This window comes from Rutidosis leptorrhynchoides, chromosome 9, assembly GCF_046630445.1.
Source record: "Rutidosis leptorrhynchoides isolate AG116_Rl617_1_P2 chromosome 9, CSIRO_AGI_Rlap_v1, whole genome shotgun sequence".
NCBI lineage: Eukaryota > Viridiplantae > Streptophyta > Magnoliopsida > Asterales > Asteraceae > Rutidosis > Rutidosis leptorrhynchoides.
The window spans coordinates 51398650-51470738 of NC_092341.1; the positions used below are offsets into that span (position 1 = coordinate 51398650).

At 33.4% G+C, this 72089-nt stretch overlaps 2 protein-coding genes across 3 annotated transcripts; both read right to left on the reverse strand.

Annotated features, from left to right (window-relative positions):
- Positions 1-36613: 36613 nt before the first annotated feature.
- LOC139865956 (uncharacterized) lies at positions 36614-41007 on the reverse strand. Of its 2 annotated transcripts, XR_011765178.1 has the most exons (3): positions 38574-41007; positions 38300-38377; positions 36614-36786 (listed from the first exon to the last, which is right to left on the reverse strand). XR_011765178.1 is itself a non-coding variant. In XM_071854077.1 (2 exons), exon 1 carries the CDS (start codon positions 40999-41001, stop codon positions 38575-38577), a length of 2427 nt encoding a protein of 808 aa, XP_071710178.1. In that variant the 5' UTR covers positions 41002-41007; the 3' UTR covers positions 37988-38377; position 38574. The 2 variants fall into 2 exon arrangements, 1 of the variants encoding a protein (XP_071710178.1); XM_071854077.1 differs by lacking the exon at positions 36614-36786 and having other exon boundaries at positions 37988-38377.
- Positions 41008-41375: 368 nt separating this feature from the next.
- On the reverse strand, positions 41376-42159 carry LOC139868041 (uncharacterized). Its single transcript, XM_071856378.1, has 2 exons — positions 42054-42159; positions 41376-41887 (listed from the first exon to the last, which is right to left on the reverse strand). The coding sequence occupies exon 2, from the start codon at positions 41868-41870 to the stop codon at positions 41376-41378; it is 495 nt and encodes a 164-aa protein (XP_071712479.1). The 5' UTR covers positions 41871-41887; positions 42054-42159.
- Positions 42160-72089: the final 29930 nt, after the last annotated feature.

Consider the following 72089-nt stretch of genomic DNA (forward strand, 5'->3'; position numbering starts at 1 on the left):
AATATACAATGTATATTATATAAATATGAAATATTACAAAACTAATAATATATATGTAATTACAAGTTAAAATATAAAGGATATATCAATATTATTATTATTACTTTCATTATAATTACTAATGTTAATATTGATATTAATATTTGTATTAGTAATATATATATAAATTTGATATGTATAAGTTGTTATATTATTATTAATATTATTATCATCATTAATAATGTCAATGTTATTATAATGAGTACTATTATCATTAATCACATTATTATTATCATTTTTATTTTTATTTTTATTATTAGCATTAATATTAATTATTATTAAACTTATTAAAAATTATCATTTTTGTTATTTTTAATATCATCATATTATTATTATTATTTTAAATTTATTAGTATCTTATCACTAATATTATTATTATTATTAATATAATTATTATTAGTTAGTATTATTATTATTAATATATTTATTATTTATTAATATTAATTATTAATTATATAATTTAGAAAATCAGGAAAAAAAGATCTGATTCAGTTTCATGTATCCATCATCTGTAGTTGATTATGTTTTCTGTCTCTAAACTGGTACCAGTCAATTTTTAAATTGCATAAATAAACAAAATCCGTTGAGAGTCATAATCATCTTTTATTTTTTTATTTATTCCTTTGTACCTGATCGAATATCTTGTGTCGACAAATCCTTGCTACAAAACATTATAAATCGAATCTAGTTACAGTATTAACCTATTACTTACATTCTATATAATAAACGACTGCAATTCAAGGATGACAAGCCCAAAAATATTACAGAAAAGCTCAACACCTCTGTTTTGAACTCAAACTGCAAAAACCTTGAATTTGAACTCAATTTCAAAATGTATAAAAGTAGTTTTGTCAGAAACCCTACACTCAAAACTTTCTGTAAAGTTTCAACTTACAATTTTTCGACTTGAGTTTTAATTTCAGAGTCAAAGCTCAAATTCAAAAAGTCAAACATTCGGTTCATCAGAAAATTCGACTTCCTGTTATTGTTTTAAGTTCAATTGATGAATCAAACAGTTTTTAGGAGTCGTTTACAACTTCTCTCATGTTATAATTATTAGTTAAAACAGCCTAGATTGTCGAAACGTGATTTGAGCTCAAGTATTTTTCAAAAACGCTGTTACAGCACATTTTTTTTTTATTTTTTTTTCTGTTTAATCAATTCAATAGCAATTGATCTTTGCTGCTATAATTCAAGTCACAAATAAAACTAGGTAAATATCTGTTATAAAATTGAAGGGTGGTTTAATCTCCTGGTCGCTTGAATATGGGAGGAAGAAGATATAGAAAACAGGAATAATGGTTAAATAAATATTGGGTGAGTATAAATTCTGAAAAAAAACATAACGAGATCAATGGTTAGAGTGCGTGTTGGGTTAGCGGGAGGTCTCGGGTTCGAGCCCAGTTCGGGGCAATTCTTTTTAGAACGACTTTTAAAGGGTATACATTTCTATTTTATTTTCTAATTATTATTATTATTATTATTATTATTATTATTATTATTATTATTATTATTTATTGTTAATATTAATTATTATTATTATTATTATTTTGATTATTAGTAATGTTGCTATTATTATTAGTATTATAATTATTAATATTGTTATTATTATTACAAATACAAGTATTAATTATCATTACTAACATTATTATGATTATAGTTACAAAATTGAATATTATTATTATTATTGTTAAGTTAGTTATTATGATTACTAACATACTACAATTTATTATTATTATCATTAAATATTAGTAATATCATTATAATTACAATTGTTAGTATCATTATTATCATTATTATTATTATTATTATTATTATTATTATTATTATAAGTATTATTATATTACCATTATTATTATTAAAAGGATTATTATAATTAGTATCATTATTATTATCACTAGTATTATTATCCCTAATATTGTATTAGTATCAAGTTATAATTATTATTATTATTATTATTATTATTATTATTATTATTATTATTATTATTATTATTATTATTATTATTATTATTATTATTATTATTATCATCATCATCATCATCATTATAAGTATGATTATTTATATTATAATGAGTATTAATAATATGTAATTACTAAAATCATTATTATAAGTATCATTAACTGAAAAATTGATATTTTACAGTTATTATTATAAATAACATTATTTATTATCATTAATATAATTATTAACAATAATACCTTATTTAGTAATATTAAGTATTATAATTATTATCATTTTTATCAATATTAACAAAATTTTAGTATTACTAAAATTACTATTTTTAATAAACAAATGATAAATAACATATATAAAAATATATTTAATACATATAACACAACAAAATTACTAGTTTTATATACAAAATGAATATATGAGACGTATATATATTATTAATATAAAAATGATATAATTAGTAAATCATGGATATATAAACTTATTCGATTACGATTATGGGTATTAATATATAGACAAATTATATAGGTTCGTGAATCCAAGGACAACCCTACACTTATTCAATATCGTCATATGTATTTTTACTATAAAATACAATATTGTGAGTTCATTTGCTCCCTTTTACTCTTTACATTTTTGGGACTGAGAATACATGCGCTGTTTTTACAACTGCTTTATTAAATGCCTTTGAAATCTATATTTTTGGACTGAGATGCTTTTATAAATGTTTGACGAGATAGACACAAGCAAAACATTCCTCGAATGAATTATTATGCAGACAGAAGTTCTGTGGATTATTATTGAATTAGTTGGACGTTATAATTACCACTAATTGTTGTGAATATTTCCCCTGATTATTATTGCTTGGTAACCTAAGAATTAGAAAACGGGTATGGCCCTAATTCACGCGAATCCTAAAGGTAGCTACCGGGTTTAACACCCCCACCCAGAATGTTCACTAGACGGAAGAGCTAGTGGGCGTGGTGTTTAGTACTTCGAAGTTTATATATTATACAGACGAGATGTTCTGTTTTTGGGGATATTATTGATGCGCATTATATGTTAAGGTCGGTTACCAAGCCCAGCGATGAAAGTAAAGTGAATGTTATGTATCGAGAGAATGATTTTTATACACAGGTTATGTGTATTATTTTTGTGCACGAGATATGTGTACGGTTATTTAAAAATTGCGAGGCAACCTACGGGGGAGAAAAGGATACGAACCTACTCTGCTAAACATTATGAAAAATGGTTTTGTACACGAGATAGGTGTACTTTATTTAAATCTTGTGGTCTATCAAAATGATGAATTTTATTGCTTATGATAAACCTATGAACTCACCAACCTTTTGGTTGACACTTGAAAGCATGTTTATTCTCAGGTATGAAAGAAATTTTTCGTTGTGCGTTTGCTCATTTTAGAGATATTACTTGGAGTCATTCATGACATATTTCAAAAGACGTTGCATTCGAGTCGTTGAGTTCAACAAGATTATTAATTAAATCAATTATAGATTGGATATATTCTGAAATGGTATGCATGCCTGTCAACTTTCGATGTGATGAAAGTTTGTCTTTTAAAAACGAATGCAATGTTTGTAAAATGTATCATATAGAGGTCAGAACCTCGCGATGTAATCAACTATTGTGAATCATTTATAATCTGTATAAACGGGTCGTTAAACCGTATACTGGATTACCTGGCCCGTATACCTGATTTTTCGACCCATATACCCGATTACTCAGCCCGTATACCCAAAAAAAGACTTGAATACCCTTGGAATAACCCATTTATCCAACAGTTCATAAGTAAATGGAGACCATGATACCCGTGGAAAAATCCATTTACCCGCTAGTTAGTAACTAAATGGAGACTCGACGGATTTGGGGACGGGTTTGAGACGGGTTTTTCTAATCGGGTTTGGGTCTGGGATTACCTAAACCCAGCCCAAACCTGACCAGATGCCATCTCTACTCATCTCGAGTCTATGCTTTGACATAGTGATACACAGAAGGGAAAGTAAAAAAAAATTGGAAGGGGATGAAGTAATGTAATATCAATAACATTATTACACATCATACAACGTTAACTGATATTCTTTTAGGAATAAAGCACGTGAGCCCTAACAAGACTAGATAACCCTAGGTTATCAAGCCCACTTACTATAAACGAAAATAATTAATGTTTATGAAGAAACTAGCAAAAACGATAAAGATAAGAGAATTTAATGAGGTTATATGTAATCACGAATGATTACTTTAATCCTCGGCCATCAAAGAGAGTTCTTTTATTGATAAAATTCGTGGATACATATATGGGTTACAATAAGATGCTTAAATAGGCAAAACTAAACAAATAAATAGCTTTGGGAACAAGAAAACTCGATTTTGGAAACTTCCTCACAGACGAAGCCGCGTCGCGCCAGGGATAGCCACGCCGTGCCTCCAAGGCAAAAACCAAAACAGAAGTTTTCCTTCAGCTCGACCCCTGTTCACACTCTAGGCCGCGTCGCGCCTAGGATAGGCCGCGGCACGCCTTGTCTGTTGAACCGAATTCTTGTTTAACTCGCTTCGCACACCAACAATCTCCCACTCGAAGAGACGTTAAACATCATCCATCTTAACCTGACATCATCAACATCATCATCCCACAATAACAACTTGACCCGCTAATTATACCTCCTTTTGATACCGCCGAATTTGCACCCAGATCACGCCGCACTTCATTCGATAACCTTCAAACAAGTGAAGTCTTTCGACACCAAAAAATACCGCTGAGCTATAATTCGATCCATTTGTTCCTAGCTTGGGAAACAAGACCCTCTCTTTTGCTATGGCACATACCTCCTTAGCTTTGGAGATAATGGGTCGTTTGATTCCGACTCGACCCAATTAACCCCATTGCCCAAGCGATCCACCCGTACATAATATCATCCACCCGATTCAACTTTCCAACAAAGAATAAACCCGCCGGTAGATCAAACATGTGGATAACACCATCAAGGCAGCCGTGTGAGAACGCAATCACACCCTTGATCTTCCACATAACCGCCTTTGCTTTCACCATTGGAACATCGACCACATACGTGTGCACGTGTTTTGACAAACTCGATTTTCCATCCTGAGCCAAATCCCATTGTACGGACGTATCATTAACCATTACTCTTAAGAAAATCTCTTACTCATCTTCCTCGGTCAACCACAACAAGGTTGTCATTGGAGAAGATCTTCCCGAAGTACCGAAAGCTCCAGTGTACCCAATTCGACCCGAATTTTCACTAGCTTCAACTTCCTTTGAGCTCCCACTCAAACAAGATCCCTCAACAATTCCGAAAAGCATTAGCATGCTAGGACTTTTGACATCCACAAAATCACCTAGCCATTCCTCTTTAGGAACTTCAACCATATACATGGTTCCCCTTTTAAATCCGCGAGCAACCACATAATCTCACTTAAACACTACCCACTTTTGATCTCCAAATAGGACATGACAATTATCGTCATCCAATTGCCCAACCAAAATCAACCGACTCTTGAGCTTTGGAACGAACCGCACATTCCTCAAGATCTAAGCATAATTTAAGTGTCTAACTACGAGATCACCAATACCCGCAATTTCAAGTATACTCCAATTCACAACTCGAACCTTACCGGAGTATTCCTTGAAGTTCACCATCTCATTCATGAATGGGGTAACATGATACGAGGCACCCGAATCTAAAACCCAAGATTCGTCAAGAACCTCTTTTTGACACATCAACGCATCTTCGATCACCACAATCGATATGCTCCCACCCAACTTAAAACTCGGGCACTTTGACTTATAGTGACCAACTTGTTGACAATTCCAGCATACCACGTTCTTGCTCCTTGACGGACTTCTTGACCTAGATCTTCCCCGACTAATACTTAGAACCGAACCCGAACTTTCATTCGAATCTTTCCTACGAATACCTTCGCTATGAATCAAATCCTGGATTCCTTCAAAAGTTAACTTAGTAGTTTCGGTTGAACTACTAACCGCCGTAACTGTACCGGCCCAACTATCGGGCAATGAAGATAGCAAAAACAACGCCTCAAGCTCATCATCGAATTTAATATTCACCGATTTCAACCGTATTAAAATCGAATTAAATTCGTTAACATGAATCGCCGCCGAGGAACCATCCATCATCCTAGCGTTCACCAATAGCCGAATCAAGAAAACTTTATTCAAAGCGGATGGCTTTTCATACATGTTAGATAAAGTCGCAAGCAATCTCGCCGTTGTGGTTTCACCCACGATGTTGTAAGCAACGTTATTGGACAGAGAAAGTCGTATAACTCCTAGGGCTTGCCTATCCAACAACTCTCACTCGCCTTGAGTCATCTCTTCCGGTTTAACACCCTTCAATAGTTGGTAAAGCTTCTTTTGATAGAGCACATCTTCAATTTGCATCTTCCAAAAGCTAAAATCATTCCCATCAAACTTATCAATCTTCACATCACTCTTTTTCACCATTGTTCCTGTGAAACCGAACCAAAGCTCTGATACCACTTGTTATGAATAAAGCACGTGAGCCCTAACAAGACTAGATAACCCTAGGTTATCAAACCCACTTACAATAAACGAAAATAATTGATGTTTATGAAGAAACTAGCAAAAACGATAAAGACATTAGAATTTAACGAGGTTATATGTAATCACGAATGATTACTTTAATCCTCGGCCATCAAAGAGAGTTCTTTTATTGATAAAATTCGTGGATACATGTATGGGTTACAATAAGATACTTAAATAGGAAAAACTAAACAAAGAAATAGCTTTGGGAACAAGAAAACTCGATTTTGGAAACTTCCTCGCAGACGAAGCCGCGCCGCGCCAAGGATAGCCGCGCCGCACCTCCAAGGCAAAAACCAAAACAGAAGTTTTCCTTCAGCTTGACCCCTGTTCACACTCTAGGTCGCGTCGCGCCTAGGATAGGCCGCGGCGCGCCTTGTCTGTTGAACTGAATTCTTGATTAACTCGCTTTGCACACCAACATATTCATCACGTTGCTTCCTCGTCCTTTTTTTGTTTTGTTTTGTTTTCCCTAGATCGTGTATAGAGCGTGATTCAGGAAGAAGAAAAAAATAGAAAGATAGCACTACAAGAAAATCGATATATGCGAACGACACTTTCTCAGACGACAAGGTGTCGTCCAGAAAAGTCCAGTAAACTGACAAAAGAATATGCTTTTTGGTCAGCTTTTCTGAAATCATTGGCCAGTTATTTTCCAAACGATAGGATGTCGTCCCAAAAGGTATTTACATTTTTTTATATCCCGGTAAAAAATTTGGTTCCCAAAAGTAAAGGTTATCGCGCTTTTTTTCTGGACGACATGTCCGAAATTATTGTCCGTAAAACAATCACTGTCCTTTTTCCTTTTTATTTTCTATCGTGAAAATTATTTTTGACTCAAAAAAAAAAATCGCGTGCTATTTTCGCAGAAGACACATCCTCCGAAAAGGTCATCTAGGACGATATTTTTAGCTAGATATTTCTACCTATTTAAACACCATCTTTAACATGTTTCTAACCTCAAATTCACCATTATTGTAGTGACCCGAACTTTTCCATGTTTATATATATTAAATGAAATTGATATTTACATGATTAAGTGTTTCCAACATGTTAAGCAATCAAACTTGTTAAGACTTGATTAATTGAAATAGGTTTCATATAGACAATTGACCACCCAAGTTGACCGGTGATTCACGAACGTTAAAACTTGTAAAAAAACTATATGATGACATATATATGATTATATATATAGTTAACATGATATTATGATAAGTAAGTATCTCATTAGGTATTTTAACAATGAGTTATATACATAAAATTGAGTTTATTGAATTAAGAAACTCGAAACGATATATATAACGATTATCGTTATAACAACGTCTTACTAAATACATATGAATCATATTAAGATATTGATACACTATGTTTAATCATGATAAATGATAGGTAAACATGTCATTAAGTGTATTAACAATGAACTACATATGTAAAAACAAGACTACTAACTTAATGATTTCGAAACGAGACATATATGTAACGATTATCATTGTAACAACATTTAACTGTATATATATCATACTAAGATATATTAATATATCATAATATCATGATAATGTAATAATTTAACATCTCTTTAGATATAATAAACAATGGGTTAACAACATTTAACAAGATCGTTAACCTAAAGGTTTCAAAACAACATTTACATGTAACGACTAACGATGATTTAACGACTCAGTTAAAATGTATATACATGTAGTGTTTTAATATGTATTCATACACTTTTGAAAGACTTCAAGACACTTATCAAAATACTTCTATTTAACAAAAATGCTTACAATTACATCCTCGTTCAGTTTCATCAACAATTCTACTCGTATGCACCCGTATTCGTACTCGTACAATACACAGATTTTAGATGTATGTACTATTAGTATATACACTCCAATGATCATCTCTTAGCAGCCCATGTAAGTCCCCTAACACATGTGGGAACCATCATTTGGCAACTAGCATGAAATATCTCATAAAATTACAAAAATATTAGTAATCATTCATGACTTATTTACAAGTAAACAAAATTACACATCCTTTATATCTAATCCATATACCAACGACCAAAAACACCTAAAAACACTTTCATTTTTCAATTTTCTTCATCTAATTGATCTCTCTCAAGTTTTATCTTCAAGTTCTAAGTGTTCTTCATAAATTCTATAAGTTCTAGTTTCATAAAATCAAGAATACTTCCAAGTTTGCTAGCTTACTTCCAATCTTGTAAAGTGATCATCCAACCTCAAGAAATCTTTTATATTTACAGTAAGATATATTTCTAATACAAGGTAATACTCATATTCAAACTTTGATTCAATTTCTATAACTATAACAATCTTATTTCGAGTGAAAATCTTACTTGAACTTGTTTTCGTGTCATGATTCTGCTTCAAGAACTTTCAAGCCATCCAAGGATCCTTTGAAGCTAGAACTATTTTTTTTCATTTCCAGTAGGTTTACCTACTAAAATTAAGGTAGTAATGATGTTCATAACATCATTCGATTCATACATATAAAACTATCTTATTCGAAGATTTAAACTTGTAATCACTAGAACATAGTTTAGTTAATTCTAAACTTGTTCGCAAATAAAGTTAATCCTTCTAACTTGACTTTTAAAATCAACTAAACACATGTTATATATCTATATAATATGCTAACTTAATGATTTAAAACCTGAAAACATGAAAAACACCGTAAAACCGGACATACGCCGTCGTAGTAACACCGCGGGCTGTTTTGGGTTTGATAATTGAAAACTATGATAAACTTTGATTTAAAAGTTGTTCTTATGGGAAAATGATTTTTCTTATGAACATGAAACTATATCCAAAAATCATGGTTAAACTCAAAGTGAAAGTATGTTTTTCAAAATGGTCATCAAGACGTCGTTCTTTCGACTGAAATGACTACCTCTTACAAAAATGACGTGTAACTTATATTTCTGACTATAAACCTATACTTGTTCTATTTAGATTCATAAAATAGAGCTCAATATGAAACCATAGCAATTTGATTCACTCAAAGCGGATTTAAAACGAAGAAGTTATGGGTAAAACAAGATTGGATTTTTTTTATTGTTGTAGCTACAGGAAATATTGTAACAATTCTATACAAATCATATCCTAGCTAAATTATATTGTATTATACATGTATTCTAATATATTATGTAATCTTGGGATACCATAGACACGTATGCAAATGTTTTGACATATCATATCGACCCATGTATATATATTATTTGGAACAACCATAGACACTCTATATGCAGTAATGTTTGAGTTAGCTATACAGGGTTGAGGTTGATTCCAAAAATATATATACTTTGAGTTGTGATCTAGCCTGAGACGTGTATACACTGGGTCGTGGATTGATTCAAGATAATATATATCGATTTATTCCTGTACATCTAATTGTGGACAACTAGTTGTAGGTTACTAACGAGGACAGCTGACTTAATAAACTTAAAACATTAAAACGTATTAAAAATGTTGTAAATATATTTTGAACATACTTTGATAAATATGTACATATTTGTTATAGGTTCGTGAATCGACCAGTGGCCAAGTCTTACTTCCCGACGAAGTAAAAATCTGTGAAAGTGAGTTATAGTCCCACTTTTAAAATCTAATATTTTGGGATGAGAATACATGCAGCTTTTTAAATGTTTTACAAAATAGACATAAGTAAATGAAACTACTTTCTATGGTTGAATGATCGAAGCCGAATATGCCCCTTTTTACTTGGTAACCTAAGAATTAGTAAACCAGTCTACTAATTGACGCGAATCCTAAAGATAGATCTATTGGGCCCAACAAACCCCATCCATTGTAGCGGATGCTTTAGTACTTCGAGTTTTTATATCATGTCCGATGGATGTCCCGGAATGATGGGGATATTCTTATAAGCATCTTGTTAATGTCGGTTGCCAGGTGTTCACCATATGAATGAATTTTATCTCTATGTATGGGATGTATATTGAAATATGAAATCTTGTGGTCTATTATTATGATTTGATAATATATAGGTTAAACCTATAACTCACCAACATTTTTGTTGACGTTTTAAGCATGTTTATTCTCAGGTGATTATTAAGAGCTTCCGCTGTTGCATACTAAAATAAGGACAAGATTTAGAGTCCATGCTTGTATGATATTATGTAAAAACTGCATTCAAGAAACTTATTTTTGATGTAATATATTCTTATTGTAAACCATTATGTAATGGTCATGTGTAAACGGTATATTTTAGATTATCATTATTTGATAATCTACGTAATGCTTTATAAACTTTTATCGATAAAATAAAGGTTATGGTTGTTTTAAAAATGAATGCAGTCTTTGAAAAAAGTTTCCTATAGAGGTCAAAACCTCGTGACGAAATCAATTAATATGGAACGTTTATAATCAATATGAACGGGACATTTCAATTATCATCTTTACATTGTATGGAGGTATACTGTGAGTGTGGTGAAGTTGCCGTTCTCCAAATGTCCTGCTCATATCGAAATCAAGGACGTCGGTTCTATGGTTGTCCTAATTATCCGGTATGATAAAATTATTTGTTTAATATTTGTTCTCCGTAACGAAATATTATATCACAAACTGATTTCATTTTTTGTTCATAGTTCTCAAGTTACGGTTGGATAGTCTGGCATGATCCACCTATGTGTGCTTGGGCCGTGCAGATTATACCCAGAATGTTAAAGAAAAAAAGCTTGAAGATGAACTCAAAATTAAAAAAACATCGAACTAGAAACGTGAAATTGATGTTAAATAGTAGCTAGGTCATTTTTTGTGATGTTTTTCTTTTTAGTGTTAAGTTATTTAATTTGATTAAGTTATTTTCTGTTTTTACTTATGTAAGAATAATGTTGTCTTTTCAATTAGTGTGACACTGTACATTTTTTTTCAAAACACACAACGAAAGTAATTAAGCATAGTTAATAAACAAATAGATCCATTTAAGTTATTGCATTAATAATGAAATCCAAGTGTCATTTAAACACGATTTACAATTACAAGGTTATACAAAATCTACATCAGAGTTGACTTCATGAAAAACATAGAAACCAGCACAACCGTCAACTCCCCAAAACATGCAACCAAATAATCTAACAACTTGCAGGGAGGATATGGAGGGGTTAGCACGAAGCTAAGTGAATGGCACTAACAATTAATAATAGTATAGAACACAGTGATTCCCTTCCACATAATGAATAGTATAATTCTTCCACACGCAACGAATACGCCATTCAAACTTATACAAATTCTTCCGCCATAAGAAACCAACCCGCTGAACCTAATTGATCTCTACCTACCGCTAACTTGATAAGGACGCACTAGGGTTACATCACAAAAAGCAAACACATATAAATACATACGCTAGCATTTCAGTATCAAACAGCAAGAGTAGCATGGCAATCCTATCTAGCATGGCACAAGGATAACTAGCTACTCTATACTATTCATTAATGGCTAGTCCCACTCATCGAATATCAGCAACAGAAGGTACTCAGAGTTCTAATTTTACTGAGCCTTCTCTTTATTTTTACCACCTGAACAAAGTACAACACAAGTCAGTAATCTGCAAATCAAACATAGCACAACAAAAAAACACAAAATCAAGAATCAATCCGTACGAAGAGCCCTTCTTCATACGAAGTACGAGGTCTTTGTACGAACAACACTGTCTCAGTTTGGTTCACCAAAACCTCTTCGCACAGAGAGGTTTGGTTCACCAAAACCTCTTCGCATGAGGTACATCATCTTCGCATGAGGTACATCACTAATGCATCTTCGCATGAGGTAATTCATTTTAATTTAATTAAACTTATGTTATGATATAATTATACATATATGACTTTAAATAACATTATAACTTATATTATTAATATAACTTATACTTTAAAATTTTATGTTGACTATGTTTGACCAAGGTTGACTTTCGGTTGACTTTGACTTTCAGTTGACTTTTGTTGACTTTCTAATTAAGGAAACTTTCCTAACTTATAAACTTTCCAAAAATAGCAAATTTCTAAATATGGAAACTTTCTAAATTTTGAAACTTTTCAAAAATACAAACTTTCCTAAAATAGAAACTTTCCTAAAATAGAAACTTTTCTAATATAGAAACTTTCCTAAAATAGAAACTTTCTAAAAATAGAAAGTGTGTGTCAGTACGCTGTTCCGATCAAACTGATGCATGTTGAGTGTTGTTCTATGTCTACTTGCAACATGTACAATAGCTATCATACTAAGACTTGACCTAAGTTAGTTATTTATATCGACCTGCTTTATTTATAGGTCGGCGTTGTGATCATTCCTGATCACTTTACTTCGTTTGATGTTCGTATATTTGTGTGGTTACTTCATTTGCTATTAAGGTGAGTTATAGTCCAATTTTTCTATTTTAAAACTTTTGGGATGAGAATACATGCATTTTATTTTTACGTATTGGACACAAGTGGAGTTGGTTTCAAATTATTCATTGTGAGTCGAACAAAAATATTCCCTAATCTGGTAATTGTAATCACTGGTTTCTACTAGTGAACGCGAATCCTATGGATAGATCTATCGGGTTTGACAACCCCATTTCGAGCTAGTCGCGCTAGTAATTTATAATCAGAATGTTTAGTACTTCATATTTAGTTGAAGATACACTTGTTCGGTGTATATTATTTATTGTGTTTGGCAAGGGTAAATAAATGGTTAAGTGGTTACCAGGTGGCTCACGAAAAATGGAATAATGTTATTATATGTTTTCTAGCATATAATTTTGTGGTCCAAAAAGGAGTTTTTATGTTTTCAAACATAAATTTTTATGGTTTAAATTAAATATTGTTTGCAATATTAAACCTATAATTCACTCAACATTTTTGTTGACAGTTACTCGCATGTTTTATTCTCAGGTTCAGGATTGATTGCTTCCGCTGTGCTTAGAGAGTCGGCATATTTATGATGGCAGCTTTTGTTAAACATTAACTTGCATTCTATTTTGATACATTTAATAGTGGATGTTGTTGACTTATTTTGGTCAACTTTTGGTTAAGTAATAATGTATGGTTTTTCTAAACTTACACATTTTAGTAGGTTTCCTTTATAGGAAATCATTTTTAAATAAAGAATGCAAAGTTATTTATCAGATTCATATAGAGTTATGATCAAGCTGAGGGGCCAAGATAACGATGGTCGTTAAGTGTACTTTGACGGGTCATTTCAGTTGGTATCAGAGCGTTGGTTGTAGAAAATTAGGCTGCATTGATGTCGTTACCCGAGTCAATAGGTTGCATTAGTGAGTCTAGTCTACAGCCCGACCTATTATATATTATTATATGTGATCATTTGTATCGTATTGGTATGTATATTGTTATCATACATACATCTCTTTTATGTTCTGAATTCGGGAGGAACTCCCATTCCGATTTAAATGTATTCTCCGACTCATGCGAACTTATCCTTATAAGAACACCTCGGGTAGTGAAACTGAGGGATGTCATTCTTGACTTCTAAATGCTCGGCATTTCAATGTCAGCTATTTCAATGTCAGAGATTTTTGGTACTTCGAAGACATTTCTATGTCATCGTTACTCCTATTCGTTACTTATGATGTTTTGTCTCTTATGCTATCCTTAGCACATTGTTTAAGAAATTGTTTTAGAGAAATTGTGTGGAAATCCGAGGTTGATCGCGTGTCCTGACCTCATGTAGTGCTACTGGAATGGAACTATGAATTAGTAAAATATATTGGCGTCAGGCCAACGTGATTATATTACATTAATTCATAAAGAAGTCCCAATATTGTGACATGAGAAATAGAAAGCGAATCAAAGAAAATTTCTACACTACTCATTCAGAAGTTCCGATGTATTACATGGATAAGGAAAATATTCATTATCTTATTTGTTGATATACGAGAAGCTCATTTTAACCAGATTATCTATCTCATGCTCTATCCTTCATAACTCGCTTGTTAGCAACAGCTTCGCTCGGGAACAGTTTTGGCCCAAGGACTTATGTCCTGATAATAGTCAAAACAACATTTAACTCATTGGTTTTCATGACCTCGTAGCATTTGTTGGTCAAATCTCGCACGACGATTCAAGTCCTTTACTCGATCTTCCACGATCTTACTTCAACTTGTAACCTCTGAAATACAGTTACTCTGTTATCATCGGAAGTTTTACACATTTGTTTAATTGGGCGGTCCTCACGGGATTATGGGCGAATAGAAGTAATGAAATATTTTGTCATGTATACAACTTATAAAATCATATATGTACGTATGGATTCAAATGAATAAATTTACCCTTGCCTATTTTGGCTAGTATATACTAAATCATACCTTCAAAATTATTTTAAAACCACTCATTTATTGAGCTGTTTGACTAAGTCAATTTGCTTTATATAAAATGGTACATGTTGTACATGCTTCTAAATTTACTAAGAACTTCGTTCCGTTTATGTTGTCATGATAAATTTCAAAGTACTAAAGCAGTTCAAATTCTCTGACTGGGGCTTGTTAGTGCACATAGATCTATCTTTAGGATTCTCGTCAATTAGGGTGCCTGTTCCCTAATTCTTAGATTACCAGACTAAAAGGGGCATATTCGATTTCGATCATTCAACCATATAATGTAGTTTCAATTACTTGTGTCTATTTCATAAAATAGTTATAAAAGCAGCGCATGTATTCTCAGTCCCAAAAATATATATTGCAAAAGTATTTAAAAAGGGAGCAAATGAAACTCACAGTACGATATTTTGTAGTAAAAATATGCATACGACGGAACTGAACAATGCAGGGTTGGCCTCGTATTCACGAACCTATAGCATTTATATGTATATTAACACATATAATGGTAATCGAACAAATTTAGGTATTATTATTAATTGTTATTTTAGTAACTTGTACGTTTCATTAATAACTAAATTAACTATATTTATTTTTTATATACATTAAATAGATAATTAATATTTATTACAAACATATTAATATAGTTATGTTTTATGTAAATAATATATTTTTATATAGAAAATCTTTATTTGATATATTAATAATACTAACAATAATAATGATAAAAATAATAATATTAGTGTTAGAAATAATAAAAATGATAATAAAAATAGTAATGATAAAAATAATGATAATGATAATTCTAATAATAATAATAATAATGATAGTTCTAATAATAAAAATATGATAATTTTTATAAAAAATTTTTTTAATTTCAATAATAATACTACTTACATTAAAATTGATAATAATAATAATAATAATAATAATAATAATAATAATAATAATAATAATAATAATAATAATAATAATAATAATGAGTGATAAGTAAACTACCTCAAAGTAGTAGTCCTAACAAAATGCCCAAGTCCGGGTTTGAACCCGCGACGTCCCGCTAACCTGGTACATCCTTAACCATTACACTGTTTCAGTTTCAGCCTTGTTCATTTAAATTGACCGCTAATAATATATAACCCGTAATCGTTTCTAGTTCCTCTTCTTCCCTATACAATTCGGCCCAACAATAATTTGGGTTCAACCATAATTTTGGCCCAACATAATCATAAAATGGGAAATCTCGGCCCAAGCTTTCAATACAGTCTTCTATTGTAAAAAAAATGTAGTTGCCTAGATTCGAACACAAGACCTCTTGTTCCCCGACCACATGCCCAACCATTTCACTGTCTGTTTCTTTCTGACTTAAATCACAAACTAAATTCTATAATCCATCATCTGTTTTCATCATTAGTTTAATCATCGACTTTGTTCACATAATTCGCCATTAACTCCTACGGTTTGTGAACTATAACTAGATATCCGTATATAAAATAACTGTGGGTGTAATATATTAATAAAAGGAACAAATCCTTCACGTGAATGTAGTCCCACCCACAATCATCAATCAATAAAGTAAAAAAAAAATCGTTATCTTCTTTGCAAGTCAAGTTGCGTGAGCCCACAAGTGATAATGACTATTAATTTAACGATTCTTAAAATCTTCAATAGCAACATAGTAGCATCAGTCTTTGGTGTTTCTCGATGGACAGAAAAAACAAAAACAACAAAAGAACACAACAGTAGCAGTCGAAAGTAAGTTTTTGTGTAGGTTTACCCTCGGTTAACAGCAACAAGAAGGTCTTGAAGCAGTTTCGAATGAATAGGAACATCAACAATGATTCTCTAAGGATTTCAGGTGGTTATCAATAATTATAGGGTTGATGAAAAAGAAATCAAACAGTAAAACAAGAAGGGCTGTTATGGTGGTTGCAACTATGAGGTTTGTTTAGTGTCTGTATCAGTTTTGGGTAGCAAGGAGTCGATATGTATCTAAATTTAACTCGTGTGGATATTGGGCTTCGGCTCTAGTGATATCAAAAGCCCAATCCTCAACATGGACTACTAATCCTTCTTTACAAACAACAACCCAATTCGATTTTTGCAGCCCAATTCTTTAATAAACCTAGCGAGTGGTAGTAGGTAACAGTGAGAAAAAAAAGAAAAATAAAATATTGACACAATCAAACAAGTGATTGATCTATGTCGGCCATAAAGAAATAAAAAGGAACATTCCAAAACTTTAAACTATATTCAATTTGAAAAAAAAACTGTAAACATGTCCTTATCTCTTTTCCTTTCGTTAAAGTGCTCAAAAAATTTTGAATTGTGGGTTGTTTCTCGGACAGAAAACAGAAAGCTGAGTAGAAGCAGCCTGAGTTGACCATGTGGTTCGATGGTTGTAGGACTGTTTTGGTCATTGAATGTAAACATGAATGATAGCAGGTTTATATGTGTTTTCAATGGTAATGATAGGTGATGAGGTAGGGGTCTTGTGGTTTAATGAACATGGTTTAGTGAAGGTGATTAGGGTTAGGATTAATATATGTCATCAAGAATAATGGCAATAGAATAAAATAAAATAAAAAATATAGTAGTAGCTTACAAGATGATTGTTGGATGAATGATGGGGTGATGGAGAGAATAGGTGATTGAAGATGATGATGATGGTGTTTTGTGGTGATCGATTACATACAGAGAGGTGCAACACCCAAATGGGTTTAAGATGGTGGCGAGTTCTCTCAACAGAAAAACAGAAACAAGTAGGAGTAATACATGAATTTTTAATGATGATAAAGATGATGATAAAGGTGATGGAGATAACGGAGGTGGCTATCTTGGATGGGTTTGAAGTGGTAGTTAAAACAGAAAGGTAACACAGCAGAAATTGATGGTGTCTCAAGGTGATAGAACGTTGTGGGTGTTGTTTGATGATGAGGAAAATGGTTGAGACCGAATAGGCATTAGTGATGGTGGTTTCAACACAACACGAAAACAGAAACAGTGGTATTAGCAGATATTGTGATGTGGTGGATTAAATGATGATTTGTGTTCCTCTAGTTCATAAGTATATGTATGTTTATATAAAGTAGATAGGATATATACTAGTGGCAGACAACCAATTTCCATTTTTTTAAAATAATTCAAGCTTTATAATGTATATATATTTGATTATGGTAATGAAAGTCAGACATAGTACATGCATAATTCACACAACACAGTGACCTCGATTGATATTTCATATTCACGGACGAATTATAAATTGATATTGTTATAAGTTTCTTTCAATCCAATTAAGCACATTATATGTATGATTACAATCGATAACTGAATTGTAAATATAATATAATAATAATTATAATATAATTTAAATATAAAATGTGTAATCTGTTAGCCACCTATTACTATTGGTTTAATATCTCATTCACAGAACGGATTTCATACTCTAATGTTGAGCAGTGGCGGATAAAAGTTCACAGAAAAATTCCAACTTATATTTATTTATTTTAGTCATTATTGTTTAACTCCGGTTATTAATTGTTTTAAAATTATTAAATAATAATTAAATCAACTGTCCGCGCTCGATCCCGGGTAAAATATAAAAAAAAAAAGTGTTGAAATTTATTGATTAGTTTCTAGATATATTTTTGATAAGCCTATAATTGATATAACTCATTTTCGGATCACCGTTTATTTTAAAATCCTATAAGTTTAAATTTAACTTGCTTAATATCGATCGACTGACAAACGAGTACTATTATCATTTACTAAATAAATTCAAAACTATATAAATATACATTCAATATACCTTACATATATATAGATTTATTTTTAATAATAATATCATATATTATTTTATTTACATAATTAATTAACTCATATAATATTTTAATTTATAATAATTAATATATAAATATATATATTTATATATATATATAAATATAATATATATATGTATCTATTTACAAATAGTGGTTCGTGAATCATCGGGAACAGACGAAGTTAAATGAATGCAAAAAAATAGTTCAAAAATTTTGAGACTCAACATTATAGACTTTGCTTATCGTGTCGAAATCATATAAGATTAAGTTTAAATTTGGTCGAAAATTTCCGGGTCATCAGAGTGGGTTCTATCCCAACTGTTGTTATAATTGGTATCACAGATAGATATCACACTAGACCATCTGGGGAGTTTCTACTCTCAACATTCGCTGTCAACCGCAACACCCTCGTAAACATCAATCCTAGGATTCAATACTTTGAGGTACACGCAATTATTTTTGGAGATTCATCTCACCTGGAGTCGACCATTCCTTTTAACCCATGATTCGCGTTCTTTTCATCCGCACATAAATTTAAGAATATGGATGAATCCTAGATTTTCTCGCTCATTGTACAAGGGATTTCACTCTCGTTGAAATATCACACCTTTCGTACATTTTCCTTTCAGAAATGTAATGAAAATTTACTTTGAAGTCCATGATCCTCGTTATCTCCTTTGAGAGAATTGCCTTATATATATATATATATATATATATATATATATATATATATATATATATATATATATATATATATATATATATATATTTTTATATGCCACCGATGTGACTACTCCATATATTTCTTCCTTCATTGTTGCAACTATATTTCATTCGTCCCATTTCGTCCCCTTGGGGAGCTCCTGTTTTATTCGTTAAGAAGAAAGGTGGTTCGTTTCGATTGTGTATTGATTATCGCGAGTTGAACAAGCTTACGGTTAAGAACCGTTACTCTCTTCCGAGAATTGATGATCTATTCGATCAACTTCAAGGTTCGTCCATTTATTCTAAGATTGATCTTCGTTCCGGTTATCACCAACTGCGGGCTAAAGAAACTGATATTCTGAAAACCGCTTTTCGTACCCGTTATGGTCACTGCGAATTTCTTGTTATGCCGTCCGGATTGACTAACGCACCTGCTGTGTTCATGGACCTCATGAATTATGTGTGTAGACCTTATCTGGACAAGTTCATTATCGTTTTCATCGGTGATATTCTTATCTATTCCAAGAGTGATCAAGAACAAGAAGAACATTTGAAGTTGGTCCTTGATTTGTTGAGGACGGAAGAGCTGTACGCTAAGTTCTCTAAGTGTGCTTTCTGGTTGAAAGAAGTTCAATTCCTTGGACACTTTGTTGGTAAGAAGGGAATTCAAGTTGATCCTGCTAAGAATGAGGCGATTGAGAAGTGGGAAATTCTGAAAACTCCTACTCAGATTTGCCAGTTCCTAGGTTTGGCAGGCTATTATAGAAGGTTTATTCAAGATTTTTCACCAGTAGCGAAACCTCTGATTGCTTTAACGCATAAGGGGAAGAAGTATGAGTGGAAGGATGAACAAGAGACTGCTTTTCAAACTTTGAAGAAGAAGTTGACTACCGCTCCGATATTGTCACTGCCTGAGGGTAATGATGATTTTGTTGTTTATTGTGATGCTTCGCGTCAGGGCTTTGGCTGTGTTTTGATGCAGCGAAAGAAAGTTATTGCGTACGCGTCATGACAGTTGAAGATCCACGAACAGAATTATACAACCCATGATTTAGAGTTGGGAGCTGTTGTGTTTGCGCTTAAGATTTGGAGACATTATCTATGTGGGGTCAAAAGTACAGTGTACACTTATCACAAAAGTCTTCAACATATCCTTGATCAGAAACAGTTGAATATGAGCAGCGTAGATGGGTTGAGACGTTGAATGATTATGATTGCGAACTTTTATATCATCCGGGAAAGGCCAACATTGTGGCCGATGCGTTAAGTCTTAAAGAGAGGGTTGAACCTCGCAGGTTTAGAGCTCTGAATATGACAATTCGAACTAACCTCGTAAGGCAGATTCTTGAGGCACAACAAGAAGCCTTAAAGGAGGAGAATTTTGTGAACGAGAAAGTCAGAGGCATGGCTAAGAAGTTTGAGGTACGAGCAGATGGTAGTAGGTACTTTGCAGGACATCTTTGGGTTCCGAAGTTTGGTGATCTGCGAAAACTTATTTTAGATGAAGCTCATAAGTCTAGGTAGTCGATTCATCCTGGTTCAGGAAAGATGTATCATGACCTTAAGGAGCTGTATTGGTGGCCTAATTTGAAAGCTGATGTGGCTACGTATGTGGCTAAGTGTTTGACCTGTGCTAATGTTAAAGTTGAATATCAGAAACCGTCTGGACTTTTGGTGCAACCTGAGAATTCCTGAGTAGAAATGGGAAGGTATTACGATAGATTTTATTACGAAGTTACCGAGAACTGTGGGTGGTTATGATTCCATTTGGGTGATTGTAGATCGACTCACTAAGTCAGCTCACTTTTTGCGTATTAAGGAAACAGATTCGATGGAGAAGCTTACTCGTTTGTATTTGAAGGAGATTGTTTCTAGACATGGTGTTCCTGTATCTATTATTTCAGACCGAGACAGTCGATTTATATCGAGGTTTTGGCGATCCTTACAGGAAGCCTTGGGGACTAAGTTAGATATGAGCACCGCTTATCATCCTCAAACGGATGATCAGAGTGAAAGGACCATTCAAATGTTAGAAGACATGTTGCGAGCATGTGTTATTGATTTTGGTAATGGTTGGGATAGATATTTGCCGCTAGCTGAATTTTCTTATAATAACAGCTATCATGCAAGTATTAAAGCCGCACCATTTGAAGCTCTGTATGGTGGAAAGTGTAGGTTTCCTGTCTGTTGGAATGAGGTGGGGGATGCTCAACTCACAGGTCCAGAAATTATTCATGAGACTACCGAGAAGATCGTACAGATTAAGGAAAGATTGAGAACTGCCAGAAGTCGGCAAAAGAGCTATGCCAATAAGAGAAGGAACGATATTGAATTTCAGGTCGGTGATTGTGTTATGTTGAAGGTATCGCCTTGGAAGGGCGTGATACGTTTTGGTAAAAGGGGAAAGTTGAATCCTCGTTTTGTTGGACCTTTTGAGATTATTGAGAGAGTTGGACCCGTGGCTTATCGTTCGAAATTGCCACAAGAACTCAGTACTGTTCATGACGTTTTTCATGTATCGAATTTGAAGAAGTGTTTGGCCGAGGACGATAAGACTATTCCTCTGGAGGAACTTCATGTTGATAAGCAACTTCATTTTATAGAGGAACCTGTTGAAATTATGGATCGAGAGATTAAGACTCTTAAGCAGAGCAGAATCCCTATTGTTCGAGTTAGATGGAATGCCAGACGCGGTCCCGAGTTCACTTGGGAGCGTGAAGATCAGATGGGGTAGAAGTACCCGCATTTGTTCCCAGATGCTGAGTTAGCCCCTGCACCTGCTTAAATTTCGGGACGAAATTTCCGTAACGGGAAGGTACTGTAACGACCATACTTTTTCCGTTATCTTTTACCGTTAATTATTTAATGACCGTTAACTGTTATTCATGCCACGTCATTTCTATGACCAATATTATTATTTTAGTATTAATATATTAATTATTATGTGTTAAATGAATATTTGTATTCATATTTTAAGTTATACGTTTCTACGTGTCGCGGATTTCTATCCGGCGAATCTTTTCGGTTTTCAAACCAACGGTCGAGCTTTTGAGATTTTTAAGTCCTAATTATTTTAAATATGATATTTTAATATCATATGAATATATATAGTGTTTATATATATTTTTCGTCGCGTATTTAATATCTGTCCGAATAATTAATCGCGTAGTCGTGTTTTCATGTTTCGGGTTTCGTTTGGGCTTTCGGGCTACAAGCAATCCATCAAATAGCAAGAGTGGGCCATGGGGCCCACCCTACATGTGACGACCCAGAAATTTCTGACCAAATTTAAACTTAATCTTTATATGGTTTCGACACGATAAGCAAAGTCTATTAAACTGAATCTCAAAAATTTTAAACTATTTTCAAACATTCATTTGACCTTTGATTATTCTCGACGGTTCACGAACGGTTTTGTGTAAATAAATATATATATGTAAATATAAAAATAAATGTATATATTTAATTTAAATTAATATAATACCATGTAATCATTTGAATTAAATATGTAAAGTAATATACAAAATAAATAAGATATTATTAAAATAAATATATACACATATATATGAATTCTGTACACAATTAATATTATATGTATGTTGTAATATATATATATATATATATATATATATATATATATATATATATATAATATATAAATATTCAAATATGTTATATTATAATATAAGTATTACATAATAAATAATATGAAAGATTATTATATTAAACTTACTTACAAATTAAAATATAGTTGCTATATCAATATTATTAATGTTACTTTCATTATTATTATTAATATTAATATTAATGTTAATATTAATATCAGTATTAATAGTATTATGATATAAATATGAAATTTGATATGTATAAAGTGTTATATTATTATTATGAATAATAATATTATTATCATTTTCATAGTTAACATAAGTATTAATATCTAATATTATTATAATTAATATAATTATTATTAGTGTAATTAAATTAATATTTATTAGAAAACAATACATTTTATTATTAGTAACATTAATAATAGGATTATTATCATTTTCTTATTAGTATCAAGATTTTTTTTATATATAATTATTATTATTAATAATACATTTATTAAATCATTAGTAATTATAAACTATAAATCAAGCAAAAATGTACGAATCTGTTTCATGTAACTATCACACTGTATTGATTTTCAAAATTCGTACAAATCACAATTCAATCAAAAGAATAATCCAAGAATTTGTTAGCCATCTATATCATCTATAGGGTACGAATCTGTTTAATATCATTATCATGCTTTATATAATTGTTGTTCCTATCTGCAAGATTGTACCAATCGATCTCTATACAACAAGAATTTGTTACCAGTCGAGATTGAATCACAGATACAACCAAATTCTGTTTAGGGTCATTATCTACTTTTCTTTTTCTTGTTTGTTACTCCTGGCTCAAATACTTCTGTCAATCTTCTCGATCTTCTTTTATTTTGTTTGTATCTTTTCTGATTGATTCTTCATGTCGACAACCATCACCACCTTCCTCCTTATATATGGATACTTAAATGTTACATTACGGAGAAAGATAGAGATCACCACGAATTACTACAACACTTGGAACGCCATTACTCAACAACTACATCTTGTTACTACAACCATCATCAAGACCTTCATGACCCACGATCATTGCTAAAGCTCTTAGTTTATATTCAACGCCATCACCCATTTGAACACCCCAGGTTTGCTACTTGTTTCTTTTGTTTCTGGGACGAAATAAAATGCCATCAACCACCATCACCTCCTTTGAACCAACCCCGAACCACCTTTGAGTTGAGCTTCTGGTTCTAACAAAAACTATATCGAACACCCCTTGTTACTTGCCTTAATGTTGAACTATATCATCATAAACACCCTATCATTTAATCACCTTACTCTCGCTCTTTCTCTTTCAAAATTTGTTGTTTCTTCGCGACTGCACAAAAACAACTGTTATTGAAAACTGTTGTACTTCTGCTGCTACTTACGTGCTTCCGTTTTCTATTTAGAATGAAACCATCTAACCCAGCGGCTATTATAACAAGTTTCTATTGCAGTAAATCATATATTGAGTAAAGGTTATTTAATGAAGTGATGAAGAAATTGTTGAAAGGAAATAAATTAAATTGAGAAATGGCAAGTCCTACTAGTGTTTTTCATTCTGTTTCCCTTCTTATATTGTCGAACCTAACCCACTTTGTGTAAACCATTACAGCCTAAAAGTTGTCCACATTAGTGTGTTAAAGTTTCTTTATAAAAGTAACCATTGTAATTACGTGACTAGGTAGTGTTTGTGGGACAAATTGAGACTAATGGCCAACCATAATGGGTTACAAAATGATACTTTGATATTTTATAAAGTTAGTTAGATGGGACTCGTTATTTTATTTGTTTCTTTTCCTCTTCACGATGGTACTGAGTGAGCTCATCTAATTATGTTTTAATTTTAAAACCGCAAAGAAGAATAAGCATATTGATGGCTTCTGTGTTGATGATATTGAATAGTAGTGAGAAAAAAATGATGAGGTCGTATAAATTGATAATGATAATGTTGGAATGGTTATGATAAGTGATGATGGAAGATGATGGTAACCCACGTAATGTTCCTGTTTCATTCAAGCTATTGCTACAGCTGTTGTTTTCTTTTCAATCGAACAACTCCATTAAACCCACTTTTCTTACTACTTCTGTCATTAGTTTCATTATATTCTACTTCGGGTAGAACCCATATCTAAACCAAACCCTTCTTGTAGCCTGCTACGATTACATGATTGATGTCACCATTCAATTTATGGCTGTTAAAGTGCTGCAACGTGTACTATATTTATCCAAAAACCCTTGTGGGTTGTTACTGTCGAGGAGTAATATCACCAAGAAGACTGGGACGGCTACTATCCAAGTTATTGTTAATTATACTAGAGTCCTAATCGAATTGGTTTTAAGAGACAACAGCCCACGAACTTGTTTTTGTTATTTGGGCTATTAATGGATTGATAGTTTAAATGGGCTGGTGCATTGGACTTCCATTTGATCATAACTGGGTTAAATATAAATGGGGTACAAACTTAAACAGAAAAGCTATGTTAGAGGAGTAGTGTAGGATGTTTTCGTGTTAGCAGGAGGTCGTGGGTTCGAGTCCGGACAGTGACATTTTTATTTTAAAGCTTGATTTAAAAGGTAGTTTTATTAACATTTTTATTATTAATATTATTATTATTATTATGAATAAGTGAAAATAAGGATTAATTAAGGTTATGATTATATACATGTAGATTATAAATACAAATATAATTATAAAAATAACTAAACTTATGATTAAGTAATGACTTAAAATGAAATATTATTATTTTTAATATCATTATATTATTAGTATTATCATTATTATAATTATTATTAATATTATTACTTTACTATTAGCATTTTTTTAAAATGTATATCATTATTATTATTATTATTATTATTATTATTATTATTATTATTATTATTATTATTATTATTATTATTATTATTATTATTATTATTATTAACATTAGTATTAGTATTATCATTTAGAATATTATTAGTAGTATCATTATTATTAAAACTATCATTATTATTATTATCATTTATAGAATCATTATTATTATCATTATTATAAGTGTTATTATTATTACTATCATTATTATTATCATTATTAAAGTAAAAGCATTATTATTATAGATATTATAACTATTATTATAAATATTTTATTATCATTAAAATTATCATCATTAGTAGGATTATCTTGATTTTTATCATAATTAGTATTATTTTTTATCATTTTTATTATTAGTATATCAAATAAAGATTTTCTATATTAAAATATACTTATGACATAAAACATACCTATACTAATACTTTTGTAATAAATATTTAAAGTATATAAAAATAAATATATCTAATTAAATTACTAATGAAACATATAATTTATTAAAATAACATTTATATCAATAATAATATGAAAATTGTTCGATTACAAATATATGTGTTAATCTATACATAAATTATATAGGTTCGTGAATCCGAGGCCAATCTTGCATTGTTCAATTCCGTCGTATGCATATTTTTACTACAAAATATCGGTATGGTGAGTTCATTTGATTCCCTTTTACTCTTTACATTTTTGGGACTGAGAATACATGCGCTATTTTTACAACTGCTTTATTAAATGCTTTTGAAATATATTTTGAACTGCGAATACATGAAATTCTTTTATAAATGTTTGACGAGATAGACACAAGCAAAACATTCCTCGAATGAATTATTATGCAGACAGAAGTTATGCGGATTATTATTGAATTATGTGAACATGATAATTGCCACCATTGAAATATGTGGACATGATAATTGCCACCATTGAATTATGTGGACATGATAATTGTCACCATTGAATTATGTGGACATGATAATTGCCACCATTGAATTATGTGAACATAATAATTGCCACCATTGAATTATGTGGACATGATAATTGCCACCATTGAATTATGTGGACATGATAATTGCCACCATTGAATTATGTGGACATGATAATTGCCACCAATTGATGTGAATGTTATGTATCGAGAGAATGATTTTTATACACAGGTTATGTGTATTATATTTTGTGTACGAGATATGTTTACGGTTACTAAGATTTATGAAAAATGGATTTCGTACACGAGAAAGGTGTACTATATTTAAAAGATATCGCATGTACATTATAGGTGGGTGTAGGATTCGGGCCCATTTGTACCATCAGCATTTAAATCTTGTGGACTATCAAAAAGATAAATTTTATTGTTTTATGATAAACCTATGAACTCACCAACCTTTTGGTTGACACTTTAAAGCATGTTTATTCTCAGGTATGAAAGAAATCTTCCGCTGTGCATTTGCTCATTTTAAAGATATTACATGGACTCGTTCATGGCATATAGAGGTTAGTACCTCGCAATGGGACCATCTGCTGAAGACTTCGTCCAGGTGGATTAGGACGGGTCACTACACCACACCCACCATTCGACCGAACCCCTTAGGGGGGGGGGGGAGCCTTGTTTTGTTTTCCCATTTTTAACATTCTCATTATTTCTCTAAACTTAATTTCCATTTTATTTTCTCTCTTCTCTCCCTTTTTTTTGCCGTCCCCCATCAACCATATATCATCATCATCTTCATTCAATCAAGTGCTTGGATCATTCAATTGTTCACATAATCGGATTGCTCTCTTCGATCTCTACACAATCATATCCTTCAATTCTTGATTAGGGTATAAACCCTAACCCTAGCTTTTTAATTTTTCATTTATTTTTCTGTTTTTATGTGATATTATGATAGTATGATGCTTATATGTTATTGTATTGTTGATTGTATGCGCAGAAATGCTCGATTATATATGTTTTCGGTTTGATTGTTTTGGGACAGCGGTTTGTTTGTTATTTTCTGAAAACATAACTATATAAAAGTGAAATTAAAGTATTTATATGAGTTCCTCTCATCAAGACATTAATTTTAGACTCCAGATTCATGTTATTTTGATTCCCGGAGCTCTAGATATGATTAAAATGGTGTTTAACTGAAATTAAAATGTAAAAACGAATTGAATCAGGTATGGTCCAACTTTGTGACCACTTTTGGAGTCTTTAGGGTGTACTAGTGTGTTAGGATTGATGATGGGATGAACTTTCATGTTTGGGTCATCGAAATCCGAGCCACGGATCACCCGTTATGACTAAAACATGTTTTTAAACGGATTAAAGCTACAAGTTGTTTAATGGCTGATCATCACGACTTGTTTGCTGTTCTTGGGATGTTCTTGAGCACACTAATGTGTCGGGTGGGTTAGTTAGGCGAAGATATATATAAGACTCGCCGAAAACTGATTCCCGGGGCTCAAGTTATGACCCGATGAACTTTTAATTAAAACTTATGGTTATTAATTAAGACTTATGATATAAATGATGAATTTCATTATTAATAAATTACTTATGATGTAAAAAGTAATTAATTTAATTTAAGACTTATGATATATATATTTATTATATCATTTATTAATTAATTATGATTTAATTAAACTTTTAATTAAACTTATGATTAATAATACTTTTATTATTAATGAAAAATACTTAAGGTAAGTATTAAACTTATATTATGAGATTATTATAATAAGACTTATAATAAGGTTTAATTAATTATTTAATTATTATAAAGCTTAGTTATTATTTAATTATAATTTAATTATTAAATACTTATGATTTAATAATTTTAATTAGAAACTTATGATATGATTAATAATTCATTATTAATTAATAATACTTATGATATGATTTAAAATTTATTATTAATTAATAATACTTATATTATGATTGATATTTAATTACTTAATTAAATACTTATGTTATATTAATTATGCCATTTAAACTTATGTTAACTTTAATAATTCATTTTAATTTAATTAAACTTATGTTATGACATAATTATACATATATGACTTTAAATAACATTATAAATTATATTATTAATATAACTTATACTTTAAAAATTTATGTTGACTATGTTTGACCAAGGTTGACATTTGAGTTGACTTTCAGTTGACTTTGACTTTCAGTTGACTTTAGTTGACTTTCTAATTAAGGAAACTTTCCTAACTTATAAACTTTCCAAAAATAGCAACTTTCTAAATATGAAAACTTTCTAAATTTAGAAAATTTCCAAAAATAGAAACTTTCCTAAAATACAAACTTTCCTAAAATAAAAACTTTCCTAAAATAGAAACTTTCCAAAAATGGAAACCTGCTAAAAATAGAAAGTGTGTGTCCGTACGCTGTTCCGATCAAACCGATGCATGTTGAGTGTTGTTCTATGTCTACTTGCAACATGTACAATAGCTATCATACTAAGACTTGACCTAAGTTAGTTATTTATATCGACCTGCTTTATTTATAGGTCGGCGTTGTGATCATTCCTGATCACTTTACTTCGTTTGTTGTTCGCATATTTGTGTGGTTACTTCATTTTCTATTAAGGTGAGTTATAGTCCCATTTTTCTATTTTAAATCTTTTGGGATGAGAATACATGCATTTTAGTTTTACGTATTGGACACAAGTGGAAGTTGGTTTAAATTATTCATTGTGAGTCGAACAAAAATATTTCCTAATCTGGTAATTGTAATCACTGGTTTCTACTGGTGAAAGCAAATCCTATGGATAGATCTATCGGGTTTGACAGCCCCATTTCGAGCTAGTCGCGCTAGAAATTTATAATCGAAATGTTTAGTACTTCGTATTAAGTTGAAGATACACTTGTTCGGTGTATATTATTTATTGTGTTTGGCAAGGGTAAGTAAATGGTTAAGTGGTTACCAGGTGACTCACAAAAAATGGAATAATTTAAGGTAAATATAAGTTATTTATTGTGGTGCAAAAAGGAGTTTTTATGTTTTCAAACATAAACTTTTATTGTTTAAATTAAATATTGTTTGCAATATTAAACCTATAATTCACTCAACATTTTTGTTGACAGTTACTCGCATGTTTTATTCTCAGGTTCATGATTGATTGCTTCCGCTGTGCTTAGAGAGTCTGCATATTTATGATGGCAGCTTTTGTTAAACATTAACTTGCATTCTATTTTGATACATTTAATAGTGGATGTTGTTGACTTGTTTTGGTCAACTTTTGGTTAAGTAATAATGTATGGTTTTTCTAAACTTACACATTTTGGTAGGTTTCCTTTATAGGAAATCATTTTTAAATAAAGAATGCAAGGTTATTTATCAAATTCATATAGAGTTATGATCAAGCTGTGGGACCAAGATAACGATGGTCGTCAAGTGTACTTTGACGGGTCGTTTCAGTTGGTATCAGAGCATTGGTTGTAGGGAATTAGGCTGCATTGATGTCGATACCCGAGTCAATAGGGTGCATTAGTGAGTCTAGTCTACAGCCCGACCTATTATATATTATTATATGTGATCATTTGTATCGTATTGGTATGTATATTGTTATCATACATACATCTCTTTTATGTTCTGAATCCGGGAGGAACTCCCATTCCGATTTAAACGTATTCTCCGACTCATGCGAACTTATCCTTATAAGAACACCTCGGGTATTGAAATCGAGGGATGTCACTCCTGACTTCTAAATGCTCAGCATTTCAATGTCAGCTATTATGTTTAGGTATATAACATTCTTGTTATATTACGTGCCTATGTGCTTTGGTTTTTGAACCGGAAAATGTCATTTTTGACTTTTAGAGATTTTTGGTACTTCGAAGACATTTCTATGTCATTGTTACTCCTATTCATTACTTATGATGTTTTGTCTCTTGTGCTATCCTTAGCACATTGTTTAAGAAATTGTTTTAGAGAAATTGTTTGGAAATCCAAGGTTGATCGCGTGTCCTGACCTCATGTAGTGCTATTGGAATGGAACTATGAATTAGTGAAATATAATGGCGTCAGGCTAACGTGATTATATTACGTTAATTCATAAAGAAGTCCCAATATTGTGACATGAGGAATAGAAAGCGAGTCAAAGAAAATTTCTACACTACTCATTCAGAAGTTTCGATTTATTACATGGATAGGGAAAATATTCGTTATCTTATTTGTTGATATAAGAGAAGCTCGTTTTAACCAGATTATCTATCTCATGCTTTATCCTTCATAACTCGCTTGTTAGCAACAACTTCGCTCGGGAACAGTTTTGGCCCAAGGACTTATGTCCTGATAATAGTCAAAACAACATTTAACTCATTGGTTTTCATGACCTCATAACATTTGTTGGTCAAATGTCGCACGACGATTCAAGTCCTTTACTCGATCTTCCACGATCTTACTTCAACTTGTAACCTCTGAAATACAGATACTCTGTTATCATCAGGAGTTTTACACATTTGTTTAATTGGGCGGTCCTCACGGGATTATGGGCGAATAGAAGTAATGAAATATTTTGTCATGTATACAACTTATAAAATCATATATGTACGTATGGATTCAAATGAATAAATTTACCCTTACCTATTTTGGCTAGTATATACTAAATCATACCTTCAAAATTATTTTAAAACCACTCATTTATTGAGCTGTTTGACTAAGTTAATTTTCTTTATATAAAATGGTACACGTTGTACATGCTTCTAAATTTACTAAGAACTTCGTTCCGTTTATGTTGTCATGTCAAACGTTTAGAGCTTTTTCAAAACTCCTTTGATCGATTTTATCAAATTTTCGCATTACTAGACACGACTACTTAAACTTTACATATGTGTGGGTGATATAACGGCACAAAGATTCCCCTTAGCACGGTAACGTTTAATCATTGGTTTTTGAACTGGTGAACGCGAATATTAGATATGGATCCATAGGGTTTGACATCCCCACTCGGGCTAGTCGCGCTAGCATTTAACGGGTGTTTGATACTTCGAGCACATAGGCACTCGCGAAGTGTACTTTTAGGGGGTATTACTACTACGTTAAGTTAGTTACCGGGTGCTCACGGATAAGCATATACTTTCATACTGTTTTGAATATTAAATCTCGTGGTCTACATTACATTACTGATTACAAACAAACTATAGCTCACCAACATTCGTGTTGACTTTTTAAGCATGTACTTCTCAGGTGCTTAGACGTTGTTGCTTCCGCTGTTAGACTTGCTGTTATAGTCTTGGTGTTATAGACTTGCTGTTACAGACTCGATGTGTTAGACTTTCGCTGTATTGTTTAGAGATGTCTCAATCATGGAACTTTTACTTTGCATTCACAACTTATGTTACATTTTGAACAATGGTTTTGTAATGACCTTTGTGTCACGTACTTATGTTAATGCTTTCTATTCGTAGAAGCACGTTATCTTTGTAAAACATTTGACGTTGGTAAAGACGTCATCTTTTGTAAAACATTTGACGTTGGTAAAGACGTCATCTTTTGTAAAACCTTTGACGTTGGTAAAGACGTCATCTTTTGTAAAACATTTGACGTTGGTAAAAACGTTATCTTTTCATGAATGCAAAACTTGTTTTAAAACAGCGTGTAGTATTATACCGTGTAATGGACCTGTTGTTGACGATTCGTACATGAAGGTTTTGTACTGGGCGTCACACTACTAATGACGAGCATGACTACGAGCATCCGACCTAGTGGACAAAGTTTCTGAATCTGAGCTCGATTATGCCGAAGTTTCATTAACGGAGGCCATCTTGATGGATAATGTAGTTATCGAATGTCGTCCGAAAATGAAATCATGGACGACATGTCGTCCAGAAAGGTAACAAAATGTCGTCTCGAAAATGGGTATTTCTAGTAGCGTAGAGAAGCAACGTGGTGAATGTTAATTCTCATCAGATGAGATGTGTGATGATAGTTGGTTATAGTAACATTTACCGGATGTGTGATGAATGATATTACATTGGTTCTCACTTTTTTCTTTCCTTTCCTTTCATGTGGATCACTCCAATACATATATATATTTTGTTGATTCGGTTAAATTTTTCTGTTGTTTTTTTTTTTTTTTTTTTTAATTCTTTATAGAGCTGATGTAAGTTGGAACTCTTTACTTCACGTTGTAATACCTAACTCTTTACTAGTGGGTCATTTTTATTAATAAGTGTGGCTGTTCTAAAAAAATGGCTATATAATATAATTTGACTTGTCAGAATATTCTTTTTATCTTTTCTAGTGTCTTTGAACTAGATTTGCTCATAATAATTAACTAATTAATTAATTAAAATATTATAATGAAAACAAATTCGCCCATTGACATGTACCAACTTGTATAAAATATATAAATTTGTACTCCGCATGATCGTCTTTGATTAATATTAAACTAGTACGACTAACTTAAGATTCTAAAATAGTGGTTGCAATTGCGTAATTTTAAAGCTTGTGGGAAACATTCTAGGCCCCATCTCGACTATGCCTTGAGATAGTGATCCAAGGGAAGTGAAATAAAAAAGAAAGAGGAAGAAGTAGCGTAATATCATTCAATAATTTAGAGGGTGTTTGTAAAACAAGCATGTTTTTGATCAAAAGTTGTGAAATCACTATACCCGATGTTCACAACACAAGGTTTGCCACTTCTATGTAAAACCAGACTTGATAAAACCGACTTAGGTCTATGTGTTCTGATGCATACTGAAACTTGATCTTGCCAAGACCGAGTTTGGTTGCTTTTTCTGACAAAGATCCTTTAAATGTAATCATGACACTGATTTAATTTCATGGGCATTTTTCTTTCCAATTAACTTTAGGGTCAAAAGCTTCATGCCTCCATTAAAGAAAAACGAAACTGAAATTAGTGTGCTAAACCAAGAGATACTGAAATTAAGTGTGCTAAACCAAGAGATTGGCAGAGAGGTGCTTGCCTTTGCTCGCAAAAAGTGATGACCAGCTTGGAGATTCGAGCAATTGTCAAGGTCGAAAGAAGTTGCACATTTAAAGATCGAAAAAAGTAACCTAACCCGATCTTGACAAGACCGGGTTTCAATATGCGTAAGAAAAGTTGTATAATAGGCTTAAAGTGGTATTGTCAAGTCCGGCTTTATGTACAAGTGGCAAGCCCGATGATGTGAACACCGAGTATACTGGTTTCACAACTTTTGTTCACAAACATACTTGTATTACAAGCACACTCCAAATTCATACCCCTGGCCAAAATATTTCGTAATGACATTTATCATGATGAATGTTAATTAACATTCATCACACTGTTTTCCCTCATCTCATTTTTTTCTTCTCCATGGATCACGTATAGGAGCGTTATTCAGGGAGAAGCAAAAAAAAGCGAAGAGAAGAAATCAACATGAATAATGTTATTTATCATTCCATATGTGTGATGAGTGTTAATACACTAATATATATATATATATATATATATATATATATATATATATATATATATATATATATATATATATATATATATATAGGGGCATGATCAATGGGTAAGTAACCAATCGGGGGGAAGCAAATTTTTTTTTTTTCGTTTTTTTTGGAATTTTTTTTTCCGGCATCAAGATCACACGAAAATATGAACATTTAGAAGAGACACTTCGTGATGAATGTTATTATTTAGGCGGGAAAACGATCGACAAAAATAACATTCAAGATAATATTGTTCGTGAAGAATATGAACGTTTTTTTCATGTTTTGTGAAGTAAAATTTAGCCCGATTTAGAGTTTAGGGTTTAGGGTTTAGGGTTTGGTGTTTTGAGTTTATTCCATAAACCCAAAACACCAAACCCTAAACCCTAAACTCTAAACTCTAAACCGTTCGTGTTAAAAACTCAATCTAAATCCTAAATCTAAACCCTAAACCCTAAATTTCTAAACCCTAATATCTAAACCCTATAAACCCTAATATCTAAACCCTAATATCTAAACCCCAATAGCTAAAACCTCAACATACGCTCGAAAAACACGATAATTATTATATATTACTTCTTTGAGCGTTTTCCCGCCAAAATAAAAACATTTATCACAAAGTGTCTCTACTAAATGTTCATATTTTCATCCCATCTATAATGTTTGTGAACAAAGTTTTTTCAAAAAATGAAGAAAAAAAAAGTTTTTGCTTCCCCCCGCTTCCCCCCGATTGGTTACTTCCCTCTTAATCCTACCACTATATATATATATATATATATATATATATATATATATATATATATATATATATATATATATATATATATATATATATATATATATATATATATATATATATTAGGTTTTTGAGTTGTGCATTGCACGACAAACCATCGTTAAATATTAAATGAGAGTCTCTAAAACAATAAACATTGTGAATTGTCACTTACATAATATGCAAAACATGTTCGATATATATTACTATCTTGTTGGAATGAAGATAGAAGATGCTCGAAGGTCCTAAAGGGGTCGATAACGCTGATGTCATTTCTAATGGTGTTTCGGACCCAAATGAAGATAACATAATTGTTGCGGTAAGATTGGCTCAAATGAAGTAGGAGCAGAATAAAAAGAAAGAAGAATTGTAAAACGTAAAGTAGAATCGAACGATGAAATGACTTTACCAGTATAATTGGACGTAGTGGAAGAAGTTATTGAGATTGCGATGCCCCTCATGCGAATGTTTTTGTAAATTGTGGTATGTCTTGAATAGAGGTGTTTCAAGAGATTTACTTGTTGAAGCTAAACCGAGGACTAGAAAGAAGCCGAACGAGGCTTCCACTTTGAGTACTTATAAGCTTAAAGATCATTTTGATGACTTGGATTATGGGGACGCAATTCAAATCTTGTTTATTGATTCTCAAGATGGAAGAGATTACGGTTCATCGGCATAAGGGAAAGGAAATATGTCTGTGGAGACTTTCACGGCATTCGATGAAATTGACACGTTGGTCGATGAGAGCGTATCAGGCGATGAATCCGCCAATTTGTTATCTTACAAGATAGAGAATCAGTATGGGAAGAATACTATGGAAAAGACGGTTAATGGAAGTTGAAAAAGACGGAGCCTAAAGGTTGATTGGTTAGAGTCATCTCGTGTTGTACGTTAGGTTTCGTTATCCGTTTTTTATCATGTAGTATTCAATTTTATTTAGTCAGTTTGTTTTTAGGGTTTTTCGGGTTGTAAGGGAAGACTCATTTACAGATAATTTCCATTTAGATAGTTGTTTGCTAGGTGTAACCTTCAACGTATTCTCTATTGAGGACATTTTTTTTAAAAGTGACCTCATTTCTATATGAGTTTTCATTATTTTCAAAAAAAAACAAAATATATAACTAGTTTCTTGTATAGCCGAACTACATTTTCTAAAAGTAAACAGAGGTAAAAACATTAGCTTATTGTTTTTACACTTAATTTTGTCATCTCAAGTTATGTGCGAATTATTATCACAAAACACAACATTCAATATCCACATCACAAAATTCAACATTCAAGATCTATATCTCAATTCAACTTGTACAAAAAGTCTCTTTATGAGGCTGTCATGACTCATGAGGTTATCACCTTCTCCCCCAACTTTTTGACTTATAGAAATCGCAGTTTTAGCTATGCCCGATGATGACAAGGGAACATCCTTTTCATCATACGAACTAATTGCCAGTTTTACCATCACCTGTTTAGATGCATGCTGCTAACATAAAAACATGCATCAAAATCAAAATAAGCACATAATTGCTTTATTTTATGCAATACACTTTTCGTATCTTGAATCTAAAGTATCGAGCCAAAAGCAGCTAACCTGATCATAAGACCTTGGTGGCCGAGACCGAAGACGCTCCGTAATACCAGGTGGCGGTATATAAAATGAACCCGGCGTAGTATTTAGTATAATATATCATTAGTGAAAATGAAAACACGTTATTCCAAGATACAACATTTTGACGAATTCACAATCTTGTTATTCCACATAGATTCCCATTTTCAACTTAAACTTTTCAATACAAGATTCAAGTTGATAGCCATGTACTTATCCATCTAACTTTATCTAAAACGCAAAAATGATGAATAGTAACCAACTACGTGCTTAAAACGTTTGTACCCTAAGCTCAAAGGTTGTACCCACATGGAAGCCACAATACAACTTGACAACTTGTTATCCATCTAACACATTAAAAGTAACTGTAGTACCTCAATAAACTAATAAGTGGATCACCCGATCAAGAAATGGCGAAAACGCCACATTATTTAACTGATGTTTCAGATATTTCAGATGAAAACAACAAATGTTCCTAATACTAATCTGCTATTTTTGGGTTCTGCAATTATATTAGTATAGTAGGAACACTTTCACTTATGTGCCTTCAATCAAACAGATGCTTTCTTGTTCAATTTCAATATAGCAGGAACCCTAAAACTAATCCTAAACTAAAACACATGTCATAACAACCAAAGATATCACAGTTAGGTAACTGTAAGCTACTAAGGTAGCTAAGAAGATCCCAAAATTAAACATCCTGACATTTTTGTTAAAAATAAGTATCTCCCAACAGCCATCAGCATCTAAGAAACAGGGTATATTGGTCAAATTTCGCCGAGTTCGTAATAGTCGAAAATTAGTGTAATAAATCATAGTTACCAAAAACTATATATAACGGAGTTACTATAGTTGAATAAAAGTCGCCTATTTTCCAACCTCAACATGAGTAAAATGTAAAGGTAGCTATCAAGAAATTGCTAATTAATATTGTGTATCTAGGTAGTGTTAGTTGATGTCAGATCAAATGGGTAATATGTAAAGGTAAGCTATAAAGAATTTGCAATTCCAATCATAACTGGCACCTCTAGTAAACAATAAGAAATCTTATAATCTTATATATACCTGTTTTGGTTCGACCTGACCCCAACCTCAACATGGAATTAAATGTTAAGATCAATCAACATGTTTTTACCTGACCCGGTGTTTACCTCATAGAAACCAAGTAGAATCCAGCCAAGATTAGCGATTCCAGCCGTTTAAGACGCGCGCACACGCACACGCGCGAGCGCACACGCATATACACAATATATATGACAATCAAACAACTTTTAATACACAATCATCACAACTATCATTATCGTTATGCCTGGCAATCGGGTCGGATTTGGGTCGAACCCAAAAGGGTCAACTTTTGTTAACGGGTCCAAACAGGTCGGGTTGGACCCATATTCAAGACCTGTTGGACCCGCCTCTTTTTATTGGAATTTGTGGATTTAGACCCAATGGACCCATACCTTTTTATTTGTCTAAGACCCATATGGGTCTTAGAGAAACCCATTGGACCCCTTTTATAGAGTTTGGGTTTACTTAGCCAGACATAATTATCATATTCGAGTTTTATGTTACCTCTTTTGGATCACAATTACATCTCAATCTCTGCCTCACTTGGTCACATGCACCTCTTCAAACACTCAGCATGTACCTGTCATCCAAGAAAAAAAATCACAACCCCCAAAAAAAACTGAAATCATCTACAATTCTGCTAACCGCAAAAACATATTTAAGAAAAACAAATTCCAAACACAATCATAACCAGACAAAAGTAGCATCCAAATTAGAGTTTAAACATGCAACAATATCAAATCAAACAGTATACTAACTAAACCCTAATTAAGCACCTCAGATAAACATAGTCAATTCGGGTCTACTGTAAACGTTCTCTCCTTCATCCTCCAACATCGGATAATTAGCCACAATTGCATCCTGAGATCCAGCATAAATCGAATTATAAATCATCCAATAAACTTCTCGAACCTTCCTTGCAGGATGAAACAGTCCCTGCAAACAGTAATTAATCAATACACCTGTACCCAATGCAACTCGCATACCTTCAACAGCTTCCATTACAGAATTTTTCAAATGTGGTGACGTTTCAAATATATTGGGCCATACATAATTCAACAAATGGACCAAAACGTCCTCACAGCCCAAACCCGCAACCCCAAGAGCCATATGCTTAACAACATGAGCAGCAATTTGTCTATGAACCAAATCCCGATCCATTAACGCATCTTCAAGTAATGGAGTCACTGCATATATGTAGTCCTTCGCCATTTCACCAACATACTCGAACATAAAAGATAAAGATTTCAACACACCTGTTTGTACATTCAGCTCGGATACACAATACTCGTTCATTAAACCCGGTAAAACTGTAAAAGGCGAGCAAGTTTCGGCCAAGATTGCGATAACGACACTTGTGCAAACGCGATTTTGCCTCTCGTGCACTTTAAGATTGTTTAAAAGGGTAGCTAAAACATCTTGGGGCCCAATAGCTTTTGCAATGTACCCGAATGTGTTTACAGTGGCCCGCCGAATACCTTTTTTGTGGGCATTTAACATCTCAAGAAGCTGAAAACAGATCTTCATCCACTCGCGCGCAGGAACAAACTCTGCACCACGATCTGCAATACGACCTACAAGATCGATACAATTTTCCTGGACCTTTTCATGACGGTTTTTCAAAATCGGGGTTAAACGTGGAATCAAGTCCTTTATCGGGGGAGTCATTTTAGTCATACCGATAACATTCACAATTGATTTGAGAGCACCCAATATCGATCCCAACACTTCGGGATATTCTTCACCTAAATACTCGTACAACACAATCCCAAGATGCCCAATAAGTTGTTGTTCCTCACACTGTTTCATCACCATTACAATTCTTGAAATCAGATCTGCAGCCTGTTGTCTAACTTCAGCACTTCTGTTGTTTAACCGCCACTTTATAGTACCGCAAATTTGAAAAAGGTACGGCTTTACACGTTGTCCAAGAGAGTTAACAACTGCACCAAACCCGTTGAGCATCACATTGGCATCATCACTAGTTTGCTCTTGGAAGGCATACAGAATACCATCAACAAGAAGCTCTTCTAAACGTGGACCGATATCAGATGCACCCAAATTTGCTACAACTTTCTCGATTGTTTCCATCACCATTCTTCTATACGGTTCACTTTCATCTTTCAAATCTTCAACTAATCTTGACACAATATCATCAACACCAACTTTGTTTGCTATCTCAACAGTTGTCTCAACGAGCTGCTTATAGTTTCTTCGATCCAAAGCCATCCTTCTGACCCAAAAGCTTCTGAAAAACTCTGGAAGGATATTAATCCGAATGTAATCTGCTTCTACACCTTCAGTGCTCACACATTGTTTCACCACTTTAAGCACGATTTTTTTCATTTCTTCATCTGGAGACTGGAACTCACGAATTAGTATAACCATAACTTCCTTGGTAAAGTAGTTGCCATTTTCGGCATCCATTAAAGGAATGATAAATCCAATAGCCTTCAAGAAAGAAGCCAAAACCTTTCCACGTTGAGACCAAATACCGTTCCACAAAGGCACTAGAACCGAGTCAAAGCTCTCAATACCATACGGTGCAGCAGCCTCAGCAAGTGCAGCCAATGAGAGCGCAGTAATGGTTCTAACTTTTCGGTTCTCATCGTTAAGACCATGTTCGATAATCTGCACAAGAGACGTTAAGTGGGGAAGCACTGCACACCCTATCAGTATAGCAATTTGCTGAACGATCTTGATACCGGTATGCCTAGCTTGCCATGATCTCCTACTTTGACAAACAGCTCTTAAAAAAGGTAAAATTGCAGGTACACCAAGTGCTGATGCAACAACACTAAAAGCCCTTGCAGTCGTATTCCTAACGTATTCATCAATGTTATCGAGATCTGGACGCATCGCAGCAATCATGGAAGCTAACCCAACAGCCTTACTGAGATTAGAGATGATTTCTCGACCCTCTACACGAACATAATAGTCTTCATCGATCAACAAAGGTTCTATAACGATTAGAATCTTGTGCACATAAGGTCGAACAAGCTCATCTAACTTGTAAAACACTCTGTCTATAACCTTGACCAGCAAGTGTCTTTCTTGGTCCTCCAAAGTAGGCTGCATAAGCAAAGGTAGAATACAGTTAAACAACGGCCCAGCACCAAATTCACGAGACTTGTTAGTGATCTGTTTCAAAGCTGTTTTTCTCCGTTGAGGAGTACCATTCTTAACCTTAAGCAACAATTTCATGATTTTTCGTTCTTTTTGTTCGTCTGGAGACAAATGCACTTCATCTTCTTCATTCAAAAGGGCACCAAAGTATTGGTAATCCTCCGGCTTCATAAAAAGCATGCCACCTAGCATCTCTTTTGGAACATCAAACTGTTGACCTTTGTTTTCTTCAGGTATCGCGTACAACGGTGTTCCGAATGGAGTTGGGGTCGCAAAAAGCTTCCTTACAGGCGTTCTAATTGGAATGTAACAAGCTGGCGGTTCCATTATCTTATAACCTTCTTCAAAACCCATCGCGTCTAATTCTTCATCTGTTAATGGTCGATTTCTGTCTTCAATATCTTTCTCCCATCTTAACAAACTATACTGATTTGGCGTGATGGCACCATGGTTTAAAGCCCCTGCGATTGGGGTAGCAAGTTCAATCTCGCCAGCAGGGGTGGCACCAGGTGTAATTCCCTCATGACATCAGCATACGTCCTCGTTTCACGTTTCGGAGTCTTATCACCACTCGCAAAAGCATCATGTCTCTCAGGCGAGATAACCTGATTCAACCTCCTCCTCCTCCTGTAATCATCCTCTCTGTCAACAATCCGTTGCGATTTCTTTAACCCTAACGACTCGTCATCGTCATCAGCACCACGCGGCATATCGTTTAACAAAGATCTCGGAGCAGTGTAATAAGGTAGTTTCGTAACAACATCGATATCCATAGCATCAGCATTATCATCCTCATCATTAGCAACAATTTCTCTGTTATAAACCTGAAACCGATTGTTTTCATCATAAATCTCAGTATCGAAAGTAATCGAATTCGAAGCTAATGCTGCTTCCATTATCTTCCTTTCTTCCTGTGTTTTCGCTATTTCAGCATCAATAGAATCCATGTTTACTCTTTATCGCACTGAAAAGGCAAACTCAAAATTTCAAAATCTACGATAAAACCTAATCCGTACCAAAATTAACGGCGGCAATAAAACCTAGATAATAAAGCGATAAGGATATAACATAAAACCTAATCGAAAACCTAATAATTAGACAGCGGACAACAATATAAATCGGAAAGGTACCTAGGGTTTGTGAACCTAAAGATCGTAGCAGCGAAAACGAGAAAACTAGAAGATAGAATTTAGGGGTTTTGTATGTATTTATATACGGTTTTAGTCGGTGTAAATAATGACGTGCGATTCAAGTAGTCACAATAGCGGGGAAAATTTTGTAGTTGACATAAATTAGACGTGGGCGTTTATTGGTTCGGTGTAGTCTATTTAAGTTGTTTAAATTTTGAATTTTTGAGAGCAAAATCGGAACGGAATTAAAAAGCGAATTCGAATGTCAAAATCAAACTGAAACCGAACTGAATTTAAATTTAATTTTTGGTTGGTTTCGAGTAAAATCGAAAACAAACAAAAGTAAAATTATATTAACAGCATCATCCGGCATACAAGTTACAATATTTACATAATTATATGATACGAACTATGATATTGATATATAATCATTATATACAAGTGTTATTTCATAACCACATTCACGTTCAAAAAGCATAGAAAATCTATATATATATATATGAGAATTCAAAGTGCGGACAAAATCTTGATGTCACAATCACATCTATATAGTCATATAAAGCCCTAAAATGATAATGTTATCATTAAGCTAATTACCCTTTAATTTTTGTAATGATGATGTTATAATCTATATCTATATCTATATTTATATCTATCTATCTATATATCTATCTATCTATCTATACTTCTATCTATCTATATCTATACTCTATACTATACATTAAAAGAAAACACTAATTGAGATATATTAATATATCAACTTCTAATCTAGACCACTGTATCTAAAAAAAGACAACCATTACCCCTACCTCATCACCATTAGATCTAATTATAAGCTTATAACTATTTTCAATACCTATTTTTCCCTAAATGTCCTTCGACAAACAAACACGGGCAAGAATTCTGCAATGCAACACCCTTTCATTCAGACAAACCAAAACTCCAAATTAGGGCAAAACTCTCTCTTTTTCGCCTAAACAAATTTTCGCCTAACCAAGGATTCACCATTGTTAATTCATCAATAAGGATTCGCTATTGTTAATTCTATGAAACTTCTTCTTCTCTGTATTCTAATTTTGTAATTGATTCAATCAATAAAACCCTAGCGTTCCAATTTCGAAGCCTTTCTTCAATCTAAACTTTCAGGTTGTATACGCGTGAATCCTCGATTAAATTGAATTCAGGAATCACACAACATTCTGTAGCGAAATTGCGGGTTGAACACTAATGAACAAGGTATTCTTAAATCATCAATTACTACCTTAGTATCGTAATTTGAGTTTATTTGATATGCTATTTTGAATAACCTAAAATAGCGGAATGTTCAACCCACTATTTTTGATCTGCTATTTTCAACCCGCTGTAACGACCTGGCTTTTTCGACTTGATTTTGTGCTTTCACGAATTGCGTATATGTGCGTACTGAGCTAGTTTATGCTCTGGGATCTTATTTAATGATTAATTACTTTCATTAATATCTTACAACGTGCTATTAAGTGTGTAATCACTTAACTTGATCCCCGAATGCTTTTACGACCGTTGATGTCACTTGACGTTTGAAACGAGCTATGTACTTGGTACACGTTTAACTTTGGTCATGATCGGAATATTATGACTACGTAATACTAATTGTTATTTCCTAATAACAATTACTTGAGTTTTTGGATGCTTAATTACGCTTAGTAATTTACTAGAGCACACTAGTTAGTCTTGTTGGACTTTCTTCCTTGTTGGACTTTAGCCCACCCTACTCTAGCTAGTGGACTATTTAATTAGCCCAATTATTAATGGATTATGACCCATTTATATGTAAGACAAATGCCCATTTATTAGAGGAAACATACTAGCATTTTTGCTTACCATTATCCTTAATGTTGCATGAGATCCCAACATAAGCACCAACTTTAGACAACCATTAACCAAAAAGCAAAAGTTGTCCCCCCTTGTCTCCCCCCATACCCACGGCCTAACCACCCCTTTTTCCCCTATAAATACCACACAAACCTCACCCATTTTACACTTGATCTCATTCACAAATTACACACACTTACTCTCTAATTCTCTCTCTAGTCTTTCTCACTCTAAAAAGTGTAAGTTTTAGATTTTCTTCTTCTTCTTCTCTTCTTCATATTCACGACGTCATCATCATCATTTAAAGGATCAAGCTTTTTAGTTTTTGATCTTGTTATATCTTGTAGATTCAAACTTGGGTTTGAATCCTTCAAGAACATGAAAGATTCAAGCTTTCTAGCTTTGAATCTTCATTTACTTGTTAGATCTAGGTTTTATAGCTTATGATTCTTTTATTTTGTTATAAAGATCAAAACTTGTGTTTATGATCTTCATAAAGCTTGGAGATCTAGCCTTTTGCTTTAAGGATCTTCAAGAACATTAAAGATCCAAGCTTTCTAGCTTAGGGTTTCATTATTTTGTTAAAGATCTTAGCTTTTTAGCTTATGGTCTCATTACTTTTACTAGATCTTAGCTTTCTAGCTTATGGTCTCATTAATCTTGTAAAGATCCAAGCTTTCTAGCTTAGGGTTTTCTTAATACTTGAGATCTAAGTTATTATTGTAGATCTCACTTACTTGGAACCTTTTTGTGATTGTTGTGATGATAAAGATCAAGTCTTTATCATCTCACATGATGTAGATGTATAAACTTGTGTAAAAAGGGCAAATGTTGAAGCTTTATTGGATTTATGCAATAAAGAGGCAACCTTGATGTTCAAAACTTGTAGAATGATAGCTTTTACTCTTAGTTGTGTGTTGATGGTTGAAACTTGGTCAAAGTGATGCTAAAACATCAAAGATTTGTACACTTGAAGCTTACACGCATCAAGGATGAGAACCGTGATGAGCATCAAGCACCAAGAAACCCACCGGAGCACTTGTTTGCTATTTTTCGGGGTTTGATCCGACTCCTGGACTTCTGGAAAATTGATTTTCAGATAGTTCTTTTCGAGTAGATGACTTTTCATTTAGGCCTCGCCTAAATCCGATATACGGTTTAGGATTTATAGCCTTCCGAAAGTCACTACGCCTTTGTAACGACGTGCTGAAAATTCTAACCTACTCGCACTTAAACCGTCGCCACGGTCAAACGAAGACAAGTTAGGTTCTGAAACATGGTCAGAGGTTAGAGGACTCACATACGGAGCCATGGCCACTGACTACGCGTCTTTTCAATTTGTATAGAGGTCGTAACAGCTGTCCAAAGTCAGCCTTTTGTTTCGATCTCTATTCTTGTTAAACTTACTTTAGCTTTGATGAATGATGATGATGATGATGATGACACTTAAACTTAATCTATGCACTTTTAAACTTATGGGGACAACATACTGACCTATTGACCTTTGACTTAGGTTGACGACCTTTCGGACCGACTTACTACTTGCATACGTTTCATATCAACTTTTACTGCTTATTCACTGTGAGTTATAGCATCCCTTTACTACTTTTACTATTTTTGGGACTAAGAATACATGCGCTTTTTACGTTTTACATACTAGACACGAGTACTTAAACTTTATATATGTGTGGGTTACAAAACAGCACAAAGATTCCCCTTAGCTCGGTATCGTTTAATCATTGGTTTCCTAACCGTGAACGCGAATCTTAGATATGGATCCATAGGGTTTGACAACCCCACTCGGGCTAGTCGCGCTAGCAGACAATGGGTGTTTAATACTTCGAGGACAAACGCACTCGCCAAGTGCACTTTTAAGGGGTGATATACATACGTTAAGTCTAGTTACCGGGTGCCCACGGTTAAGCATATACTTTTCATACTGATTTAAACTGCTAATTGAAGCACTGAGATCTCATGGTCTACATTACTTTACTGATTACAAACTATAGCTCACCAACATTCGTGTTGACTTTTAAGCGTGTATTTCTCAGGTGCATAGACGTTTTTGTTTCCACTGTTAGACTTGCTGTCTTGGTGTTATAGACTTGCTGTTACGGACCTGCTGTGCTAGATTTTCGCTGCATTACTTAGAGATGTCTCAATCATGGAACTTTTATTTTGCATTCGTAACTTATGTTATTTTCAAGCAATGACTTTGTAACGACCTTTGGGTCACGTACTTATGTTCACGCTTCTATTCATAGGAAGCACGTTATCTTTTGTAAGACGCTATCTTTTTATGAATGCAAAACTGGTTTTCAAACAGCATGTAGTGTTTGACCTTGTAATGATCATGTTGTTGATGAACCGTACACGATGGTTTTGTATGGGGCGTCACATTTGGTATCAGAGCATTGGTTGTAGGGAATTAGGTTGCATTGGTGAGTCTTGACCGAGTCGAGTAGGATTCGCTAATAGGACTAATCTATAACTTGCTTGTTTACCTGTTTCTGCAGAACTGCTGCATGCTACTGTATTATATTACTGCATGTTACTGCTTACTACTACTGCATGCTACTATCTGCTTTTTGCATGATACTTCTGTTGATACTGTTATTATTTCCATACTTTACACTGTTGTAGACAATCTAGGCTGCTGTAGTTACTATGCCTGATTTCGTTCATGCTACATGTTCGCTATTCGCTGCACCGACTTGGAGAATTTATCTTTCCTAGTTTAGATGTTTTTCTGAACCCTTTTCCCACTCGTCTAACCCTAAGGATTAGTATTGTAATCCACCTGTTACTACCGTTCCACTGTTCCAGAGATCGAGACATTACTTCACGCAATCTAGAAGGAGTACCCCTCGGATTACACGCCCACTAAAGTTGATCCTCGGAGGAGGAGATATGTGAGGACTTGTCGGAGTAACCGTACCCCGAGCTCACCCTAACTAGCCACGTACAACGTATGAACATTAGAAGGATGTTCAGTTTCTGCAAGTTGACTCGTATCCCGTACGCTTTCGTGACCGTCACTTATCTCTTTCATTCTTCACCACTACTCGACGATCTAACGACACTTCTGGACTTAGGTCCCTAACGCTCTTAGGCATTGGAGAAGTTGGGAAGGCATCTCCTTTAACAAGGTCATAGTGTCTTCCACTGATGCTCAGCCATACCTGAACCCGAATTGAATTACTACTTGCTACACGTACAACTCGACACGAGACCCAGATTGAATTTCTAGAAATGAAACCTAACGACATTACCTGAACCCGAACATTTTAAAGAAATTTCGGGACATTTAGGCATTGATGCATGACCTATGGAACCTACGCACCCACACCGAGAAACCGTGAGATTAATTATGTAGACTTGGTTTTGAGATAGCATAGGTAAAGCACCGTTAGATGAAATTGAGTAGAACTTGAAGTGATCACATTACATTGACCATATGGAGTGATATTAGAATGAACGTACGATTTAATACAATATAATAACGTCAGGCCAGCGTGATTATATTGAAGTAAATCATGCAGAAGTCCCAATGTTACTATATAAGGAATATGAAGCGATTCAAAGGAAACTTTTGGTAGGAACCACTTGAGTATACGCATTATGGTCTGTTAGAGGTAGGGAAAGAATAACCACTAAGCCCAGATACTGTACAGGAAGGACCTTGATTGCAGAATTGATAACCCGAAAATTCGTTATAGATATAGACACCCTGGACACTTAAGGAAAAAGTTCTCAAATAGGAAATACTTTGGACTTACTTGCGGTAGAGCAATCGTTATCTCAGCTATGGAGACTCGCATAGATCCTGATTTTAGTTAGGGCGCGTTTCTGATGTTATGCGAGGTGTATACGAAATAGTTATATTTTTACTACGAAATACTATTAAATATGATACAATTTTACACAAGTTATTTATTTATTTATAGAGTGGATATACCTAAACCTTGCTACAACACTATAGACAGTGTATCTAATCGTACAGTAGTGTAGTTTTTAGTAAGTCCGGTTCGTTCCGCAGGGAGCTAGCCAAGTTTAACGCTATATTTATTTTAAACTATATTTGTATATATATATATATATATATATATATATATATATATATATATGTAATATTATTATTGTTATAAAAGGGGGATTTTACCGTTTAATGACCGGTTTGTCGATTTTATGTCTTAAGTCGCAATTAAAACCTAATGTAAAATATTAAATATACAAATGACTTAATTTAAAGCGTAAAGTAAATAACTATAATAAAAGTATGATAATTTATAGTGCGATAAATAAAATGACGATAAATAAAATTGCGATAATTAAAAAGTACGATAATTAAAAGTGCGATAAATAAAATGACAGTAAATAAAAGTGCGATGAGATATAAAATAAAGGAATTATGCTTATTTAAACTTCCGTAATCATGATGTTTGACGTGTTGATTTTAGTTTATTGCCATGGGTTAATTGTCCTTTTTCCTGGATTATTCGATATGTCCATACGGTTTTGTCCATAATAGTCCATCAGTCATAAATATAAAGTGCGAGTGTCCTCGTCAAATTAATCTTATATCCGAAGTCAAATATTCCAACTAATTGGGGATTCGAACTGTAACAAGGTCTTAATACTTTGTTTAATGAATACACCAGGTTATCGACTGCGTGTAATCCAAGGTTTTACTACTTTGTTAACAATTACACCAATTACCCTTGAATGTAATCCACCCCTGTTTTAATGAGTCCATTAACTATTAATCCATTTCCGTGTCTGGTAAAATCAATAATAATTTGTATTTATAAATATCCCGCCCACCGTACCCGATTAAGCGTATGTGGTTATTTATAGATACGTCAAATTGTAACCTTTATATTAAATTAACGAGGTATCGTTTAGTTAATATAAAGCCCATTAATAGCCCATAGTCTAATTTCCACAAGTGTCGTTCTTTTGTCCAAACCCCAATTATGGTCCAAAACCCAATTACCCAATCTTAATATTTAGCCCAACATCATGATTACTTCGGCTGCAATAAGCATAATAATAACTTAGCTACAAGACATTAATTTAAAAAGGTTGAACATAACTTACAATGAGTATTAATCGCGTAGTGTTACACGGACAGAATTTCAACTTACAAACTTACAACATTCGCTACCATATCCTTATTATTATTAATCTTAAATTAAAATTAAAATTATAAATATAATTATATATATATTGAAGAGAGTGAGAGATAGATAATATATTGTGTATATAATTCGTCGACCAAACGTTGCAATTTATAGGACTTGGCTTGCTACAGTGCCTCATGCGACTGCATGACATTTACACTACCTGGCCATGCGATCGCATGGCCAGCTGTACCAGCTCACACTGCATTTTAAACGTAGGCTGCTCGTATTTATTTAATATATAATATAATATAATATATATAATTTTATATAATTAATTATATATTATATTATATTCTTGTGCATCGTTGACTTGTAATTTTAGCTCCGTTGAGTTGCGCGTTGATAGTTGGTTCATGTCCCGGTTTCGGATTTTCGAACGTCCTTTCGTACGATTTAATATCTTGTACTTTGCGTTTCGCGGCTCGTACTCTTGTAACTTTTAGACGTTTCCCATCAATAATTTGAACCACTTTGATTGTACTTTGTATTTTTTTTATCGTTTTGGTCGTTTGCGTCTTCAAATTGTCGAATCTGTCTTTTGTCTTCACCTTTTATTATTTAAACGAATATCACTTGTAAATAGAACAATTGCAACTAAAAGCTTGTCTTTCTTGAAGGATAATGCTATGAAATATATGTTCGTTTTTAGCATTATCAAATATTCCCACACTTGAGTGTTGCTTGTCCTCAAGCAATATAGAACTTGAATAAAACTTTACTAGAATCACTTCTTTATTCTTCACACTTTGTACATCAGTGATTTTAATATGGCAGTATGAACAATGATAGTAACGATGTGGTTTACAGTCCCACATGACTATAAAAATTTAGATCCTTTAAGGAAATTGGATCTTTATGAAAACTTTTGATCTTTTGAAAATTTAATCTAGCTTTTACCCTATATAAGTTTTCCAGAATAACCCTTCACCGGTGTTTGCAAATTGTTTTTGTGGGTTTTGTGGGTTTTGTGGGTTTTGTGGGTTTCAGATTTGAAAATTTTAGCTCAAAACTTATGGTTTTGTGTCACCCACTTGCTCACCTTGTATTAGGAAAGCAACACGTCCAGTTTACTTGCTCCGTATATTACCTTTCGGTAAACTACCGTGCGGTTGTAAAGGAAAGCGTTGAACAAGCAACTGTTGAGGCAATGTCCTGTGACATGCTTTTAATTATTGTCTATATCGTGTCGGATGCAATTACTATCCTTTATAGGAGCAATAGTAAAGATCGCCCTATAGTTTTTCGGTCTGGCACAAGGTCCTGTCTTCGACCATTTACTTTAAATTCAACCTCATTTGAATTTATTAACTTTATTGTTCCATATGGAAAAACTCTTTTGACTATGAATGGTCCAGACCATATTGATTTCAATTTTCCAGAAAATAGCTTGAATCGTGAATTGAAAAGAAGGACTCTGTCTCCTTCCTTAAATTCTTTTGAACTTCTGATTCTTTTATCATGCCATTTCTTCGTTCTTTCCTTATAGATTAATGAATTTTCGCATGCTTCATGTCTTAATTCTTCTAATTCGTTTAATTGACTTAATCGTAGAAATCCGGCTTCATGCAAATCAAGATTACATGTCTTCAAAGCCCAAAATGCTTTGTGCTCAATTTCTACTGGAAGGTGACATGTTTTTTTTCTGTAAACAAGTTTAAAAGGTGTGGTACCGATTGGAGTTTTGTAGGCTGTTCCAAAAGCCCAGAGTGCATCCTCCAATTTCATGGACCATTCCTTCGGATTTGATCCTACGGTTTTCTCTAGAATACGTTTTAAAGCTCGGTTGGTATTTTCAACTTGTCCACTTGTTTGTGGATGATAAGCGGTTGAGATTTTATGAGTTACTCCATATCTTTTGAGAACTTTCTCAAGTTGATTATTACAAAAATGAGTACCCCGATCACTTATTAAAGCTTTCGGTGTTCCGAACCTAGCAAAAAGACATTTTAAGAAGTTGACTACAACTCGTGCATCATTAGTTGGCAGAGCTTGTGCTTCCGCCCATTTAGATACATAATCAATAGCAACGAGAATGTAGAGATTATTATGAGATTTTGGAAATGGACCCATAAAGTCAATACCCCAAACGTCAAATACTTCACATACTTGAATGACATTTTGTGGCATTTCATCACGTTGACTTATTTTTCTGGCCCTTTGACAAGCATCACAGGATTTACAAAGAAGGTGTGCGTCTTTGAAAATTATAGGCCAATAGAATCCAGCGTCGTAAACTTTTCTTGCTGTAAGTTGAGGCCCATAATGCCCTCCTGTTGGTCCTGTGTGACAATGGTTTAAGTTTTGACTAGCTTCATCTCCGAATACACATCGGCGTATTATTCCATTGGGACAACTTTTAAACATATGTGGATCTTCCCAAAAATAGTGTTTTATATCACTAAAGAATTTCTTTCGTTTTTGGTACGACAACCCTTTTTCAAGGAATCCACATACTAAGTAGTTTGCATAGTCTGCAAACCATGGAATTTCATTATAATCTATCTTCAATAGATATTCATCAGAAAAGTTATCTTGTATAGCCGATTCATTTAGAACTTCTAATTCAGGATTTTCAAGACGAGAAAGATGATCAGCTGTGAGATTTTCTGCTCCCTTTTTGTATCGGATTTCAATATCAAACTCTTGTAAGAGTAAGATCCAACGGATTAATCGTGGTTTGGCATCTAGTTTCGAAAATAGATATCTAAGAGCAGAATGGTCGGTATAGACCACCGTTTTTGCTAGAACGAGATATGATCGAAATTTGTCAAAAGCAAAGACAATAGCATGGAGTTCTTTTTCAGTAGTCGTGTAATTCGTTTGTGATCCTTGTAACGTCTTACTAGCATAATAAATAGGTTGAAATCATTTTTCAATCCTTTATCCTAAAACGGCTCCCATTGCAAAATCACTTGCATCACACATAAGTTCAAATGGTAAATTCCAATTTGGAGTTATCATGATCGGCGCATTAGTGAGTTTTTCTTTAAGAATATTAAAAGATTTGATGCATTCATCCGAAAAGATGAATGGAGCATCCTTTTCTAGGAGTTTATTCATAGGAGTGGCAATTTTAGAAAAGTCTTTTATGAAACGTCGGCAAAAACCGGCATGCCCTAGAAAACTCCTAACTCCTCTAACATTGGTGGGATGTGAAAGTTTAGCAATTACATCTACTTTAGGTCTATCCACTTCAATTCCTTCCTTTGAAATTTTATGACCAAGAACGATGCCTTCTTTAACCATGAAATGGCATTTCTCCCAATTAAGAACTAGATTTGATTGCTCGCATCTAATAAGCATTCGTTCAAGATTAACTAGACATGTTTCAAATGTATCACCGAAGACTGAAAAGTCATCCATGAAAACTTCCATGCATTCTTCTATCATGTCGTGAAAAATCGCCATCATGCACCTTTGAAAGGTTGCAGGGGTGTTGCAAAGTCCAAATGGCATACGTTTATAAGCAAAAGTACCATAAGGGCATGTGAATGTGGTTTTCTCTTGGTCCTCGGGTGCTATTGGAATTTGAAAGTATCCGGAAAAACCGTCAAGAAAACAATAGTAACTATTCCCGGCTAATCTTTCCAACATTTGATCAATGAAAGGTAAGGGAAAGTGATCTTTTCTGGTGGTGTCATTTAATTTTCTATAATCAATACAAACACGCCATCCTGTTACAGTCCTAGTAGGAATAAGCTCATTTTTTTCATTTGTGATGACAGTCATGCCACCCTTCTTAGGTACGCATTGAACTGGGCTTACCATGGACTATCAGAAATTGGATAAATTAAACCTGCATCTAGCAGTTTAATAATTTCTTTCTTAACAACATCTTGCATATTAGGATTTAGTCTTCGTTGGCGTTGCACATAGGTTTTATGACCTTCTTCCATAGGGATTTTAAACGTGCAATACGAAGGACTTATGCCTTTAATGTCATGAATCTTCCATGCAATAGCTGGTTTATGAGCTTTTAGCACAGAAATGAGTTGAGATTTTTCATTTTCCGTAAGAGAAGACGATATTGTTACCGGTAATTCAGATTCACCATGTAAATAAGCGTATTCCAAATGGGTTGGAAGTGGCTTTAACTCTAATGTCGGTGGTTCTTCTATCGATGATTTGTATCGATATCTGTCTTCTTCTTTTAGCATTTGAATTTCTTCTGTTGTTGGTTCATATTCATTAGCCATAAGTGTAGCTAACATTTCAGCTTCATCAATTGGTTCAGTTCCTTCTCCTAAAGAACATTCTCCTGTTCCTTGTAATTCTGGAAATTCTTCTAACAATTTTGCATGTGAATCTATAGTTTGAATATAATAACATGTATCATCTGCAGATTGCGATTGTTGCATGGCTCTATCAACAGAAAAGGTAACACTGTCGTCCTCTATACTTAGGGTCAGTTTCTTACCAAACAAGTCTATTATTGCTTTAGCCGTGTTTAAGAATGGTCTTTCTAATATAAGAGAAACTCGAGAATCTTCTTCTATGTCCAGAATAACAAAATCTACTGGAAATACTAAAGTACCAACTTTAACTAGCATGTTCTCCATTATCCCTCTAGGATATTTTACTGATCGATCGGCTAGTTGTATGCTTATTCTTGTTGGTTTCAATTCTCCAAGGTCTAGTTTAGCGTATAATGAATACGGCATTAAATTTATACTAGCACCTAAGTCTGCCAATGCTTCTATTGAACTAAGACTACCCAGAAAATATGGAATTGTGAAACTTCCTGGATCTGAGAGTTTTTCTGGTAGTTTATTCAACAGTACTGCAGAATAATTAGCATTCATAGTAACAGCCGAAAGTTCTTCCATTTTCTTTCTATTTGTGATTAGATTTTTCAGGAATTTAGCAAACCTAGGCATTCCTGAAATCACATCAATGAAAGGAAGATTTACATTTATTTGTTTAAACATATCCAAAAATTTGGATTGCTCGGCTTCAAGTCTTTCTTTTCTCATTTTACTTGAGTAAGAAAGTGGTGGTTGGTATGGTTTAACATAAGGTTTAGCCTTAACTGTGTTATCTTCATTAACCTTTTCAATTACCGATTCTATTTCCTTCTCTTGCTCAGATTGTGGTTCTTGTGTAGTAGGAATAGAGTCATCAGAAATTACTGGCATTTTAGGTGGTTTAAGTGTAATACCACTTCTCGTGGTAATGGCTTTAGCTGTTTCATTCCGGGGGTTAGCATTTGTATCACTAGGTAGACTCCCCGATTTTCTTTCACCTATCAACCTTGCTAGGTTACTCACTTCTTGTTCCAGATTTTGAATAGAAGCTTGTTGATTTCTAAATACTTGGGCATTTTGTTCATTGATTTGTTTCTGAGATGTGAACAACTGCGTTTGAGATTCAACTAGTTTTGACATCATGTCTTCTAAATTTGTCTTTTTATCATCGATTTGTGGTGGTTTATTTTGAAAAATAGGTCTTTGCTGATTGTAAGTATTATTGGATACTTGCTGATTGCTAGGACCTTGTTGGTTGTTGTATGGAACATTTCGGTTATAATTCTGATTTTGATTGTAGTTTGGTCTTGGCGGTTGATAATTACCTTGGTAATTATTTCCAGGCCTTTGGTTCATGTATGAAACATTCTCTCTTTGTTCCATTGTTTGTTCAATACTGAGACAATCTTTTATCAAATGTGGTCCTCCACACTGCTCACAACTAATTCGTATTGCGTGAATATCCTTAGTCATCTTTTCCATTCGTCTCTCGAAAGCATCTATCTTTGCAGAAATGGAATTAAAGTCATGGCTAAAATCGGCTCTAGCCGCTTTAGATGATCTAACGATATCTTTTTCTTAGTGCTACTCATGTGAGTGGGAAGCAGTGTTATCAATAATTTTGTAAGCTTCAGTTGCGGTTTTCTTCATAATGGAACCACCAGCTGCTATGTCGATGTCTTTTCGTGTAGTAATATCGCATCCTTGATAGAATATTTGTACCATTTGATAAGTGTCTAAACCATGTTGCAGACATCCTCTCAACAACTTTCCAAATCTTGTCCACGCCTCATATAGAGTTTCATTTGGCTTTTGCGTGAACGTAACAATTTCTCCTTGAAGTCGCATGGCTTTAGATGTCGGAAAGAATTGTTTAAGAAATTTTTCAACTAAAACATCCCATGTATCAATCGCCTCTTCAGGTAACGATTCTAACCAATCTTTGGCTTCTCCCTTTAAAGTCCAGGGAAATAACATGAGATAGATCTGTTCATCCTCAACTTCTCTTATTTTGAATAAAGTACAGATCCTATTAAAGGTACGAAGATGTTCATTTGTATCTTCCTTTGGCGCACCACTAAATTGGCATTGATTAGTTACCATGTGTAGGATTTGTCCTTTGATTTCATAATCTGGTGCATTAATGTCTGGTTGAGTAATTTCATGACCTTGGCCAGTGCGTTTAGCCCTCATTCGGTCTTCCATACTTAGAGGTTCCAGATTTTCCATGATTGAAATTGTTGAATCTGAATTACTAGAGGATTCTGACTTAATGGTTTCTTCCTCGACAATCTCTGGATGAGTGATTAGTGGTTCAGGATCTCTGAATTGTCCCTGAATATCCTCCGGATTCTCAATTGTGAGGTCGGGTTCAAAAAATGGATTATCGGAAATTTGAATTGGAGTACTTGGTTGACTAGATGACGATTCTAAAGAAAAATCAACAGCGACAATATTGGCTAGATGTCTTGATCGAGTTACAGGTGGTGAACGTATGAAAGGTGGTGAACGTTTTGCTCGGTGCATTCACTGAATATCCTATAAGTTATAAAAATAAAAATTATATAAGTTATCAAATTAATAGATTTTCTGATTTTGTCCACGTTTCGAATAGCCAATAGATGCAGCAGGTAGCCAGGACCCTTTAAATCGGAAGCCCACAACTCGCCACTAACAAATCCAACTATTACTACGAATCAGAAAAATTTGGATGTCTATCAATTTAACCGCTTAAAATAATTTTTTGTCGAAATTTTGAAGAAAAATTCTATGTCCTAAAAACTAGAGCGTCGAGAAATAAGAAAGAAAAAGAGTGCGTCGAAAAACATCAAAAAATAAAAGGTCGAAAAATAAGAAAATTGCAGCACTCTAATGACCCGTCCTAATCCATCCGGACGAATACATTACATTTGGTTACATCGCGAGGTACTTGACCTCTATATGATACATTTTACAAACATTGCATTCATTTTTAAAAGACAAACTTTCTTAACATCGAAAGTTGACGGCATGCATACTATTTCATAATACATCCAACTATAATTCACTTAATAATAATCTTGATGAACTCAACGACTCAAATGCAACGTCTTTTGAAATATGCCATGAATGACTCCAAGTAATATCTCTAATATGAGCAAATGCACAGCAGAAGATTTCTTTCATACCTGAGAATAAACATGCTTTCAAGTGTCAACCAAAAGGTTGGTGAGTTCATTAGTTTATCATAATAATTCATTTCCATCATTTTAATAGACCACAAGATTTTCATTTTCAGTTCTCATAAATATACGTCCCATGCATAGAGACAAAAATCATTCATATGGATTGAACACCTGGTAACCGAACTTAACAAGATGCATATAGAATATCCCCTATCATTCCGGGACTCCCTTCGGACATGATAAATTCGATGTACTAAAGCATCCGGTACTTTGGATGGGGCTTGTTGGGCCCAATAGATCTATCTTTAGGATTCGCGTCAATTAGGGTGTCTGTTCCCTAATTCTTAGATTACCAAACTAAAAAGGGGCATATTCGGTTTAATAATCCAGCCATAGAATGTAGTTTTAAGTACTTGTGTCTATTTCGTCAAACATTTATAAAGCAGTGCATGTATTCTCAGTCCCAAAAATATATATTGCAAAAGCATTTAAAAAGGGAGCAAATGAAACTCACCTAATGTATTTTGTAGTAAAAATACATATGACTATATTGAACAATTGAACAATGCAGGGTTGGCCTCGGATTCACGAACCTATATCAGTTGTATATTGTATATTTATTAATATTCATAGTTGTAATTGAACACACACACACACACACACACACACACACACACACACACACACACACACATATATATATATATATATATATATATATATATATATATATATATATATATATATATATATATATATATATATATATATATATATATATATATATATATATATATATATATATATATATGTATTAGTTATATCATTTTTATGTTAATAATATATATATGTTTTATATGTTCATTTTGTATATAAAAATATTAAATTTTGTTATGTTATATGTGTTAAATATATATATATTTATGTATGTATTTCATTTGTTTATCGAAACAGTAGTTCTAATTATACTAAGTTAATATTAATAAAAATAATGGTAATAACATTAATAATATACTTATGTTAATAATAACTCTATTAGTGATAATAACAATGATATTAATAATAATACTTGTAAAAATATTAATTTTACTCTTTATGATAGTTATGATATCAATGATTTATTAATAATAATAATAATAACTTTATTAAAAATGATAATATTAATAATAATAATGATATTGTTAATAATGATACATTTGTTTAATAATAATAATAATACTAATAATTACAAAAGTGATACTAATACTAATATTAATGAAAGTAATATTAATTTTTATTACTTTCATAATAATCTTAATAATAATCATATTTGTTTCTAACATTATATTAATACTAGATGATAAATAATACTTAGATGACAAAATTTATAATAATAAATACATTAATAATGTTAATAATAATAATAATGGTTAAATTACTTATAATTATGGTAATAACAATAATAATTGTAATAGTATTAATAATTAGTAATAATAACATTAATAAATAATAACAATAATATTAATAACAATAATAATAATAATAATAATAATAATAATAATAATAATAATAATAATAATAATAATAATAATAATAATAATAATAATAATAATAATAATAATAATAATAAGGATAATAACATTAATAATAATAATGATAAAAAATAATAATTAAAAGTGTATACCCTTCAAAATCTTTTTCTAAAAAGAATTGGCTCGGACGAGACTCGAACCCGTGACCTCCTGAATAGCCGCAAGTCTCCTTAACCATCTAACCATTTCAATTTTTCCGAAATATTATGAATCCTATATTTATTTAACGAATTGTTTCCGTTTTCTCTTCTTCTACATCATCAACTCCTCAAATCGATCAAAGCTTAAACAATTGAAACAATTAAGGACTAAATAGCTTATTTTCTTTATTTGAAACAGAAGTAATCAGTTTAAATGGACTAAATCATTAAAAACAATTTACGGTAATACCTGCTGTATTCGTAAAAAAAAAATATCAAGAACACATATTTGATTTCGAATTCTAACACGTTTTAAGTTGTGATTACAACATGAATTATATTCCAAATCTTTATTAGAAACTTTCTGATTCCTTAATTGATTCTAAAACATCATCTTGAATTCGAATTTCATCAAGAATGAAATATTTGACTTTTTAATCCCAAACTTTGACTCCAAAATTCGTAGTTGATTGAAAGAATTGGAACAAGAAATTTTGCAGAAAGATCTTTTAAAATATTCCTAACAAAATGGAATTATTACATTTTAAAGTTTATATCAAATTCGAGCTTTTTGATAAATGGATTAAGAACAGAGTCGATACCTGCTGTTCTTCTCTTTTTCAGATTAAAATCGATAATTTAAAGGCTGTAAAGGATACTTGGGGTTGATAGTTGATAATGTAGTCGAATAATTTCATTTACACTGAATGTAATTGAGTTTTTAGCATTTTAAGGGTCGACAATAATTATCCTAGCAGGTACAGAAAATATTAAAAAAATAAAAGGAGTTTCAATAGCTAACCGATTTTGTTTGATTCTGCTAATTGAATTCATAATTGGTACACCTATGAGACAGGAAAAACAAATGCTTTACAACTTGATAATGACTGGAAACAGACTACGATCTTATCAGTATCTATATATGTATAATGTATAATTTCATATATATATAAATATCACTTTCTGTATATAAAATTATATATATAAAACTGTATTTTATTATTATTTATGTATATGTTTTTATATATGTATTTGTATTTATATATCGATTATATATCTGTCTATATATATATATATATATATATATATATATATATATATATATATATATATATATATATATATATATATATATATATATATATATATATATCAAATTCTTGATTTTTGATAATGTTAAGTATAAATGTATTAATACTACTAATAATTAATAATACTAATAATAATATTATTAATAATAATATTATTGGTAAAGATAATGATATGATAATATTAATACTAACAATAATGATAATTTTAATAAATTTAATTACTAGTAATAATAATATCAATGATAATAATAAATCTTATTTGTTATAATATTATTAATATTATTAATGATAATAATCGTATTCATAATACCATCACTTATGTAAATCAGATTTTATATACATATATATAGTTTATATTGGATATAATATTATTACTAACACAAATATTAATATCAATAATAACAATAATAAAGGTAATGATCATAATATTAATATAACAATTATATTCAAACTTGTGATTAAATTTAATATAATACCATTTATTATTTATGTATTATTATATTATATGATGAGATTTACTGAATATTTATTATTTATATAATCTATATATATATATATATATATATATATATATATATATATATATATATATAATAGAGATCATATATAAATTCATAATAACATATATATATATTTATTATATCAGTAACTTAATTATTCTAATTATTATTTTACATTTTAAATTTCCATTAATTAAGGTATACTCTATTTAATCAAAATACTATATATATATTTTCTTTTATTTATATTTATAATATATATATATACATTTTTACGTACTTATAACTGTTCGTGAATCGTTGGAAATGGTCAAAGGTTAAATGCATTCATGAAAAATAGTTTAAACATTTTAAGATTCAATTAAATAGACTTTGCTTATCATGTCGAAACCATATTAAGATTAAGTTTAAATTTGGTCAAAAATTTTCGGGTCATCACAGTACCTACCCGTTAAAGCAATTTCGTCCCAAAATTTAAGTATGGTCGTCATAGCTAGCAATAAAAATGTTTTCATGACGAATATGAGTTGATAAATAGATTTTTATCATTGTTGAGTAATACAGATAAAACATTTCGATTATTTGAAGCGTAAGAGTGAAGTTATCACAAAAGCGTGAATTGAAGAAATAAAGTTTCGTCTTAACTTTTGACGTTGTCTTGGTTGAATTCCGGAATTCAAGGGATTTAAAGAAAATCTTAGAAATCTAAAAGATTTGATTCTTCGGCGAGTAAGGAAATTAAGATCTCTATAATTAAATACGGTAATCTGCCTCAATTACTCTATCTGATATTTCCATTATAAATTAAACTTCTTCCGTTCCATTATTCTCACCATTCCCATACTTTCTTTCTTAGTTCATACATCCAAAAGATTGTGAAAATGTTTAATCCAGTTCTAATCCTTGATATTTTTCTAATTATTATTTCTGTCATCCTTCCTTTCAATCTTCTACCAAGAAAATCTGTTCACTTCTACTATTACCTTGGGGTGATACTATTCTTAATTTTACCGTATCTTTATATTGCTATTCGTATTAATATCCATGGTTTGTAACCTCCGTGTTGTTATTGGGCTTTATATTTTCTCTTATATTTTGGAGCTCTTTGCCTTTTTATTATCTTCTCGACCTCTAGTAAAGTGAGTAATGGTCCAGAATTCGTAAGTATGGATTTTCGAATGAACTTAAATGTTCTAAACAAGAAAGAACGTAATAGCACGATTTGATTTGTCAAATTACTAGAATCACTGAGAATAGAACTATCAAGAATATACCTTCTTGATATGTTCAGAAGTTAAGCAGAATGAAAGAGTTATGTAACATCGCACGTAATGACGTTATGATCTGTGAATCATCACGTCCCATTAGAAACTCAGCATGACTTACTGTAATATAATCAAGTTGATCAAGTGTCATTATATTATACTAACTCATGCTTCAATTCCTAACACTACTTCAAAAACATTCATACTTTAAACTCGAAAGTTTACAGAATATAGAAACTAACAGTTTCTTATATGATGTAACACTGATAGCGCGAATAGATAAATGATTTCAGATAAGATTAGTTATGAAAATATCTTCAGAAATATCGAGGATATTTATAATGAAAGATTCGATGATATTTTAGAATTTCTAATGTCGACGGATGATGAAGAAGATTTATCCGTAAAAGTTTAGAGTCAGGAGCAAGGTATTCGTTAATGACTTCAGTAGATACTGAATTATTTGGATTTCTTTAGAGGCAGATTTATTCTTTGTGATTTGTCCACAGTCTCCTTCATAGTTTGTTCAATTCGTTTTCCAATTTCAACTTACTATTCTTTATCATCAAACTTTCGACTGTTAAGATCGTTTACAGTTTTTACTGCTTCATTCAGCTTTTCAAAATTCAGAGTATTGATTCGCAGACTGGGTGCTTTTCAGAAATTTAGAATGGAAGGTAATAATTATAAGAGATAAAGGTTATATGTATACATATAACTGTTGATGTAGACATGCTGCAAAATTTCAAAATACTGGTTGCTAATTCCCGGTAATTGGTATATTAATTCTCGTTATAAGATGTAAATGAGTAAATGATAGGGTTTCACTGAATGTCATGATTCTTCGAAAAGTCCAAGATCAATGAATTTGTTGGTAACATTACTGCTAATATGGTGGAATATAAACGATTCTCCGATAACGATGACGAAAGGCAAACTTATATATCAAGGTTATAATAAGGCTAATTCGAATGAAAGATCGATGTTGATTTGCTGGAGCTGTGATAAAATTGGCTACTTTGGAAAGGAATTGCAAAGTTATTTTCGGTAATAACAACGCCAAAGGACCTAGCACAGATACATGTTAAACGTTTACTCAGGTTCCGAGTATTTTCAGGTGCATAACTATATGCATCAATCTTTTCTTCCGTAGATGAAGTGCGGTTGGTTCATTCTCTCGATTGAGGTGTTTTCAAGAATTATGAAAGGTTTGAATGCAGATTGAAATCGTCAAAATACAAATGAGGTTTAAGATGAAATCAAGTGGCAAACTTGAAGAATTATTTAGTTTCATATGTTATAATCAGTATTTTAATTCATTTTCATTGTCCAATATTATTCGTCCACAGTCGATAGTCCACAGTTAACAGTCCAATCATTCATATATAGTTTAATATATAATATTCGAATTAATTAATACATATCGTGACCCGTATACATGTCTCAGACTCGATCACAACTCAAAGTATATATATTATTGTAGAATCAACCTCAACCCTGTATAGCTAACTCAAACATTACTGCATATAGAGTGTCTATGGTTATTCCAAATAATATATATATATATATATATATATATATATATATATATATATATATATATATATATATATATATATGAAATGTCCCGTTCTTATTGATTAAAAACGTTCCATATTAATTGATTTCGTTGCGAGGTTTTGACCTCTATATGAGACGTTTTTCAAAGACTGCATTCATTTTTAAAACAAACCATAACCTTTATTTCATAAATAAAGGTTTAAAAAGCTTTACGTAGATTATCAAATAATGATAATCTAAAATATCCTGTTTACACACGACCATTACATAATGGTTTACAATACAAATATGTTACATCGAAATCAGTTTCTTGAATGCAGTTTTTACACAACATCATACAAACATGGACTCCAAATCTTGTCCTTATTTTAGTATGCAACAGCGGAAGCTCTTAGTATTCACCTGAGAATAAACATGCTTTAAACGTCAACAAAAATGTTGGTGAGTTATAGGTTTAACCTATATATATCAAATCGTAACAATAGACCACAAGATTTCATATTTCAATACACATCCCATACATAGAGCTAAAAATCATTCATATGGTGAACACCTGGTAACCGACATTAACAAGATGCATATATAAGAATATCCCCATCATTCCGGGACACCCTTCGGATATGATATAAATTTCGAAGTACTAAAGCATCCGGTACTTTGGATGGGGTTTGTTAGGCCCAATAGATCTATCTTTAGGATTCGCGTCAATTAGGGTGTCTGTTCCCTAATTCTTAGATTACCAGACTTAATAAAAATGGGCATATTCGATTTCAATAATTCAACCATAGAATGTAGTTTAACGTACTTGTGTCTATTTTGTGAATCATTTATAAAACCTGCATGTATTCTCATCCCAAAAATATTAGATTTTAAAAGTGGGACTATAACTCACTTTCACAGATTTTTACTTCGTCGGGAAGTAAGACTTGGTCACTGGTTGATTCACGAACCTATAACAATATATACATATATATCAAAGTATGTTCAAAATATATTTACAACACTTTTAATATATTTTGATGTTTTAAGTTTATTAAGTCAGCTGTCCTCGTTAATAACCTACAACTAGTTGTTCACAGTTAGATGTACAGAAAGAAATCGATAAATATTATCTTGAATCAATCCACCACCCAGTGTATACATATCTCAGTATTGATCACAACTCAAACTATATATATTTTGGAATCAACCTCAACCCTGTATAGCTAACTCCAACATTCACATATAGAGTGTCTATGGTTGTTCCGAAATATATATAGATGTGTCTACATGATAGGTCGAAACATTGTTTACGTGTCTATGGTATCTCAATATTACATAATATACAATACAAGTTGATTAAGTTATGGTTGGAATAGATTTGTTACCAATTTTCACGTAGCTAAAATGAGAAAAATTATCCAATCTTGTTTTACCCATAACTTCTTCATTTTAAATCCGTTTTGAGTGAATCAAATTGCTATGGTTTCATATTGAACTCTATTTTATGAATCTAAACAGAAAAATTATAGGTTTATAGTCGGAAAAATAAGTTACAAGTCGTTTTTGTAAAGGTAGTCATTTCAGTCGAAAGAACGACGTCTAGATGACCATTTTAGAAAACATACTTCCACTTTGAGTTTAACCATAATTTTTAGATATAGTTTCATGTTCATAATAAAAATCATTTTCTCAGAATAACAACTTTTAAATCAAAGTTTATCATAGTTTTTAATTAACTAACCCAAAACAGCCCGCGGTGTTACTATGACGGCGTAAATCCGGTTTTACGGTGTTTTTCGTGTTTCCAGGTTTTAAATCATTAAGTTAGCATATCATATAGATATAGAACATGTTTTTAGTTGATTTTAAAAGTCAAGTTAGAAGGATTAACTTTTGTTTGCGAACAAGTTTAGAATTAACTAAACTATGTTCTAGTGATTACAAGTTTAAACCTTCGAATAAGATAGCTTTATATGTATGAATCGAATGATGTTATGAACATCATTACTACCTTAAGTTCCTTGGATAAACCTACTGGAAAAGATAAAAATGGATCTAGCTTCAACGGATCCTTGGATGGCTCGAAGTTCTTGAAGCAGAATCATGACACGAAAACAAGTTCAAGTAAGATCATCACTTGAAATAAGATTATTATAGTTATAGAAATTGAACCAAAGTTTGAATATGATTATTACCTTGTATTAGAATGATAACCTACTGTAATAAACAAAGATTTCTTGAGGTTGGATGATCACCTTACAAGATTGGAAGTGAGCTAGCAAACTTGAAAGTATTCTTGATTTTATGTAACTAGAACTTGTAGAATTTATGAAGAACACTTAGAACTTGAAGATAGAACTTGAGAGAGATCAATTAGATAAAGAAAATTGAAGAATGAAAGTGTTTGTAGGTGTTTTTGGTCGTTGGTGTATGGATTAGATATAAAGGATATGTAATTTTGTTTTCATGTAAATAAGTCATGAATGATTACTCATATTTTTGTAATTTTATGAGATATTTCATGCTAGTTGCCAAATGATGGTTCCCACATGTGTTAGGTGACTCACATGGGCTGCTAAGAGCTGATCATTGGAGTGTATATACCAATAGTACATACATCTAAAAGCTGTGTATTGTACGAGTACGAATACGGGTGCATACGAGTAGAATTGTTGATGAAACTGAACGAGGATGTAATTGTAAGCATTTTTGTTAAGTAGAAGTATTTTGATAAGTGTATTGAAGTCTTTCAAAGGTGTATAAATACATATTAAAACACTACATGTATATACATTTTAACTGAGTCGTTAAGTCATCGTTAGTCGTTACATGTAAGTGTTGTTTTGAAACCTTTAGGTTAACGATCTTGTTAAATGTTGTTAACCCAATATTTATAATATCAAATGAGATTTTAAATTATTATATTATCATGATATTATCATGTATGAATATCTCTTAATATGATATATATACATTAAATGTCTTTACAACGATAATCGTTACATATATGTCTCGTTTAAAAATCCTTAAGTTAGTAGTCTTGTTTTTACTTATGTAGTTCATTGTTAATACACTTAATGATATATTTAATTATCATATTATCATGTTATATATAATATAATAATGTATTAATATGCTTCATATATATTTAGTAAGACGTGGTTATAACGATAATCGTTATATGTATCGTTTCGAGTTTTATACGTCAATAGTCTCCTTTTTAAGTATATAACTTATTGTTACTATTTTTAATGAGATACTTGATGATCATTATATCATGTTAAACATATATATTTGTAACAACCCAAACCAAACCGCGTCAAAACCCCGTTAATTTTCACAACATAAAAAAAAATTTCTGGTGCAGTTCATTCGCGCGGCGCGCCAGGTGGGCGCGCGGCGCGCCAAATCACCTGGACAGCCCGCTGTCCCCGGAAGTCAATTTAACGAAAATGTTTGTCTAGTTCCCGACACATTTAGCCAGAACGCTTTTAACCGTACATTAATATATGTAAAACTAGCACATAACTAAGGTTTGAGCGAGTTTTACAAAGTGGGGCCCACACGTGCCCAAATTACCCTTTAAGTATAAAAATACAATTTTAGACCATAAGACTCTTAATACAAGACAAAGCCGAGCATGGCGATTGGGGATACGCTACCCAATCCTAATCAATCCAAAAGCAAGTCTCTAAAGCAACTATGCACGTCTTCTAGTCCTCGCGCTTACCCGAGCCACCAATCCACATGCGATCTATAAAAAGAGTCAACAACGAGAGGGTAAGCTAACGCTTAGTGAATGATAATATACTACATACATATATATGTATAAAATGAATACGCCACACAAACAAATACCGCATACCGTAGCATCCAAATATAAAGCAACTACACTAAGCATACCGTACAATCTCTAAGCATCAAGCTAAAGGTACAACAACAAATATGAGTCCACCAACGACAAAGTGAACATCTCCAAATAGCTACACCCGGAGGGTTAGCTACAACACAACAATACATTAATATATATAACAATATAAACGAACAAGGTTAACACCTTAACCCAATACCGAGAACCAAATACCACAATGAAGATTGGCCGAACTACACGAGCCTTAGTAATCCGAAACCACACGAGATTACTATCTTCACATCATCGAGGTTGGCCGAACTACACGAGCCTTAGTAATCCGAAACCACACGAGATTACTACCTCAATAAGATGACCGAACTACACGAGTCACCATGAATCCGAACTACACGAGATTCATTTGATAAGATGACCGAAACTACACGCGTCATCGTGAATCCGAAACCACACGCGATTCACTTCTCCAACTCAAACCCACGGTCACGGGATTATAAAATCCACCACATCGGGGCCACAACATCCAAATCACAATCACATGTGATAATGTACACACGAACGTGTACTTCGCCAAAGATGGTCAACCAAAACGCACAACCGTGCCAATTGGATCTAAACGCAAGTCTATCAAATCCATCTATATGTGAAGTGAGCTCTATAGCCGAGAATCACTTCACCCGACCCGCACCCATCCTACACATACATATGCACATAGGATATTATCACTCACCTTGAAGTCTTGAAGAAAGCTTCCAAGTAATCCGCAACTCGCCAATGGAAAATACCTATTCCATTATCACAATTACAACAATACAATTAGGATGGATTTTACAAACCAACCCAATTCGCCACTTAGTGCAATTTCGACCCAAATGCACTTCCGAGCACAAACCGTGCCCAAACTAACCAATAATCACTAACGCAAGTGAGAATGGTCACAATATGCCAAATAAACCCGGACACAAGTGCCAAACACGTGTCATATCCAATTTGACACTTAAACCCTAATTTTGACCCATAAAGGTCAAAATCTCGTCCTTTATAAGTTTTGACACCAAAACACATTTAACTCGGTCTTATACTTCAACTTAATCCATTTTAAGTTCATAAACCTCATTAAGTCACCAAATGGGTCATAATCACCACCAAACCCTAATTTGACCCAAAGTCAAAGTTAGTAAATCAAATAACCCTAAATAGGTTTCAACACTTCCATAATCACTAATCCAAGTGATTAAACTCATAATCAAAGCCTAATCAAGGCCAAACCGTCATCCAACCTAAAACCCGCCAAGTGACAAGAATAACTAGTCACCATAAATCCATTTCATCTCATAAAAGGGTTTTACAACTAATTAACTCAAAACCCTAACTTTATATCAAATTAAACAAATGAAATTCGGAGTTTGAGCTTACCAATACTATCACCGTGTAGCCGAGAACGAAAGGAACAACTTCAAAACCCGAGACTTTGAACGATTCGAGCTTCTTCCTCACCAAAACCTCCAATCTCTCTCTAAACTCTTACTCTCTCTCTAAAAATGGATGAAGATGATGAGTGGATGTGAATGGGATCCAAAACTGATCCAAACTAGCTCATAAGCCTCACAAATCCGGCCTCAAGTGAATTTACCCATTTGCCCTTCATTTAAACCAATTAAAAACAAAGGATTCTGTCAGCAGCAAACGGCGCGGCGCGCCGAATCCCCGCGCGGCGCGCGACCTTACTGAAACAGATTCTTTTGCATTTTAAACTTTATATAATTAATCCGCGAAACCCAATCTCGAACGTCTTAATACACAAACAAGCAAGATAAATATTCGGGTCTTACAACTCTCCCCCACTTAAACTCGATCACGTCCTCGTGATCCTCATCACTTAACCAAGTGGACCTCACCCTACGGTCCTCGACATAAGTCCCAATCCGACTTTCCTAAGCAATTCCTTCCCAACGAATCGCCTTCCACAACTAAATCGTCACCCGCGATTTATTCAAATCACCATCCGAGCACTAAAACCATGCTCATTCCCTAACATCGGGAAAACTCAACCAATCTCATACCGAGATATCAATCCCTTAGCGTACTATTACCGAGTACAACGCTAAAAGCAACCAAGTCTCAACCTAAGGTCAACAACCCGAAACGATGAAGAACGAACCAAACGAATCCTTACGGACAACACCAACCACTAACATCCCTTGTAGTGCGCAATACGACCAAAGCGCAACTACCGTAACATCATAACAAACGGCTAAAACCGATAACGTCCCAAAACGATGATGGCAACGCTAAACCAAGGTGTACAAAATCGACTTTCGTCACACCCGTAACAACATGTGAGTGAAACACGGCTATCGCATCACTAATCACACAACATGGTCCTCACGACCCCACCATCGGTGTATAAAACAACCGACAGATCACACAACACGAAGGCTGGCCGAAAACACACGCGCCTTAGTGAATCCGAACTACACGCGACTCACTACCTTCACCACAACAACAATCGGGAATGGCCGAACTACACGCGCCATAGTGAATCCGAACTACACGAGAGTCACTATCCCGGAGGAATGACCGAACTACACGAGTCATTTGTGAATCCGAACTACACGAGATTCACTTCCACAACATCGAGGTTGGCCGAACTACACGAGCCTTAGTAATCCGAAACCACACGAGATTACTACCTCAATAAGATGACCGAACTACACGAGTCACCATGAATCCGAACTACACGAGATTCATTCGATAAGATGACCGAAACTACACGCGTCATCGTGAATCCGAAAACACACGCGATTCACAACCATGATGAAGTCAGCGGACCCGAAGATCATGCTTCACCAATCTCAACACCGGATGAAGTCAGCGGACCCGAAGATCATGCTTCACCGATATAACACCACGCTCATGATGAAGTCAGCGGACCCCGAAAGTCATGCTCCACCAATCACGTACTCCCATGATGAAGTCAGCGGACCCTAAAGATCATGCTTCATCAATCAACCGTACCATAATGAAGTCAGCGGACCCCGAAGGTCATGCTTCATAAATCATCAATACCACGATGAAGTCAGCGGACCCTAAAGATCATGCTTCATCGATCACATACGCACTTTCGGCCTCAAACAACGAGTAGTGCAACATCGCGCCCTGCTACACTATAGTGAATCCTAACGGATACCACTAACCATCCCCACAATCGAGCAAGAACCACCTATATCAGACATAGGTACCAAACAATGATTCCCCAAAAGAGAATCCGACACACACCTCCCTTAACCGAAGGATTTCACCTTGCTCACCAAACACGTCCATTATCTCTCAACGAGATTTACCACATTACCACCTCAGTGGTAATTCCAATCCAATATCATAAGTACAATTTAACCAAAATTGTACTCTACCACAAGTTGACCAAAACTAGGTCTCGACGAAATTTCCGGATCTACCAAAGCATCATCCGAAATATCACACTAAAACTTCCTCATGCGGGAGTGCGACTCCCCCACTTGGAACCACGTTCCTATAACACAATTCGTACAACCGTACAATGCTACCGAAGGTAGACTTTACCAACAATTGGGTACACGCGACCCATCCTACATCTTGCTCTAACCTCGAGCACACAAAGGATTTCAAATGATCCTTAGACACTTCAAACGAAAAGTGTACCACGATTTCGCAAACCATACACTCGCAATCATCCAATTGCTTAGTTGTCAATTTCACCGAGTCACTCGTGTACTTAAGGGTTCCTCCCGGTACCCTAAGTACAATGTAACTACAACACGATCGGAGTCGACACCACGCCAGTAGGTATAAAAGAGGCACCTAATGTCGCGTCATAAAGACTCCATTACCAACACACATCGAGATTTTAAACACTCGATCTCAAAGGTTCCAATCACCCGACGAACCTCGTGGTTCATCAACTTCAACACGCAAGCGAACACGCGCTTAACAATCGAACACCAAAACCATTTCCGTGGCTTGGTAGAAACATACCCCAAATACTAAGGAACGCTTGGTTGCACCAAGTCTTACGCCCTTCGCCCGTCAATCAAACATCACCTTAGGGTACTTCCATTAGGAACGTCACCCATAGCATAACATGCACAACAAAGGCATGCAACTCAAACTCAAACGGCATTTAATAAATAATCAAAAGACATATTTATCAAAATTAAACGTACCTTAACGTCTCCTCGCCGCACCCGTCCCCGCTAACTTGGGACATTCCGACTTACGATGTCCTTCCTTTTGGCAATTGAAGCACACCATACTACCACCCTTTGGTACCGAACATTCCCAAGACTTGTGACCCCTTACGCCACAATTGTAACATCTAGCCGTACTAGAATCCGATATACCCGTTCGCGTACCACCCGTGCTCACACTCGGACCCTTAGTCCTCTTACTCGGAGCACCATAAGAAACAACTCTTCTCTCACTTGAAGATTCACCCCTCTTCGATCGTGAATACGACTCGAAACCTCTAGCCAAGTCGAATAATTCCGAAAACGATTTCGCTTGACCCCGACTAATCTTACTTTTCAAGTCATCATTCAGGGTCCGATAGAAATCCCCCATCAACAAACGATCATTCCCCAAATACTCCGGACAAAAACGAGCCTTTGCCATAAAGGTCGCCTTAAGAGTACTCAATTCCATAGATCCTTGTCGCAAATTTCGCAACTCATTACGCAATTCCCACAAATCGGCCGAAGTCCGGAACTCCTCGAAGAATTCCTCCTTAAACTCGTCCCACGATAAGGCCATAAACGTCTCGCCACCGACAAGATCAATCTTACCATCCAACCAATCCCTTGCCCTACCACGCAACAAACTCGTAGCGAGTCTCGTCTTCCTCTCGGGAGGGCAATCAATAGTACGAAAACACCCTTCGACATCCGAAATCCAAGTTGTGCTTACCAAAGGATCCGGTTTTCCGTCATACATCGGGGGTTTAGTCCTCATGAAGCTCTTAAGATAACGTTCCATTTCACCACTACTTTGAAGTTCGGAATACCTCCTTTCCATTCTTTCTTCTAACGCACCCATTTGCTCCGCAACGGCGGCCGCAACCCTAGTGTTAAACTCCGCGTCATTCGCCTCGGTCTCGTTTCGCGTCGTCATTCTAAAGAATGCAAAACGATTAGTCCACGAACGTGTAAAACCGTACGCACGACACAGCCCCATCTTGCTAAACACTCATCGTACATCACTTGTTAGACACGATTTGCACCCGTAATAAGGTTTGCAAGTTCTTATTACGCACACATGCCGCATCGACTCGTTAGTACAACGACCGTCTGGCTCGATGATATACACAAACACAACCAAAATTCTACGCGGTACAAACACACGCGAGAATTATTATCACAACACAACAACATATTAATAATATCCGCATTACTAATATAAACGTTAGTCAACCTATAGCCAAGGCACTAACCAAACCCATTCCGACCCGTAATCCTACAAGTCCCGCAACAATTTAAGCACACACAAGTCTAAGTCTAGGCACCTATCTCAAGTCACCTAAATCCCTTAGACCATGCTCTGATACCACTTGTAACAACCCAAACCAAACCGCGTCAAAACC

Excerpts from the sequence above, each read along its gene's own strand:
- LOC139865956 (XM_071854077.1), bottom strand. The coding sequence starts at position 41,001 with ATGAAATTGTTGCTTAAGGTTAAGAATGGTACTCCTCAACGGAGAAAA.
- LOC139868041 (XM_071856378.1), bottom strand. The coding sequence starts at position 41,870 with ATGGATTCTATTGATGCTGAAATAGCGAAAACACAGGAAGAAAGGAAG.